The 72,089-nt window shown below is 35.9% G+C and overlaps 3 protein-coding genes across 6 annotated transcripts in view; 1 reads left to right on the plus strand and 2 right to left on the minus strand.

Moving 5' to 3' along the window:
* sbf2 (SET binding factor 2) overlaps nucleotides 1-10,471 on the plus strand; it is a 309,070-nt gene extending 298,599 nt beyond the window's left edge. For all 4 annotated transcript variants that reach the window (XM_056462363.1, XM_056462364.1, XM_056462365.1 and 1 more), the window contains 4 exons: nucleotides 3,647-3,837; nucleotides 6,611-6,698; nucleotides 6,780-6,911; nucleotides 9,287-10,471. In XM_056462363.1, the coding sequence (XP_056318338.1) occupies nucleotides 3,647-3,837; nucleotides 6,611-6,698; nucleotides 6,780-6,911; nucleotides 9,287-9,385 (510 nt within the window). In that variant the 3' untranslated portion in view covers nucleotides 9,386-10,471. The remainder of the gene's footprint in view (nucleotides 1-3,646; nucleotides 3,838-6,610; nucleotides 6,699-6,779; nucleotides 6,912-9,286) is intronic.
* An 18,670-nt stretch (nucleotides 10,472-29,141) lies between these two features.
* Nucleotides 29,142-57,423, minus strand: swap70a (switching B cell complex subunit SWAP70a). Its single transcript, XM_056462367.1, has 12 exons — nucleotides 57,246-57,423; nucleotides 55,599-55,739; nucleotides 48,944-49,117; nucleotides 48,619-48,846; nucleotides 47,957-48,103; nucleotides 45,013-45,121; nucleotides 43,014-43,195; nucleotides 36,549-36,656; nucleotides 32,484-32,650; nucleotides 32,195-32,393; nucleotides 30,337-30,433; nucleotides 29,142-30,234 (listed from the first exon to the last, which is right to left on the minus strand). The coding sequence occupies exons 1-12, from the start codon at nucleotides 57,339-57,341 to the stop codon at nucleotides 30,119-30,121; spliced, it is 1,764 nt and encodes a 587-aa protein (XP_056318342.1). The 5' UTR covers nucleotides 57,342-57,423; the 3' UTR covers nucleotides 29,142-30,118.
* Nucleotides 57,424-61,590: 4,167 nt separating this feature from the next.
* Nucleotides 61,591-72,089, minus strand: part of znf143a (zinc finger protein 143a) — a 25,722-nt gene continuing 15,223 nt past the window's right edge. The window contains exons 12-16 of the mRNA XM_056462368.1: nucleotides 69,454-69,681; nucleotides 65,635-65,768; nucleotides 65,406-65,537; nucleotides 63,201-63,308; nucleotides 61,591-61,879 (exon numbers count right to left, since the gene is read on the minus strand). Of these exons, the coding sequence (XP_056318343.1) occupies nucleotides 61,799-61,879; nucleotides 63,201-63,308; nucleotides 65,406-65,537; nucleotides 65,635-65,768; nucleotides 69,454-69,681 (683 nt within the window). The 3' untranslated portion in view covers nucleotides 61,591-61,798. The remainder of the gene's footprint in view (nucleotides 61,880-63,200; nucleotides 63,309-65,405; nucleotides 65,538-65,634; nucleotides 65,769-69,453; nucleotides 69,682-72,089) is intronic.

Raw genomic sequence — 72,089 nt, forward strand, 5'->3', positions numbered from 1 at the left:
TCAGCATACTGTCTTCTGAGGCGCAAGTCATTTATTAAATGAAGAAAAGATTCACGCAGCTTTTCCTACTGCAGCAAACTCTGTTTTTACTGTAGATTTTTGGCGCCAGTTTATCAGGAAGTGACGATTTTGTTTTCTTTGACTACTTGAGGGGGAAACAGTGCTTTATTCGCACGTCTTATATGCAATATTCCAGTATTATTGCATTGAAACATAGCTAGTGTTTTCAAACAATTATATTTGATTTACCAAAGTCGTACAAGTTTCATCCATAACAGAGAGATGTCACATCCACATTCATCCATAACCAAGCTTTTCCCTCATGGATGCAAAAATGTAAAATAAAATAAAACCAATCATCTTTGTTCTATAGTGAGGCAACTCTTATCTTATTGATTAGCATTATTTCTTGTGGGTTGTGCAGTTTAACTCACAGAATTAATACAAAGTATGTTGTAAACTGTAAACTCACATACTTTTTTGGTCACATCCATAACACGTTTATATTCCTCATTTAAAATATTTAAAATGTTTACAGATTGATATATTTCTGATGCCAGAACCCTATGGTTAGTAGTTTTGGAAAATATAAATCTGGATAATAGATCTTTTAATATATTGTTAACAAATACTTCCTCTGTGAATTCATGTTTCAAGTTTTAACAGCAAATGTCACATCCATAATGCTGGAATTGCTCAAATGTAGCCTGATCTGACTTGTTTTCTGAATTTTACATTGTAAATGTCTACAATTATGCCTGTTTCACATCACACACGAAAGCAATGTTATCATTACCATATTAACATTTCAGTATTCACAGTAAATGTGCGTTACCCAAACAATGATGTAACTCGCGGCTGAACTATAATAGTACGATGCATCGTTTGGAAAAAGAACGATGTAGTCACGAGTGTTTCCCAAAACCCCTAGTTTCTCTGTCGCAGATCCATCGCTTGAACCACGTTAGTTATAGCGTAAAACGGCCATAATGATGCTCTAAACGGGGTGGAGAAACAACTTCTTTAGAGAATAACACCATCATTTCTTTGTGCAAGTTATATTGTTTTACACAAACATGCATTTAAAATAAAATCCAATATTAATTTTGGTAAAAGCATGCACTCGCTTTCCATATTAATTAAAAAATATGTAAATGGCACATATAGGGCCAGTGTTTGCTTTACAAATATTACTGAGAACATTACATATTCTATTCTAAAACAGAAAAACACTTACAAAAGTTAACACGTATTCTAATCTCATATATAAATCATATAAATAAATAAATAAATAAATAAATAAATAAATAAATACATAAATAAATAAGGCTATTTATTTAAAAATGAAATGTAATATTTATTATTTATTAGGAAATGAAAAAAATCCTACTTTAATAATAATATTAATAATATTAAGGATGATGATGATGATGATGATGATGATGATGATGATGATGATGATGATGATGATGATGGTGATAATTTTTATTCTTATTATTAATAAGTAGGATATTGTTTATTTTATTTTTTTTTAATTTTAGTCTACTTTTACAATTTGACACATGTAAACCACAGCAGAAATGTTCTAACCAGCAGGCCCATGTCATATACAGTACAGATACTTAATAAATAGCCTACTATAAATTAAAAGCATTAACATATGCTGTGTTTTTTGTTTTCACAAGCTTTGAAGACGTAACATAAATTCCGCTTTTAAATAATAGGTCACCTATAGGTTTCGCCATGAGGCTGTGTTCAAAATGACATCAATGTTTTCAAAGTGCACTGCTAAGGGAGCTCAATTGTAAACATGAAGATCGCTAAAACTGTAAAAATAGTTTGAAAGCAAATTACACCTAAGAGAGATGACTTTAAAGCTTTTTTATTTTTAATCATTGCAACTTAGAATGTTAGAATGTTCTAAATGGATAGGGCATAGGGGGGATAAGTGAGAATAGGACACAGCCAGGAACTATGCTTCTAACTACAGCTCCAGAGGTGTAGTTGCAAGTGCACAAGTTTGCGACGCAGTTCGCGAATGTTCGTTGGAACGATGAATTTGGGAATTGGCAAATCAACAAACTATGTTTGTAACGAAAGAACTTGCGACCTTAGTTGGCTAACGATGGTTTTGGGAAACGCACCCCAGCACTCTTGAGTCTGAGTCCGTATCAATGAATCTACTGGAAAAAAAAATGATGATGACAAACAGTTCTCATCTCTCTTCACACAAAAAAGAGGAAATATTATGTCAATAGAATTGAGTCTGGCAGTATGTCATGGATATGGAAACAACACACACACACACACACACACACACACACACACACACACACACACACAGGAGTATGGGAAAGGTGACCAGTGAAAGCCAAGCATTGAAACCAGCATACAATAGGCTACATCAGAGGTTGTCCGTCATCCGCCACAATCTGTCTTCATATTCCGGTCTTTGTTTGTCACAGTGTGCTCCATATACTAATGTCATACAGCATTCTAGATTTTGTCTTTCACTTGTACACTCATAAAATCTTTTTACTGCTTGTTAAAACTACTTATTTAAAAATGAGCTGAAACAACACAATTTTTTTAGGTTTTTTTGAGGCACAACTTAATAGTTTTTTGTTCAATCAACTTAAAATTGTAAAAATAAATAAATAAAAAAATAAAAAACACATTCATTTAATTTAACCCGTCAGCCAGCACTAACTTATGGGAATTTACACCTACCTAACTCAAAAAAGTAACAGCTCTTAACCCCAGTGAGCTGCAAATAAAAATCAGGTATCATTGGAAAGAAGACACTTTAAGCTTTACTATGGTCCATCTATCCAGCTTTAATGCTAAAAAATATAAAGTTTTACATGCAAAACTAATGAGAAACAAAAAATCTTCTGTGTTCAATATTTGTTTTGTCATATACAAACACTGGAAAATATTCTTGTAATAACCTAGAAAAACATGTCTTGACAGCCAAGTGTCTTGTGAGTTTATATTTCAATTTGCGTTGAGACGAGACGATGGGATTTGTGAAACCCAGCATTTTTTTACAGCATAACGGTGACTGTGATTTGTTGAACACCTCTCAAAACGCTTGCTATAGATGCGAATAATGGAAAAAATCATTCTGTTTTGAATTTTTTTAATGATGGACAAAGGTTTTGGAGGCAGTGTGTAACTTTGATTGACGCAACGTGAGGTCGATTTTATTTGTTGACGTGTGAAAATTTCAGATTGAAAATGAACGCTGAATCTAGAGGATTTAAGTAGTTTGCAGCTAAATTGGGACTTGGGTTGCTTATAAGTAAATTAATAGTTGAATGTTTCATGTAAATTAGATGTTTTATTTCATCCAAAAATCCAACTAAGACTAAACCTGAGGGAAACGGAGGATTTCATCCAAACTAAAGAAACTAAGATTTTCTCCAGAAGAAAAAATATTCTAGCAAATGCTGTGAAAAAAATATTTGAAAAAAGGTTTATGGCTAAAAATTTGGTCTGTACAGTGTGACGACTTGTCAAGTGTATGTAAGACAAGTCTGTGTCGCCAAAAACAGCAATGTAGTGAAGAAGCAACAGTGAAGAAGCAGCAAAGCGTTTCATTTCTTATGTCCTGACCTCATCTGTTGTGCGTTTAATCTCGCAGCTGCGGAAACAGTCATTGTCCATCTCTGGATTGGTCCACACATCCAACCTGCAGGCCTATCAGAGACGCTCCATGCTACACCTACCCGACAGCGGCCTTGGAGAGGACAGTAGCCCTGCTGCAGTCAACGGTGTTCATCGACGCGCAGCCACGCTCTACAATCAGTTTACCCCGAAGAATGAAGACAATAGGTAACAATTAAGGCTGCATTATATATTAAAATACACACTAACCGGCCACTTTATTAGGTACACCTGTCCAACTGCTCATTAACGAAAATTTCTAATCAGCCAATCACATGGCAGCAACTCAATGCATTTAGGCATGTAGACACGGTCAAGAGGATCTGCTGCAGTTCAAACCGAGCATCAGAATGGGGAAGAAAGGGGATTTAAGTGTTCTTTGAACGTGGCATGGTTGTTGGTGCCAGACGGGCTGGTCTAAGTATTTCAGAAACTGCTGATCTACTGGGATTTTCTCGCACAACCATCTCTAGGGTTTACAGAGAATGGTCAGAAAAAGAGAAAATATCCAGAGAGCGGCAGTTCTGTGGGGTCAAATGCCTTGTTGATGCCAGAGGTCAGAGGAAAATGGCCAGACTGGTTCAAGCGGATAGAAAGGCAACAGTAACTCGTTACAACCGAGGTATGCAGAAGAGCATCTCTGAGCACACAACACGTCCAACCTTGAGTCAGATGGGCTACAGCAGCAGAAGACCACACCGGGTGCCACTCCTGTCAGCTAAGAACAGGAAACTGAGGCTACAACTCACACAGGCTTACCAAAACTGGACAATAGAGGATTGAAAAAACATTGCCTGGTCTGATGAGTCTCGATTTCTGCTGCAACATTCAGATCAGTCAGAATTTGGCGTTAACAACATGAAAGCATGGATCCATCCTGACTTATCAACTGTTCAGGCTGCTGGTGGTGGTGTAATAGTGTGGGGGATATTGTCTTGGCACACTTTGGGCCCATTAATACCAATTGAGCATCATGTCAACGCCACAGCCTACCTGAGTATTGTTGCTGACCATGTCCATCCCTTTATAACCACAGTGTACCCATCTTCTGATGGCTACTTCCAGCAAGATAATGCACCATGTCATAAAGTCAGTACTTACTAGTAAGGTGTACCTAATAAAGTGGCCGGTGAGTGTATATTGGTCATGCGATAATAGGGTATGCAATATCACAGAGCGATGTGATGAATTCAGTTTATTTTTTGTGCCAAGCGTGTGTGTGTTGCATGCATTTATCCTAATTTGACCATAATATCAAGTTTGATCAGATATCATCAATATCAACCTCCCTAGTATGTGCTTTTATACTATTGTCAAAAAAACATAATCGAAATCTGTGCCGAGGTTTTCAGTCATTCATAGTGTTTTTAAGTATAAATGTTTGCACCTTGACAGATTTTGGTTTTTATTATAATTAGATAATTTATCAGAAAACATCTATAACTTGTTTATTTTAGAATAATTACATGCCTTTTTAGAAATGGCTAATAAAATAGTATTTCTGGTTATGTATAACGTTCAGGGTTCCCATTCTTCTTGAAAGTACTCGAATTTCCAACATGTGGATTTAAGACCTGGAAAGTACTTAAAAGCAAACTCAGATCCATGAAAACTTGAATTAAATTTTCAATTAAATTTGTTTATGGATTTATCTCAACAATTGTACTCAATTGACAAAAACATTCATTCATTCATTTTCCTTCAACTTAATCCCTTTATTCATCATGGTTTGCCACAGCAGAATGAACCGCCAACTTATCCAGCATATGTTTTACACAGCGGATGCCCTTCCAACTGCAACCCAGTACTGGGAATCATCCATGCACACTCATTCACACACATACACAATAGTTCATTTAGTTTATTCAATTCAGCTATACCGCATTGTCTTTGGACTCTGGGAGAAACCGGAGCACTGGAGGAAACCCACGCCAACACAGAGAGAACATGCAAACTCCATACAGAAATGCCACTGATCCAGCCAGGACTCGAATCAGCAACCTTCTTGCTGTGAGGCGACAGTGCTAACCACTGAGCCACCGTGTTGCCCAGAAAGAGAAACATTTTATTAATATTTCAGAAAGCGCATTTGAATATCACAGTAGTGAATTCAACACATTTTTATTAAAGTTATTTGAACATACCTTTTTAAAATAGTCAAATGTTTGTAAATTACTCTTTTGAATGTAAATGTTAAGTGTAAGTTAAATATTAAGTACAGTAAGGAATTTCATGGACCTACATATGCTGGGGTATGAATTGCAAAGGTGTTTGATTCAAAATTTATAGTGCTTTAACAAGTTCTTGAATCTGCTATTTATGAAAGCATGAGAACCCTGAACGTTATATTACTATAAATATTGCAAAAATATTGCATATTTTATACTTAAATATTGTATAAATATGTATATAATTCTGAGTGTGCCTCACACAGGTGAGTGGACTTGACAAACCACCTGTAGAAAACACACTCTTCCATCTCTCTGACACTTTAACCAACACTTGCACCAGTTTTTGCACATTTGGACTAAATACTTTCTTACAATCACTCCATATCTCAAATAAATACACATTTTTATGCAGTGTGGTTCACGCAGGTGAGTGGGCTTGACAAAACACCTGTAGAAACACTCTTCTCTCTATAAAAACACTCCCCTTCCTTACTCTAGCACTTAATTCTCTGAGCACATACAGTAGCTGTGTATAATTAGCACTTCTTGTGTGTATTGCCTCTTGTTTTTGAATCCCTGAATGCCTCAATCTTAAGTCGCTTTTGACAAAAGTGTCTGCTAAATGTAAAATGTAATGTTAATGGATATTATAAATAAAGTATAAATATCACATATTTTACCAGTATCGTGCATGTAGCCCTAGTAGCCATGACAGAAAACAGCTTTGAACCTGACAAAGTAAACAAGCCATCAATTCATTATTTGTGTAGATCCTTTGAGGGAATCCTGTACAAGCGAGGAGCGTTACTTAAAGCTTGGAAAGCTAGATGGTTCGTTCTGGACACAACAAAGCATCAGGTCAGTGGTTTATTATGTTTTTTTACCTGAGCTTCATTCCTGCATGTTATTATTATTGATTATCAGTGACTCTGTTCATAGCTGAGGTATTATGAGACGGATGAGGACACAAGCTGCCGTGGCTTTATTGACCTTGCCGATGTGGAGTCTGTCCTGATTGCCGCACCAACCATAGGAGCCCCCAAACACATCAGCGAAAAGGCTTTCTTCGATGTAAGTATTTCACCCTCGTCACAAACCATCACAGTGATGAAGGCTATGAACTTTACCCTCAAACATGACTTTAGGTGCCGTTTACAGTAATGCGTTTTATTGAATACATACTATAAGCTTTGAAATACATACTATAAGCTTTGTTTACACTTTTTACAGTTTACACCTGATCGTATGGCTACATTTGTTTGTTTGTTATTATATTTCAGTGTCCCGTTTTTTACTGAACATATCATATACCGAACCTTATCGACCCTAAAACCATTATACGAACCGAACTGTGAGCTATTGCTGCATCCCTATTAGTCACATGGTGTATGTTATGTCTGCAGAAGCAGTGTGTTAAGTTCTCAGACGACAAGTCTGTGAATATACAGGCAGTAGCAAATCTCAGAACGTGCTCTAAACATCGGCATATATGAATATAGTACATGCTGGAGGTTGTTGTCTCAGAATAAAGCCCAGATTATTGGCAGTCTGACATGAAGCGGAGCACTGTTGTATAAGACTGAAGGGCTTTATTCTGTGAAAATAGATTTGCTCTTCAGTGTTTGGACTTTCAGTAGTGCAAAATTAAACCACACTGAACTGGACTAAACTGAACTGAAAACTGGACTGACACAGTTTCGATCTCAATTTACTAGAACTTCTATGTTAAGCTGCTTTGACACAATCTACATTGTAAAAGCACTATAGGAATAAAGATGAATTGAATTGAATTGTGAAAATAACCATCCTGGATGTACTTTATCCCACTTATTACACAGCTACTTGCCACAAAACATTAACAGTATACTAATTCTTTAATTAAACGCAAAGCTGACAGAAACTAGCTGATGGAGTATACACTAACCTGCACATTGTTCAGTCACAAGATGGCGCCAAACAGTCAAAAACAGAAAGCTGACAGAAACGGAACCAGCTGAACAAAGCATATACTAACCTACATATTATTCATTCACAAGGTGGCTCAAAACAGTCAACCACAGCATGACAGACAAGCAGATACATATGAATGTAGATGTAAGTGCATTACCTGACAAAAGTCTTGTCGTCGATCCCAGTTGTAAGAGCTACAAATAATAACTTGACTTCTTGTCGATCATTTGGAAAAGTGGCAGAAGGTCGATTTTTCCGATCAATCATCTATTGAACTGCATCCCAATCATCACAAATACTGCAGAAAACCTATTGGAACCTGCATGGACCCAAGATTCTGATAGAAATCAGTCAAGTTTGGTGAAAGAGAAATCATGGTTTGGGGTTACATTCAGTATGGGGGGCGTGCGAGAGATCTGCACAGTGCAACATCAACAGCCTGAGATATCAAGACAGGGCAAATTCTTCAGCAGGATAGCGCTCCTCATATTTCAGCCTCCATCCAAAGTTCCTAAAAGCAAAGAAGGTAAAGGTGCTCCAGGATTGGCCAGCGCAGTCACCAGACATGAACATTATTGAGCATGTCTGGGGTAAGATGGAGTCGGATGCAGTCGTCTAAGCTCATTATTAATTCTTTTCCCACTGCACCATGACTTTATATTCTGTACTGTGCATTATTTCTGTTAAGTGACAAGACTTTTGTCTAAGCAAAGTCAGACCTTACTGTCCTAATTAAATAATTAAAAATCAAGGCATGATCATATTTTATTTTGGTGATATAAGCATAATCTAGAGGCCTTTGCCTTTCATATAAGCCACTTCTGATGCCAAATGATCAACTAGAAGTCAAGGTATTATTTGTTGTTCCTAAAACCTGGATAGGCGACTAGACTTTTGTCAAGTAGTGTATATGGATTTGAAGGTATTCACTGACGATCAAGATTATTCGAAGTTCCCGGATGAGGCTGTGTTATTTAACGGTTGTTGTTTGGGAATAACATACCTTAGAATTTTGCGACTGACCAATCAGAATTGAGTATTCCAGACAGCCATGCAATAAATATTTATTACTATACTAAATCTCAAAGAAAGTTATAAATGTCCATACTGTCACTTTTGATAAATAATCTATCTATCTATCTATCTATCTATCTATCTATCTATCTATCTATCTATCTATCTATCTATCTATCTATCTATCTATCTATCTATCTATCTATCTATCTATCTATCTATCTATCTATCTATCTATCTCTCTATCTCTCTATCTATCTCTCTATCTCTCTATCTATCTATCTATCTATCTATCTATCTATCTATCTATCTATCTATCTATCTATCTCTATCTATCTATTTATCTATCTATCTATCTATCTATCTATCTATCTATCTATCTATCTATCTATCTATCTATCTATCTATCTATCTATCTATCTATCTATCTATCTATCTATCTATCTATCTATCTATCTATCTATCTATCTATCTATCCCCAGCTGAAGACCACTAAACGGGTGTACAACTTCTGTGCAGCGGATGCTCCGAGCGCTCAGCTATGGATTGATAAGATCCAGAGCTGCATCTCAGACGCCTAAAGCCCGCCTCTGGGTTTCACAGCACCACCTCTCACTGTGCAATTAGTAGGAGCGTAGTAAAGCCTTCAGTGCCTGTTGAAAAAACCCAAAAGACTGGTAAGAAACACCGCAGTGGAGAACTTAAACATGGAGCTGCGTTTACTGTGCTCAAAAACAACGAAACGAGCACTGCTTAAAACGATGCAATGCACTACACTTGCTGTACTGCAACATGCAAATGAGACAAAAAGCAATAGCACAAATCTTAAAACTCGGGGGTCTGTAGTGACAAGAAGCGTTCCTAATAAATAAATAAATACTGTTGCTGCTGATAGATTTGCGAAACACTACCAAAATCTGACAGCTATATTTCGAACGATGCACAATGTGTTAAAGGCAATTGATTTGCACTTAAAGATATGCACTCATACTGGTTTTTACTAGCTAGAACAACTAGGCATTATGTTTAACTACATATATAATAGCTTGGAGCGGACGACTCTAATGTGCAAAGTATTGTTTTTTAATATATATATTTGCAACATTCGTTCAGTGTGAATGTTCTGCTCATGCATTACAGAGTTTCCTTGTTTTGTAAGTTATTTTTTTAAAACGTTAAAAGCGTCAAGTGTGCGTTTTGTTGTGCGTTGAACGGAGAGATGGATGTACATATTTTACAGTTGCAGCTTTTTATACTCTGCTGAAATATGTCTTTCTAACCTTTTATTCTAACCTGAAGTAAACACGCATATTTATACTTAAAGATCGCAGATCATTTATGGACCAAGCGAAGCACTTCCTGCCAGAGATGGTTATTAATAAGCCGTCGTGCTTGAAATGAAGGGAAGAACACTATATTTCTCCGTTCTCGATGTGACGTTGATGGCTTTATGAGGCACTAAGGTTTTAACTGTTTTGATGGTGTGTCTGTCAGATTTTAAAAGCAAAAAACAAATAAATCAGACAAGATGTCTGTTACTGAACTATAAATGATGTTACTGTATGTACAATACGTTGTGGTGCCACTAATGTTTTTGGTTTGTTTACTGATTTTTGGTTGTTTTATTTTGACTTTTTGCTGTTATTTGAAATAAATCTTGAAATCCACTTTTTGGACTCCATGATTTTTTCAATCCAGGCTCATTCTGAAAAGGTACCCCTATATACATTTCTAGAGAGCGCCAAATACATCCCAGGAGGGTTTTTTTTTTTTTTTTGCTGTTTTGGTGAATCCACCAGAGGGTGCTGTGTACGCTTTTCGAGATCTCAAATTTTTGACTGACTCACCTTGATCCACCCTCCTCCTTCCCTAAACCCAACCAATAGTGGTTTCAAAAGCACCGATTAACCTACCCACCCACTCAGTGGCGTAACAACCGGGGGGAGCGGGGGGGATATGTCCCCCTCACTTTTACAGACAGACTATTTAGAAACAGGTAATTAAAAATGTGAACTTTTGGATTTCATACAGCTGTCCCCCACATTTTTAAAATGTCCACTACGCCCCTGAACCCACTTCCCTAAACCCAACCGGCAGTTTTAAAAAGCAATCCAGCATTCCGTCTGATTTTGACCATGGTTTCAGATTTTACCATATTCTCACCCTATTATTTACTTGTTTATTTTTTTGGCTTCTGTTTTTGTCTAACCCAATTTCTGGAACCGTTCTTCGCTGGACTCAAACCCTGTCATCGTGGTCAACTCTGCATCTCAAAACCACCGACATACATGACGAGCTAACTGGACAAACTGGTAACAGCGGGAAAGCCGTCCATAAGGCGGTAAGCGGTGAGCTAGTAAGCACGGAAAGGAACGGCATCATACCGCCCCGTAGCGTTCTTGTAAAGACAAAATGCACCCATACGAACTTCTGAATACATCATTTGCAATCTCCAGAAATGTATATAGGGGAACGGTTTCAGAATGAGCCTATGTTTGATTGTTTGTTTTTTATTTTAATGCAGTTGTAAAATGTTGACTAATCCAATAGGAACAGATTAGGGCTGCCCGATATTGGGAAAAATTGTCATTGCAATATTTTGCTTTTCAGCGATGTGCATTGCTATATGAAATATATTTCACCAGATGGTATTGATAGATTGAATAACTCTTTTTGTGAGGAATTCACCATTTTAGAATGTTTGGGGTAATTTTATAGTGGAGTGCATATGCATACATCATTACAATTCACTTTAAACTGAAGTTTTAGGGGGGGATGAGAGAATTTTTTTTTAATATATTTGTCTGGTAAGTCTTAACAGCAGTTCATTCATTCATTTTCCTTTGGCTTAGTCCCTTTATTCATCAGGGGTCACCACAGCGGACTTATCACCATCTTATCCAGCTTATTTTTACACAGCGGATGCCTTTCCAGCTGCAACCCAGTACTGGGAAACACCCATACACATTCATTCACACACATACACTACGGAAAATTTTGTTTATTCAATTCACCTATAACGCATGTCTTTAGAATGTGGGGGAAACCGGACCACCCAGAGGAACCCATGAGAACACAGGGACAACATGTAAACTCCACACAGAAATGCCAACTGGCCCAGCCGGGACTCAAACCAGCGAACTTCTTGAGGTGAGGTGACAGTGCTAACCACTGAGCTCCCCATGTCTAGCAGTTAGTGAAAGTAATTTACATTCTGTAATCATTTGCTCACGCTCAAGTGGTTGTAGACTTTTATGAATTACTTTTTTTCTGTTGAACACAAATGAGGATATTTTGAAGAATGTTGTCAGGGGAAAAAACGCCCATTGACTTCCAGTATGTGTTGTTTCTACAAGGATGTCAATGACTGTTTTTGTCTAACGTTTTTCAAAATATCTTCTTTTGTGTTCAGCAGAAGAAAGAAATTCGTAAAAGTTTACAATCACTTGAGTGTGAGTATATGATGGGGAGATGTTTATTTTTTGGTGAACTATCCCTTTAACTAATCCAATTTCTTAGCATAAGCATAAGTCTGAAGGGCAGCAGCTCTGTTTGCTCCAACCCTAATCAAACAGCTCATCCGATTAATCAAGGTGTTCAAAACTACCACAGACTTAAGCAGGTGTGAGTTGAAGATGATTGGAGCTAAACTATGCAGAGCTGCAGCCCTCCAGGAATTGAGTTTGAGACCATTGCTGCAGAGCCTGACATATTCTCAACCCTGCCATTAGAAAGAGCTGTCATTAGCAAAAGCTGTTTTCAGGTCAACAGCAGTCAGCTTGCTTTTCTCCAACTACCTTAATAATAACACCTTGAGTTAAACAGCGCTGACATGTTTAAGAAACTCAATCTGAGCACCGCACATCCTCACAGCCACAGTGATGCAGAAACACACGTTTTATAAAAGAGGACTGCAAACTGGGTTAATCTGGCTTGTCAAAATGTCTAGTTTGCTTTACTTTGTCAAGATAATTTTTGTCCAGCGCAGTACAACCTGGACTATTCATAGACTGAGGCTGTGAAAACACTGCAGATATTTCAGCACAGATGCTGACATTAGCGATTGTATCATCTTTACATGAGTTACGCATCACATTTCTGAATCCACGAGTCTAGCTTTAGCTTTCTGATGAATGATCATGCGCTCTTTAAAAGCTATTTAAACCTTCCTGGATGTAACGTTACAGTCAGCATGAAACAATAATTCACTATTTACTAAACGCAAATTTTTGTGAAGTTAATATATGGATATTTTATTTTCATATAATGGAAAAATCCACCTTTTTCTTTAACTCCCCTAAAGTTAAACAGATGAGATATACCATGTTTGAATCCATTCAGACGATCTCTGGGTCTGGCGGGAGCACTTTTAGCTTAGCTTAGCATAGATCATTGAATCAGATTAGACCATTAGCATTTTGTTAAAAAATGACCAGTGTTTAGATAATTTTCCCATTTAAAGCTTGACTTTTCAGTACTCTCTTAGAAATAAAAGATATGAGAGCTGTCACTGGGGTGGTACCTTTTCAAAAGGTGCACATTTGTACTTAAAAGTGGCCATATTGGTACCTCAAAGTTATATATTAGAACCAAAAAAATCAATAGATACACTTTTGTACTTGTTAGGTACTAGTAGGCACCCTTAAGGGATTAATAAAGACCCTTTAGTTACAAATATGTACCTTTTGAAAAGGTACCACCCCAGTGACAGCTCTCATACCTTTATTTCTGAGAGCGTAGTTACATTATCTGAATATGAAAAGTGGCTACTTTCTAGGCCGAATTGGATAGGAACTATAGACTCATTAAGGTTGTTCATAAAGGCACTTTACTGCCATACTTTATAATATTTATTTGAACTAGAATACACACAAATTTGCCGATTTTCAGGTGCTGCATAATATTATTGCACCTGGTGCAGCCATGGTACAGCAGCAAAGTTCCTTGATTGTTAAGCCAGAATGACAGTAAAATTTCTAGCCATATCGGCCTAGAAAATATCAAGTTTTCATTTTCATCTTTGGTCATTTTTGAGCAAGATGCTAATGGTCTAATCTGATTCAATGATCTATGCTAAGCTAAGCTAACAATTCTCCTGCCAGACCTGGAGATTGGCTGATTGGATTCAAAAAAGGTAAAAATCAGCACGTTATCTTTGGGGGAGCTGTAAAATTCTATTTATTTTTGTTTATATCTTTTTTTATATCTTGTTTATACGCTGTTTATTATTGTTTGCTATATCATTTTTGATTGTTTCTTTTAAAGTGAATTCTTAAGTGAAAATGACTTAAAGGGATCGTTAACATAAACATGAACATTTTCTCACACTCAAGTGGTTCTAAACCTTTATGAATTTCTCTCTTCTGTTAAACACAAAACAAGATATTGTGAAGAATGTTGGAAAAAGCAGCCATCGACATCCATATTCCAAAAATACTATAGCGTACATCTGCAGTGTTGGAGGTAAAGCATTACAAGTAACGCAAGTTACGTAATAATATAAATTTTCTAATGAGTAAAGCATTGTCTTTAGAAATATTTTTGTTGTGCTGGTTGAAAGTCTCTTTACATTCCAACACTAATGATTAAAGTAAATGATCTAAATGTATTTATATTCTGGGTGAGGCATAAAACTAAAAAAAGTTCATCCAATTAAATATTGTTGGGCCGACAATTCCCATAATTCTGATAGGTAGCACAAATCTGTTCACGCAGATCTGCCATTTGCGCATGCACGCACACCGCATGTTAATGTGCACAGGAGACAGACACAGTCGCGGTAAAATCAAATGCTGAATCAAAACTTGTTAAAATCCTGAATCAATATTGAAGTTACTTTTGCACGCTAGAGGAAGGACGACATTATGGCTAAAGAATTTCTGTTAGACAGATATGTTTTAAAAGTATTTTAGTCACGCAACACTGATCTAGGTTGTGTTGTTTTATGAATGGGTTAAATGCACGGAAGTGTTGTTCAGTTACTGAAATCTTCCAGCGAACGACCGATGTACTATTTTCAATTTCATAAGATACCTTTTACAGCATCGATAATGTAGGTTTTTATTTAATTTAACAACAAAACATAGCGCAATTCCGCCTAGCTGAAGTTGAAGTTGGTTTTATATTCACATTGGTTCATTTTTGAACAATGACAGCCTGTGACGCACTCCCTATATTGTTTACCGCTACTCTGAATATTCGCTCTGAAATAGCATGTAAGTATGGCTTAGTAATAAGTGCAATTCCTGCACCCCACCAGCCAACCAACTACATTTCTAGCTGGTGAATGAACTAGTGGGTTGTTTGCTGTCATCTTTAAGGTGCGCGTACACGTGTTTCAGGAGGCGTGGCTTTGGACAGCAGGAGAGGGACGGTGTTTTAAAGATATTATGCTAACCGGTTAGAATTTTGGCAGATCATCCGCACCTTTAAACTTTCAGTAATCTGTACATGAGGCATGTATAGCTCTGGAGTCAGGAAATTCTCAGATAACATTATCCTAAAATATATTTTTGATGTGTTTTTCAAAGGTAAATGTAGGTTACAGTTGTTAATCGCAGAGCTCTTCTCTGAAAAAGAAAAAACTTCTGAAAGAGATCAAGCCTCAACCAAGTAATCAAAAGTAACTCAAAAGTAACATATCGCATTATTTACCATAAAAAGTAACTAAGTAACGCAACTAGTTACTTTTAGGGGGAGTAACTCAATATTATAATGCATTACTTTCAAAAGTAACTTTCCCCAACACTGTACAGTACATCAGTATATCTTCCTTTGTGTTTAACAAGAACATTAATAACCAAAAACCAAATTTCTTCATGATTACGTTCTTGCATGACTGTTCCATTTAACTAAATAAGACTAATTACTTGGTAGTCCCGAGAACAATTTGCACATGAATTTTGTTCCGCTCCACAGGACATTCTATTCATAAGAGAACATCCCAAAGAGCGCTCTCCAAAAAAACATCACAATCATTAATATCCCGATGCTGCTCGGCAGACGATCTGTGCAAACAAATTGACCACATCCAGAAAGTATTCAGCCGAAATACTGCAACCTTGAAAATATCATCGACATCAGAACAGATGTGACAGGAACGCTAAAAGTCAATAATTGCTTTTCAGCAGACAAATGAGTCACAGTAGAGGCCAAGACGGGTTCGAGTTCGTCATCGGTTTGCTATGTCAGCTTGTATAATATGATACTTGAGTTCATTTTGTAATACGCGCCTTCATTGAGGAAAAACAACAGGAAAACAACAGGTCTCGCCTTTCTTCTAGGGTTCCAAACAGGATGTCTCTGTAAGCTGAAACGTCTTTAGATCCTTACCTAACGGGTCGCATCTAATGATCACACAGCCAAGGGGGTCTCACTTGCAGAAACGAGGCCACCGGCGCCATTGAGGCGAGACACTACAGCGTCTTTCCAAGAAGAAAAAAAGAAAGTCAAACCTGATGGGACTGCGGTTTGAGGATGTGCATGTGGACTAGTTGCTCCCTGCTGACTTGTATTGAGAGCAGGTGTCGCCCTGGCAAAACATCTGGACCGAGGCTCTCTCACAATTCTGTCCAAATATAGATGGCCTCCTGGACTGGAGGATTAGAAAGGGGAGCAGCGGAAGAAGGGAATCCCTCTAGAATGCTTGGAATGGGACAAATGGGATGCTGTGGAGAGAATGCGGTTAACCGGCCGTCGCAGGAGACTTGTGAATCTCCAAGATATTTCAGTCATAACGTTCGTCTTCATGAATGCTTTAAGTGTGTCCCATTTTGGTGCAGATTTACAGTAATATTAACCATTTTCTTCCACAGGATTGTGCATACCGGGAAGATTTTTTGCTTGTGATTGCTGTATAATTACCAAGACGTTTTTCTTTAGCATTCATAAGGCGATTTTGTGAGCAGAGTGATCATGCAGAATCGCTCCCTGACGTTAATATGTTATAAATTACATTATAATTTAACGTATAATGACGTTAAAATGAAAAACGTAAAAACTCCCGTACACAAGGTGGCGCTGTATAACTTTCAGCATACTTTCTCTAAACAGCACCTCCATCTTTTCAACATTCTTGTAGTTGCTGTTGCAGTCATCATACAGCGTTTTTCCAAGACGTTGTTTTCTCAAGCGATTTTTCACTCGCGATGAACAGTCAACATGCAAAATCACTCCCTGATGTTAGATTGCACTTAATATTTATCATCTATATTTTTTATCATATATATGCTTTTTTTCTTCCATTTGTATGTGATTCCATGTAATTTGTGTATCTCTTGCATAATAATAAAAAAAAAACATTGCGCTAAATAAAAAACATAAAAACTCCGGTACACAAGGTGGCGCTGTAGCTTTACGCTTCTGCAATTTCTCTTCATAACAACTCCCTTTTTGCCATTTGTTTAGTCACTGTTGCCTTTTTTCCCCAGTATTGGGTTGAGGCTGGAAGGCAATACACTGTGTACAAACACATGCCTGAGTAGGCCAGCGGAGAAAATAAAATGGTCGTTCCCAACTGAGTCTGGTTTCTCGCAAGGTTTTTTTCCTTCACTTTCGCCAATTAGTGAAGTTTTTTCCCTCTCCGCTGTCGCCACTGGGTTGCATGGTTCGGGATCTGTAAAGCTGCGCATCGATAGATTTGCTCTTCAGTGTTTGGACTTTAAGTAGTGATTTTTAAACCACACTGAACTGAGCTAAACTGAACTGAACTTAAACACTACAAACTGAACTACACTGTTCCTATTTACTTTGACCTTTTATGTGAAGCTTCTTTGACACAATCTACATTGTAAAAGCGCTATACAAATAAAGGTGAATTGAATTGAATAGTTGATGGTTTATTCCAGTTGCAACCCCTGATATAATCAGGGAATAAGCTGAAGGAAAATTAATAGTGCGTATGGCGCAAGATGTTTGGTGCGATTTGTTGCTATTTTCAGACCAGCGCATCAGTAATTTTCAAGTTTTGCGCCACGTTGTTTAAAGAGCAAATCCATTTGTGCCACTTTGACTCATTGGTGTGCTGGTTTAAAATAAATAATGAAATAGACACCGCCATTGACCAACTAAAAGCTAGTCTAGAGTCCAGCACAGAGCGCATTAGTTATGAGCCTGTGCAGGTCCAAATGCTTACAGAAAGCTTAAAACACACATGATGTACAGCAATGCGCAAATATCTTTACATATGAAAAAAAAATGTAAGGATTAAAATGTTACAAAAATTATTATTTTGGACATAATTATTAAAACCACAACCTCCATGCCTTCTTCACTTCTTCAATTATTTATTATATGCATATTTATATTTGTTTTTAATAAAAGCTAGTTTAGATTTGTCCACCTGTGGGGTTTTGGAGACGTCAGCATCACCATATGGGGCATAAGAATAGGATGTGTGAATGGATAGAACTCAGTTTTTTGAACACACTTCGTTATTATTGTTCATTTATTCGTTTGCTGGAAATTAGAACTGAATTTAGAAAGAGTTCTGAAACAAATCTTTGTTCTTAACAAGCTAAATTAAATATGTGGGCTAATGGATGTCTTCAGAGAAGTGCGTACAACACTGTTCCCTTACTCCATGAAAGAAAAAGAGAAAAAGAAAAGAGTTAAAGAAAGTAAAGAGGCTGAATGGAGGAGGTTTGTTCTTTATCCTCACGCTCAAGATGCTCTGTTTAACTGTTTTCTCTCTTGTGAAGCGTTCAGTTTTTCGATTTAATAACCATATTGGTCAACATGACTGCATGCATGTCTGCTACTTTTCGCTGTGACTTTAAATATGCACGCATTTTTTTGCCTAGCAACTTTCTGCTAACATAAACATAACTTTCTCATAGCAAAAACATAAATTTTCTTCAGATATATCTTTCAAAACAGCATATTCTGTGCAGGGTAATAGCTCCTGTTTGAAAGTGAAAATGAAAGCGAGCCCCAGACCTTTGCGTGTTCTAGTCTCTTAACTACAAATTTATATGCTGTATTACCAAAAAAAGATAATATTTTTAGGGTAATGGTGCCTTCAAATATGATGACAGACATTTAGAGCTTAATTTTAATATCTCAATATAAATTTGAATGTAAATATGACATGACAATATGACGTTTTATATGAGAACGGTCAGAATGACCAGTATGGTAATTGTAAGTTACAGAATTCTAGCACCCGCAGAATGAAGCGAGTGCATCATCGATGCCCATTCTAGCCAACCACAGACGTTTCTGTTGATCTCCTGAGCACACGGCCATTCAGCTCAAGCTGATATGCTCTCTCATTGGCTGCAGCTCGTCACTACATCTGACCGCACGTGGGGTCGGGTCGGCCGACTGCTCTGGAATATTCAGCATGCTAAATATTGGATTTCCGTCTGCGAGGTGTCGGCGACGCTTCAGCGAGCCTCTTTGACGCGTTTTTCAGTAGTTCACACATAAAGACTGGCGAGCGCCGAGCACGTGCAGATTTCTGTCCGATCACAGCCCGATCTGTCGGCGAGCTTGTTAACTTCCAAATCGGGCTCAAATCAGGCTTAAAATCCTGTAGTGTGAACTAGGCTTAAATGAAAAAAAGACACCTGCGTCACAAAATGCGAAGGATTTTTCTTTCCATTCGTGAATTGCATGGTGATGCAATGACATTAATCAATTTAATGTGCTATAACCAGCCTGATCTCACGAGAAAACGTAAGTATTTTACGTTTTGACAGTTTAGTGGCTAATTCGAGTTCAGTCGTACAAAATGGTACGATTTTAAAAAGGAGGCGTGGCACCTAACCCCGCCCCTAAACCCAACCGTCATTGGAGGATGAGCAAATCGTACTAAATTGTACAAATTAGATCGTACGAATTCCTACGAATTAGCCACTAAAAAAAAAGTTACGAATTGCGATTGTGACATGAGATTGTGTTGCTATAACATGTCACTAGGAATCATGACTGGAACATTTAAAAAGTAACTCTTAAACACCTTAATCATATTATTGTCTTCACTAATCACAAGATTCCTGATGTGACATCCGTGTAAAAGTAATCACAAGCCAAAAAAAGGTGTTCAGTGATTTGATGACAGCCTTTCCACAGGTTAGTGTTAAGCTAATGTAATGCTAATAACATAATGCAAATCTTGCGTTTATGCTAACAAACAAATAATCAAAAGAAATATATTAATGCAATTCAAATATATAAAATATGTATTGATGTATACTTTAAACTTATGATAAATATATAATTATATTGTTCAATTATTCATTCATTTTCTTTTCAGCTTAGTCCCTTTATTAATCTGGGGTCGCCACAGCAGAATGAACCGCCAATTTATCCAGCATTTGTTTTATGCAGTGGATGCCCTTCCAGCTGCAACCCATCACTGGGAAACACATAAACACTTATTCCCACACACATACACTACGGACAATTTAGCTTACCCAATTCACCTGTCCCACATGTCTTTGGACTGTGGGGGAAACCCACGCGAACGCAGAGAGAACATGCAAACTCCACACAAAAATGCCAACTGACCCAGCTGAGGCTCGAACCAGCGACGTTCTTGCTGTGAGGCGACAGCACTACCTACTGCGCCACTGCGTCGCCATTGTTCAATTAAAATTATAAAAAATTTTGTTTGTCAAATACATTTGTGGCTCAGAAGTATCGGTTCAGGCACCATTTTGGCACCGGTACCATTTTTTAAAAGTGTCAATTTAGCACTGCTATCAAAATAACCCTAAACGATATACCCAACCCTAATCATACGTGTTAATTTGTGTTTGTTGTGTTTATATTACTTCAATATGACCGTGGGCACACTGTACCTACACACATTTCGGTCCAAACATCCTCCAAAAGTTGATTTTGCATGATTAGTGCGCTTTTAAAGAAACAGTTCACCCAAAACTGAAAATTCAGCCATCATTTACTCCAATTCCACTTGTTCCGGTGTCTATCTTCTGTTGAATGCAAAGGAAGACATACTAAAGAATGTTACAAGAATGTTAAAAGCAGCCATTGACTGCAGTGCATTTGTTTCTAGATGTCATGACTGCTTCTCCCCAACATTCTTCAAAATATCTTGTTTTTTGTTCAACAGAAGAAAGGAATTCATAAAAGTTTACAAACACTTAAGTGTAAATGATGAAGAACTGTTCATTTTAGGGTGAACTGGCCCTTTAAACAGTTTACTTGCGATGAATGCTCATTGGCGCTTATGCTAACTGGCCGTCGTTACAGAGGGATTTCAGGGCTAAATCCGCCGGTCTGAGATGCTTCACATTCTTGTTGGCAGCCGGCACACAAGACAGATGTTCATGTCTAATCACTCAAGTGCAAATCAGTAATGTGAACAATGCAAGTGTGACAAAAAGCATGCGGAATGGGGATTACATATAGTCTAATTGCAGGTGGCAGAGGAGTAGAGAACACATCGGTCCCATTCACATCACTTCCTGTTACCAAAAAAGAAACACCAACCCATTAGATGCCACCATGCAAGAATGTGGTCATATGAAGTGTATCATGGCATGATATTCACCTATTGTGGTACTGCAAGGAAGGCAAAAATTGCTAAATTAATTTAAAAACAAAAATTCATACGTTTAGAAAAACTGCCATAATAATAATAATAGATATGATCGGAGGAATTTCTTTATTCTGATGAACACAAAACAGGATATGTTAGATAAAAACAGCCTCTGACATTCATAGGAACAGAAATACTATTGAAGTGTTCAACAAAAGAAAGAAATTGCAGTGTGTGTTCGATTATATGAGTGTGTGTAAACCCTGCTGAAAAATCCAGCTTAAACCAGCCTAGGCTGGTTGGCTGGTTTTAGCTGGTTGAACAGCCTGGTTTTAGAGGGGGTTTGGCCATTTCCAGCCTGGTTTTAGCTGGTCACGCTGGAAAACTACCAGCTAAATCCAGCTAAAACCAGCTTGACCAGCCTGGTTTAAGCTGGACATAGCTGGTTTTGGCTGGACTCCCAGTCTGGCTAGGCTGGTCAAGCTAATTTAAGCTGGTCATCTCCCAGCCTGACCAGCTAAAACCAGGCTGGAAATAGCTGGAAATGGTCAAAACCCCTCTAAAACCAGGCTGGTCGACCAGCTAAAACCAGCTAACCAGCCTAGGCTGGTTTAAGCTGTTTTTTCAGCAGGGAATGAGGAAAAAAATGTTCATTTTTGGGTGAACTATGCCTTTTTAACCACAACCCCAAGTAATAACAACGACACACATTCAGTATTAATTCAAAAGCTAAAGTTGAACTATTTTGAAAATTGACCATGCATGTGAGGAACAGCTGATGGCCATAGCAAAGATGGCCATCCTTATGTCAATGTAATCTAAATTACTTGTATACACAACATATATACAGTGTGTATAGGTATTACATTCCTGGATCAAAACAAATGTCAGCGCTGGTTGCCAGATTGAGGAGCGAGTCTGACTCTGTTCTAACTAAAAGTAACGGCACCCGATAGAAGGAATATATTCCATATTAAAATAAGTTTTTTTTTCTAACCAACACCAACTGATATATTAGAAACAGCTTTTATTTCTTGCAGCTGAACAACAGGATAAACTGACAACGATGACCTCAGGTACACCTCATGTGCTTTATACAGTGTTAAATGCTAACACTGCTAATGTGAGTTTAAATGCCATTTTACATGACATTTATTGCCATATATTGAAAGCACAGCAGATAGTTCATCTCAGATCTGGAAAATAAAATAACCAGTTCGAAATTGAACTTTAGAACTGTGACTCAAAACCAACACATATGAGTGATTCAGCATCTACATTTAATAATGTTTAAGAGGTTTAATATGTATTAAATAGATTATAAACCTTACCATTTCGTGAGTAAGTGCACTATTTTGTGCTTCTGAATGGCTGTGCTTAAATTTCTGTCTTCTTTCGTCTGGTGCAAACCGCCAAATTGCTCATCCCTGCAAATCTCATCACGAAGCATGTTGTTAGGACACGAGGTTACAGTATAACCTGCTCACCTAATGTTTACGCTCGCAATATTTAAATTATTTGCTAATTAACAACCTCATCTGGAACTGGATCTGCATCTCATTTTGGAGTCTGTTACTGTCCACCGGAGGTCACATTTCAGTCACGGACGCTGTCTTTGAGAGCCTTTCTGGATGATTGAATGAATGGAATATGCTGTTTTCCACCAAGGGAACCTGCGGTGCTGAAATTTAATTGGCTAAACTGGTATTGGACCGGTTAAAAGAACCAGAACAAAGACAGCCGTTCCGGCACGAAAAACACATTTTCAAAGCAGAATATCTGACTTCAGCATTGATTTTCAGATAAACAAGAATGTTCACTTAGCATGTTTCTTAAATATCTGCAAACATATTATGGTATTTTAATGCTTTAGAAGAGTCAAAAACTTATAACATACAACACCTTTAAAAATATATTCAATCAACTTAAAAATGTAAAAACTAGTTAACTAAATAAATTTGCGTTGGAACGACACGGAGTTGTGTGGAACCCAACATTTTAAGTTGTGTAGTTAATTCGATTTAAAAACTTTAGTAAGCGACTAATTTTTTTAATTTACTGTGTAAATTTTTTAATTACATTTCACCAAAACTGTAATGTATTTTTCTTCTGCAAAATAACACAGCTTTGTGTATGCACCAAGCGGCAACCTCCCGCTCTCCCTCGGGAGGCCAATACGGAAGTAACTGAAACTGCAATTCATCAAAATTCCGCTAGTCCTGGCTCCATAATAGAGCAAAGTGCAATTGAGCCCACTGTTAGAATGGCCAACTTTACAGCAGAAAAAAAGGTGTTTACAGCCTGGTACAAAGAACGATTTTGGTTCATATAGCTATTATTACCCTCCATGACAACTGTGAGGGGGGTGAATTTTTTTATAACTCATCCATTTCCTTTATAATAGGTTATTTTAAGTTTGCATAATTAAGGGTGTGGCCACTTGAGTGACAGCTAGGTCTCGCTGGTCGCCGTCACTTCACCTCAGCTGAATCCGGCAGATTAGCCACTGATCTCGGCATATTCGTCGTATTTTTGTTTTGTTTTATGTGGCTTTACACAGTCAGCTGCCTTTTGGACTTATTTCTTACAATTATCAGATGATATGGGATGCTGTGTGCATTTAATTGTGCTCACAAACCATTCACGTGGCCTCCGTTTCCCATGTGAGTAAAGTTATATACTTGTATACCATCTCTATAAATGTATTTGTTTTATTTAAGATCATTTATCATTAATATTTTTCTTTAGACCCGTAAAGCACTCCAGAATGTGACAGATTGATTAGCTGTAGGCTCAAGAACAGTCACCTGAAGCGTTGTCATACAGTGTTGTACTGGATTTTATCAATAGTCTTGCATTTACTAACACACACACACATCTGAAGTGTTTGGAAGTAATTCGCGTTTACCTCCTGTAGAAAAACGTCATAAGAGCAATGTTTAGTGGCTCAATGTATTACAACAGTGTTTTTGAAAGTCTAATCACTTTATTGATATAGTGTACAGCCAAGCACATGTGGTCAGAACACAAACGAGTCGCAGGTAATAAAGTATCAAGCGTTTCTCCCAAAGTAAAGTCTGTCTGCCAGGTCTAAGCAAAGGGCCAGCAGGTGTCTGTAGCTCCGCCCACTCTCCGCCTCTTTGCCCTTGTTTGGTATCCCGCCGTGGGAGCGATGACGCGCGAACAAAATGGCGGCGGTTGGCCGCGCCTACTTGTGGCTTCTTTTGCGCTCTTCAGAAACCTATGGGTGACGTCACGGATGCTGCGTCCATATATTTTACAGTCTATGGTATGCACATCTGTAAGTAGTAGTCTGTAATTTAGATCTGTATGAATGGTATTTGTTGTGTTACACACTCGGCCATTGCTCCAGCATCTTGCTGCACGTCTTCAGAGAGACTGTGTGTGTTTACTGACAGTGATCAAAGGCTCTGAAGTATAAAGGTTGTTTGGGAAGTTCTTATATGACGATTTCACAGGTGTGTATTTCTTTCATAATTCATTCATTAATATTCCTTCAGGTTTGTTTTATTTCAGAGGTCGCCACAGCTGAATGAACCACCATTTCAGCATATGTTTTACACAGCGGAGAGAGCATGCAAACTTCACGCAGAAATGCCAACTGGCCCAGCTCGAACAGTGAACTTGCTGTGAGGCGACAATGCTAACCACTGAGCCACCGGGCTGCCCTCCTTTCATAATCATTCATTCATTTTCTTCTGCTTTTCCGGAGGCCTGTCGCAGGGCAGTAGTCTCAGGAGAGAACCCCAAACTTCCCTCTCACTAGACACTTCCTCCAGCTCCTCCGGGGGGGATCTCGAGACGTTCCCAGGCCAGCCGAGAACAATCATGTGCTGGTCTTCCCCAAGGCTTCCTACCGGTGGGACATGTCTGGAACACCTCCCTAGGTAGGCGTCCAGGAGGCATCCAAAACAGATCCTAGCCACCTCAGCTGGCTTCTCTTGATGTGGAGGAGCAGCAGCTCTACTCCGAGCTCCTCCCGGGTGACAGAGCTACTCACCCCATCTATAGGGGTGCACCCTGCCACCCTGTGAATGAAACTCATTTTGGCTGCTTGTATCTGAGATCATGTCCTTTCGGTCATGACCCAAAGTTCATGACCATAGGTGAGAGAAGGAACAGAGATTGAGCAGTAAATCGAGAGCTTTACCTTTCGGCTCAGCTCCTTCTTTACCACAATGGATCAGTACATTGACTGCGTTACTGCTGCCGCTGCACCAATCCGCCTGTCAATCTCACGTTCCATCCTTCCCTCACTCGTGAACAAAACCCTGAGATACTTCAACTCCTCCGCCTGGGGTAAGGACGTTCCTCTAACCTGGAGATGGATTGAATAAGTAAGTTATCCCCCAAATAAACTCAAGAACTGTATTGATTCAGTTCACTTTAAATAAGTAGTTTGAACAAGCAGGCAACAAAACACTTTTGAAGAATTTATTGGTTCGAGTCCAGCTACCTTCTTGCTGTGAGGTGACAGCAGTGTTGCCAACTATTTCCAATGAAAAGTAGCTAAAGCCTGCCCGAAAAAGTAGCTAAATGTTGCCAGATGACATCACACACTAATTTGCATATCAGTGATGTCATCACATAGTATCTGGCAAGCGTAAGCCCATGATGTCTCTACACTGAGGCGCAGTGCATTAATAGTTATATTATATTATATTTAAACATTACATCCAGATGCACAATAAATAGGTTATCATTGACATATTACTTTGCGTGATGATGTCATTGCACAATTGAAAACTACAAAACATAACTCAAAACTACATCTTTCTGTATTATACAAAATAATTAATGTTTTCATAAATTGATTGGCCAACTCAGCAAAATCATTATTTGAAATATGTCCATTTAGATTTCTGTATGAAAAATAGAGTTGACTATTTGTAAAAGTAATACACTTCTTGATATTTTTAAATATAACACTGATAATGAACAGTTACTGTACATTCTTTTAAACAATCACAGCTTACTGTGTACTTACTCTTTTTCACTTGTGAAATTAACACATTTATGAAAGTGACAACAATTATAGCACTATTGGAATTTATTGCTATCTAAATTACCAACAATTATACATGTTAACAAATATCAGTAAATTAACAGTTATGAAAAACAATCTGAGCTAGCAATTTAATTTGAATGTGATAGGTGTGTGTTGAGTGAAGCCTGCAGCTGCTCTTTTAAGTAACTTTTTAAAAATTGCTAAAAGTAGCCAAATGAATGTTAAAAATTGCTAAAAGTAGCCAAATAAATGTTAAAAATTGCTAAATTTGTTGCTAGGTGCCTTTTGAAAAAAAAAAGTTGCTAGGGTAGTGTGAAAAGTTGCTAAGTCTAACAACAAAGTTGCTAAATTGGCAACACTGGGTGAGTCATCGCGCCGCATAAATGTTAAATTGTGATTACTAAATGCTGTACAAGTATTACATAATTAGACATTGTTAGAAAATACATGAACTAATCAAATCTTACTGTAAAGTCTGACCATTTTTATAAATTACTTCTATTTCAAGAGTTCCCACTTAGATATGCTTGGCGTTTAAAGCAGGTTTGGCATGCTGTCCCGGGAGAGAACCCTGAGCTCGGAGATATTTGAGCCCAGGGCTCCCGCCCAGTCAATAAGCATATCAGGAGATCCGAGATCAGGTAGGACTCGAGAGCTCCCCCTTTAAAAAAGAGAGGAAAAGGAGGAGATGGGGTGGAAGGGGGGATTCCTCTAAATGAAGATAGAGCAGTTGGAAGGAAATGATTGATTTATAGTAAACTAGGATCACTCTGATTGGATCATTACTGATTATAGATGAGCGGCCAGTCGTGCTCAATCATATCACGTGCTCCTCTCGAAATTAGTTTATGAAACTTCACTTAATTCCTGAACTTCTCTTAATTATGGGTTAGTCCATCTGTAGCTTCACCACTAATGAAAAATCTGGGCCTTAAAACAAAACCTCTGTAAAATACTGAGTGTTCGTAACCAGGTCCAAGAATTTATAATGGCAATGACCTCGGAGCGAGTAAAAACGCTCGTGTCGAGGCCTGTCATTCATACCAGCTCTGGCCTAAGAATGAACTGCGCCCTTTCATTTGCACCGCTGCAAGTTTTCTGCATGACTTTAGTTCATGACGGCTCCACTGTCTGTCATTTGTTTTGTTGAAACCCTCAGATGATGTCAGATAATGCAACAGTCTCTGCAGGTATTACATGTTAGGAACCGCACGTGGGCACAAACACAGACGCAGCGTAACGCAGCCCTGTTTGTTTTGACACGCACTTGAGAGGATTAGTGTCTTTTGTGGTGCCTTTTATTATGCTGCAAGGACATGTTTTTGGGGAATCCGGTTTCTTACTCGTCAGCGTTTATGGAGCAAGTTTCGGTTTCTTTTTATGAATAACAAAGTTCAGTGGAAGTTCAACACAGAGGTGATTTGTTAACGGAGATCTGCAAATTTGTCAGTGGCTTGAGACTAATTTCATTATACAATAACTTGCCTAATTACCCTAACCTGCCTAGTTAACCTAATTAACCTAGTTAAGCCTTTAAATGTCACTTTAAGCTGTATAGAAGTGCCTTGAAAAATATCTAGTAAAATATTATGTGCTGTCATCATGGCAAAGATAAAATAAATCAGTTATTAGAGATGAATTATTAAAACTATTATATTTAGAAATGTGTTGAAAAAAATCTGCTCTCCATTAAACAGAAACTGTTAAATAAATAAATAGGGGGGCTAATAATTCTGACTTCAACTATATATATATATATATATATATATATTCATTCATTCATTTATTAATCAGGGGTAGCCACAGCAAAATGAACTGCCAACTTATCCAGCATATGTTTTACACAGCGGATGCCCTTTCAGCTGCAACCCATCACTGGGAAACATCCATACACACTCTTTCACAAACCTACTCTACGGACAATTTAGCTTACCCAATTAACCTATACCTCATGTCTTTGAACTGTGGAGGAAACCCTCGCCAACACGGGAGAAGCCCTTCCAGTACTGGGGAAAAAAAAATAATAAAATATATATATATATATATATATATATATATATATATATATATATATATATATATATATATATATATATATATATATATATATATAAAACTGGATAAGTTGGTGGTTCATTCCACCATGGTGTGACCCCTGATTAATAAAGGGACTAAGCTGAAGGAAAAAAAAAAACACATATATATATATATATAGTTGAAGTCATTATTAGCCGCCCTTGGATTTTTTCCCTTTTTTAGTATTTCCTAAATTATGTTTAACAGAGCAAGGAAATTTTCACAGTATGTCTGATAATATTTTTTCTTCTGGAGAAAGTTTTTTTTTTTGTTTATTTCAGCTAGAATAAAAGCAGTTTTTGATTTTTTTTTATGAAGCATTTTAGGGTCAAAATTAATAACCTCTTTAAGCAAATTTTTGTATTCGACTTTAAACTGTATAGAAGTGCCTTGAAAAATATTTAGTATAATATTATTTACTGTCATCATGGCAAAGATAAAATAAATCAGGTAATGATAAAATATATACTTCAACTGTAGATAGATAGATAGATAGATAGATAGATAGATAGATAGATAGATAGATAGATAGATAGATAGATAGATAGATAGATAGATAGACAGATAGACAGATAGATAGATAGACAGATAGACAGATAGATAGATAGATAGATAGATGTAATTGTTTTCCAAACGTATGGATGTACAAAACATAAATATTATATAAATTCACAACTTTATATTTCAACATGATTAAAGACAAAACAATCATAAAATTCCACACATTAACTACATGATTTATTCTTTACATATTTTCTCCCACACAGACCTTTAAAAGAGTAAAAGAAAACTGAAGCTAAATATGTATTCTTAATGCATCTCACCTAGACGAAATGCCTTCATTTAGTACATTGAGTTTGAAAAAGGATACAATAAAATAGCAAAGTCTGTTCACTACAGTAAACATCTCTGCTTTCTGATGTGTGTATAATTGTTTTCATTTTAATCTATAGCCATCATATATGACCATGATTGCCTACAGTAATTGTGGAACTTAATAGTGGAATATAAAATGTACATTTAGTCATTTAATCATGGAAGCTGCATGCAAAATCCATTCAGCACACATATTTGATCTGCTGGTAACTCAAGATTTGTGAAGTGTGCTTATGAAGGCATTTTGCGTCTCTGTGCATCATCTAGTGATGTAACAGAGTCATCTAGTGGACACAGCACGAATATATAATCACATGCTTTGAAAAAAGTGGCATTAAATATTCCAATGACTCTTAGAAGTTCCTGTTTCTTACCAAAAAATATACTTTTCTGTATGTAAATACTGTGTAAATGTCACTTTCAACTCAAACAACAACTGTATTATCATTTAAAGGGACAGCTCATCCATAACTGAAAATCCTGTCATCATTTACTCACCTGTTTGAGTTTCTTTCTTCTGTTAAACACAAAGGAAGATATTTGAAAGAAAGCTTGAAAGTCATAACCATTGACTTCCATAGTATTTGTTTTTCCTACTATGGATGTCAATGAATTTCAGCTTTCTGCAAAAAAGCTCAGCAGAATAAAGAAACTTATAGTGGTTTGGACGCGCGTGAGTAAATAGGGAGTACGTTTCATTTTTGGGGTGAACTACCCCTTTAAGTATGCATATATGATTAATAAATGGCTGAATGAAACCATGTAAGCATGATGAGGACAGCCTTGTAAACATGAAATAAATAAACACAAATCCATTGAAAGGTGTTACTCGTCTTCTGATCTATTCTTGTTCACCTGCCACATCTTCTCCAGCTCATTCAGCTCTGATTCCGTGAACGCCGCCTGTCCCCAGTTGGTCATTTTACTGGGTGTCTTGCCGCCTGAGAAATACATTTTTAAAAAAGATTAATAACTTAAAAACTATAATAAATAATTTGGGGGGGGACAGAAACAGTCATTTGAGAAAGTTTACAGTCAGTCACCTGGTTGAACGAGTTTAAGTAGGCCTTCATGTTTGGAGACTTTGTGTTTCCAGTTCTTTGTCTTATTACTTGCTCGTTCCAGTTTCTTTGTAACAGCCTGATATAAGGGGGAAAAAAGACATTGAAATCCTGAGCATTAATCTGAAGCTTAACCCTTTATAGGGCACTCATTGCAATTGTCATTAAAAAACATGTAGTGTTACTGTGGGCAGTGTTGCCAGATATAGCTTTTTCCAGCCCAAAAGCAGTCCAAAACTGCACAAAAACACCCAAAAAAATTAGACAAATATTTTATTTAATTTTAATTTATTTAAATTGAAATTAACCTAGTTACATTAACTATCATAATTTTAACCAAACAGCAACCAACACCAGCAGTCACAGAACCACAACACAGCAAACACTGCCCCCTCTCACTCACCTACTGCATTTAATGCTAGAGTATGTTTTACTTTCGAAATGGCGTATAAATTTGTCCTATTTGGCGTTTAAACTCTTTTGAACTTAATTCGGCGCTGCTTGTCTAACAGACAAAGCTTCTATATTTGTTCTTCCTGTCAACTGTTGAAAAAAATGCCCGATAAAAGTGTTATGATAAACTGTTGTGAGTTTAACTGTTGGCTCTGCGTGCATGCGAAGGGTAGTCAAATTTGTCCGGGGAGTCAGATTTTGACACAACTTTCCATCACATGCTCTTGCGGGTGCACCCAGGTGGTTTGCGCATTGCACTGGTCACTACTAACTGAATGAGTAGGAGCACAGTTATGTTTTGTTGATTAAATTGCATATTTACGTTACGTTTCAAAACCTCCCAAATTTTGTCAACCTGCCTATGCCATCTTATACCCGCACAATCAAATTCAAAACCGCCCAATCTGGCAACACAAAAAATAATATTGTGTAATAGTATTGTCACATTTGCCTCATTTGGGACACTGTGTATATGTGTGCATGTGTGCACTAGAGCTGTCAGATGATTAATCGCATCCAAAAAAAGTTTATATTAACAAAATATATTTGTGTGTACTGTCTATAGTTTTGTGTATATAAATATATCTATAATAAATACATTACTTATTGTAAAAAAAATAATAAAATAATTCACCAAATTTGTCAAATGTCGGCTTCAACATTGCTAGCAGTGAAAATCTTGGACTGTGGACAATGTGAAACAGGTATTGTTCTCTGATGAGTCCACCTTCACTGTCTTTCCCACATCCGGGAGAGTTACGGTGTGGAGAAGCCCCAAAGAAACATACCACCCAGACTGTTGCATGTCCTGAGTGAAGCATGGGGATGGACCAGTGATGGTTTGGGCTGCAATATGGCATGGCATTCCCTAGGCCTAATACTTGTGCTGGATGAGCGCGTCACTGCCAAGGACTATTGAACCATTCTGGAGGACCATGTGCACAGAATGGCTCAACATTGTATCCTGAAGGCAGTGTTGTGTATAAGGATGATAATGCACCAATACGTACAGCAAGACTAGTGACAGAGTGAATGAACATGAACGTGAAGTTCAACATCTCCTATGGCCTGCACAGTGACCAGATCTAAATGTTATTGAGCAATTTGGGGTGTTTTGGAGAAGCGAGTCAGGAAATGTTTTCCTCCACCATGATCACGTAATGACCTGCCCACAATTCTGCAAGAAAAATGGCTCAAAATCCTTCTGGCAACTGTGCAGGACTTGAATCTGTCATTCCCAAGACAAGTTGATTCTGTATTGTACACGAAAAGAGGCCCTACACTATACTGATGAATTACTGTGGTCTAAAACCAGGTGTTTCTGTTTCATCTTCTGACCCCTGTATATGTGTGTGACCAAGTGAATCTGCAAGTGTGAATCTTCTACCATGTATTCCTCCAGCGCTCCCTCTCTCTGCCTTTTCAGGCTCTCAAGCTGCTCCTGTGCTGCTTGCAGGGCTCGCTCCTTCTCCTCCCGCTCCTTCGCCAGCTCCTCTTTCTCCTTCTGGGACTGGGATAAGACCTGTTGCTGCTGCAGGTGAATCTGCTCTAATTCAAGCCGCTTGTTTTCCTCCTCTTGTAGCAGTCTGCAAACAAAACAACATGCAGTGGTTCAGAATGTAAGCAGCTGTTGTGATTGTGTGTGTACTGTTGTGTGTGTGTTTGTGCACTATTACCTGGCCTGCAGTTTGCGCAGGATTTCTTCATCCTCTTTGGCCTGCTTCTCATCCTGTAGAGCCTGTTTGAGCTGAAGGTACATTTCTTCCAGTTCCTGCATTCGCTGCCAGTACTGCTCCACTTCATTCGACTTCTCAATCACCTGCTCTTCCATTTGCATTCGAGCCTAAGAAACAATTGATTTTATTTTTAATCATTTGTTTAAAATTATTAACTTTAATCATTAACTTTTAACAATTCTGCAACTGCAGAATTGTGTCGTTCGTAATAGCAAACTAACAGCCATTCTGTCTATAAACACAATGTATACCCTACTGAAAAAAACAGCTTAAACCAGCCTAAGCTGGTTGGCTGGTTTTAGCTGGTTGACCAGCCTGGTTTTAGAGGGGTTTTGGCCATTTCCAGGCTGGTTTCCAGCCATTTCCAGCCTGGTCTTAGCTGGTCAGGCTGGAAAATGACCAGCTAAAACCAGCTTGACCAGCCTAGCCAGGCTGGGAGCCCAGCCAAAACCAGCTATGTCCAGTTTAAACCAGGCTGGTCAAGCTGGATTTAGCTGGATTTTTCAGCATGGTAATTACAGATTATTTGGTAATACTCTGGGTAAGAGATATATAATAAGAGATACATAATAATAAAAGATAAATTTAGGTCTCATATAATGTTAGTAAATGCAGAAGCATTTGAGCAGTCTATTAAAAATTGTTAGCCAAGTGCTAAAACATGCTAACTCATGCTATTGACATACAGTAGTAAAACATCATCCATCTACCATCCATGTGCTATGGTAGAAATGTGATCACAGCCTGCATATTAATTGTAGCATAGTGTTAAAACGTGTAATTTATGCTAGCATATGTCAGAAACCTTGTTAGCAATATTAGCCATGTACTAAATCATGCTAGAAAACATGCTAGAAACATCCTAATTACTCTTGTCTAAACAATGTGCTAAATTGCAATTTGGTACACCTTTAGGTTAAACTAAGAGATATATAATAAGACATATACTATAAGAGATATATTTAGGTCTTGTATAACATTAGTAAATGCAGTAGCACTTGAGCAGTCTGTTAAAAAATGTTAGCCAAGTGCTAAAACATGCTATACACAGCTAACAACATGCTAACTTATGCTAATGACGTAGAGTAGTAAAACATTATCCATGTGCTATGGTAGCAATGGGGTTTGCAGCTTGCATATTAATTGTAGCATAGTGTTAAAACGTGTAATTTATGCTAACAAATGTCAGAGACATGGATAGCAACATGGACAAGTTCAAATATTAGTCATGTACTACAACATGCTAGAAAACGTGCTAGCAACATCCTAATACTCTTGTTTTAACAATGTCTTAAATCATGATTTGGTACACCTTTAGGTTAAACTAAGAGGTTTATAATAAGAGATATATAATAAAGAGATATTTAGGTCTTGTATAACATTAGAAAATGCAGTAGCATTCGAGCAGTGTGTTAGCCAAGTGCTAAAACATGCTATACACAGCTAAAAACATACCAACTCGTGCTTATAATGTAGTAAAACATTATCTATGTGCTATACTAGGAGTGTGATCGTATAGAAGTGTTAAAAAGTGTAAATTAGGCTAACAAATGACAGAAACATGGTCAGCAACATGGTCATATTAAAATATTAGTCATGTACTAAAACATGCTAGAAAATGTGCAAGAAACATCCTAATTTCACTTGTCTTAACAATCTGCTAAATCATGTTAGCTAACTATGCTAGCATTATGATTCATATCTTAATGCTAGCAGCATGTTGAAAGTAAATCTAGTAAGCAATGTTTTAGAAACAGAGACATGCTAATTCATGCTAACAAGACACTTTAGGCTTTTTTAAAATAACTTTACCCATGCAGTATTTTCTTTTACTGTCTTCTTTAATTGAAATTAGATGTATTAACATGCAAATGCAAAATGTAACTCACCACAATTGAGCACTTGAATCAATTTAAACTTGAATTCAATTTTTTATAGCATCAAAAAGGGTTTGTGTTTACAAAAGCAGACACAAGGATCATGCACAGCTGATTGAAAAAATGGCAGCAAGAAAATATGTCAAGATAACAAAATAGCTGGGTTTCCATCCTAATGTAAAGCAAATCTTTTCATAGTTTGCAAAAACCCCCAATGTGAGTTTCATAAATGAGTTCCCATCAAGTTGTCAGAGTGGCTGACTGTAGTATTGGTAACCTAGCAACCAGCAGTAAACAATGCAAACATAATGGAAACAGCTGATTAGTCACGTGGATGCAATGTTCAAGTTTATTCAGCAACTGTGGTGGGTAATATAACCCTAAAATTTATATCAAGAATATTTGCTATAACAATATTTTTGATGGTATAGAAAAAATATTAAACAATGATTTATTAGAGATTCCAGCTGGCAGATAGATGCATTTACATTACCTGACAAAAGTATTGACGTTGATCCCAGTTGTAAGAGCAACAAATAATAACTTGACTTCTAGTTGATCATTTGTAAAAGTGGCAGAAGGTAGATTTTTTCCTATCAATCATTTGTTGAACTGCATCCCAATCATCACAAATACTGCAGAAGACCTATTGACCTTATTCTTCGATGCGGAAGTGCGCTCGTTTTTGCGATTGTTTTAGAACTTCCGACTCAGCTGCCTATGGGAGAAATGACTTGGAATAATAAACGGCAGAAAACGGTCAAACTACTGGCTCTACACGCAAGTGTTTTCATGACTGTACAGACAAAGTAGAATAATATAATAAGAAAATGTCAGTTTGCAACATCAAGCAGCAAACCGAGCTGGTTTTAACGTCTAAAAATGAATGGACGTGAATGAGACCGGAAGTCTCGAGCCAAAAAGATTCCAATGGCTGCGCCCGCTCGTACGTGAAGAATAAGGTGAATAGGAACCCGCATGGACCCAAGATTCTCACAAAAATCTGTACATTTTTGTCAAGGAAAAATCATGGTTTGGGGTTACATTCAGTATGTGGGCGTGCAAGAGATCTGCAGAGTGGATGGCAACATCAACAGCCTGAGATATCAAAACATTTGTACTGCACATTACATTACAAACCACAGGAGAGGGCAAATTCTTCAGCAGGATAGCGCTCCTTCTCATACTTCAGCCTCCACATCAAAGTTCCTGAAAGCAAAGAAGGTCAAGGTGCTCCAGGATTGGCCAGCCAAGTCATTAGACATGAACATTATTGAGCATGTCTGGGGTAAGATGAAGGAGGAGGCATTGAAGATGAATCCAAGGAATCTTGATGAACTCTGGGAGTCCTGCAAGAGCGCTTTCTTTGCCATTCCAGATGACTTTATTAATAAGTGATTTGAGTCATTGCAGAGATGTATGGATGCAGTCCTCCAAGCTCATGGGAGTCATACACAATATTCATTCTTTTTCCACTGCACCATGACTTTATATTCTATACTGTACATTAGTTATGTTCAGTGACAAGACCTTTGTCTAAGCAAAGTCAGACCTTACTGTCCTAATTAAACAATTAAAAATCAGGGCATGATCATATTTTATTTTGGTAAAATAAGTGTAATCTAGAGGCCTTTGCCTTTCATATAAGCCACTTCTGATACCAAATGATCAACTAGAAGTTACGTTATTATTTGTTGTTCCTAAAACTTGGATGGGCAACGAGACTTTTGTCAGGTAGTGTATTAGTGCTGATATTAAGAAATAAATATGGCTGATATAACATATGTAATTACAGCCAATCAGACATAAAATTGACAAAACTATATGAACACTTATTATGCATAAATATTTATGACAATTTAGTGTAATTTAAACAGTTTAATTTAATAGTTCACTAATATCAACTAATACTCATAAATCAATGTAATTTTTTTATTTTTATTCAGAATTTGGAGTTTTCATCACTCGTTTCTCATCTGATACCTCAAAATGTGCATTAACACAGGGTGATGAAAGCACAGCTAATGACATTTTATTTATAATACGTCTATGTTAGGGTTACCTGCCATGACACTACAGAAATAAAATCATTCTCAATGTGAAGGCGGCAAAAGGAGGCTCTAATTACCATTTTCTCTTGCTCCAGGTCTCGTTTGTATTGCTCCAGCAGTTCTCTTTGGGCCTGAAGTCTTCTCTGTTCATCCAGATCACCCCTAGCTGTGGCTTTATTCAGGTCCTGCCACATCCAGACAAAATCAAAACAGTAACTAACACGGCTTCTGTGACTGTGAGCCAAAATAAATCATGTAATATAGTGTTTAAAAAGACTGTAGTGTAGTTTTTAAATGGTGTTTGAATATTTCCCAAACGATGTTTAACAGAGCAAGAAATTTTTCACAGTATTTCTTATAATGTTTTTTCTTCTGGAGAAAGTCTTGTTTTAGTTCAGCTAGTTTTCAGTGTTTTTTTAAAGCATTTTAAGGTCCAAATTAATAGCCCACTTAAGCAATACTGTTTTTCGATAGTCTACAGAACAAACCATCGTTATACAATGACTTGCCTAATTAACCTACTTAACCTAGTTAAGCGATTAAATTGCATTTTAAGTAAATAATAGTATCTTACAAAATATCTAGTCAAATATTATGTACTGTCATCATGGCAAAGGCAAAATAAATCAGTTATTTGAGATGAGTTATTAAAACTATTATGTGTAGAAATGTGTTGAAAAAATCTTGTTTCTGTTAAACAGAAATTGGGGATAGAAATAAACAGGGGGTCTAATAATTCAGACTTCAACTGTAGATGACTTTTCCAGACTCAGAAAGTCAATGACAGATGTGCCATGCTGTTAATTTCAGCAAAGTCCTTTCTATTCATCCCACAATAGAACAAATATTTACAATAATTCACTTGTAGTTACGTCTATGAGGTATTCTGTGGATTTAAAAGCAAAAATATAAAGCTTGTTAAAGTACTTAAAATGTATGCGACTGAAAAGCTTTAACGACTTAATGCATTATAGAACAATCAATAAACAATCTGTGAAAAGGCGTCCAAGTTTACTGGCTTTGAAATGTTGATGGGAGATAAAGAAAACTAGACTCATATTTATTTCCTGCTTTACAGGCAATAACGTTGAAAGAATAATCCCTTGAGAATGGACATGTCAAACAGAAACTAGTAACTGCTAAAACTGCCTGTACAGGAAGTGCTGCTTCATTGCATTGGAGTTCTCTTGTGCAGGTGAATTAAAATATCTTCATAACTATTACTTTTGTAAATGCTTTATTATTATTATTATTATTTATTTTGCGTTGTGGTGAGAAGAAAAAGGGGATCAGAACTTCGTTTAAAGGGATAGTTCACACAAAAATAAAAGCTCTGTCATCATTTAATCTTGTTCATCATCTTCACTTGTTCAAAACCTATTTTAGTAAAGTATCCAGGTGATGTCCAAAAATCCTGCCCACCAACTTATACACTATAAACTGATCCACAAGACTTACAGTGCTCAGCATAATTGAGTTAAACCCCATTTTGAAAATGAATATTTGTACCCATTTCTCAGTGAATATATGCAATGTATTTTGATGCATTTAAACAAAACAGATTAAACATATTTATTAAAATTATATTTTAGTCACCAAACATATTTAGAAATAATACTATTAAATTCAAGCAAAATATTGCAAAAAAAATGACAACCTACAAAATTTCAACTAAATTTTTACATTTTTTTTGCTAAACTTGTACTTAATATTTTTCTATAACATATAAATTTGGCTGTACTAGTTTTTAGAAACGTTATCGTAAGTTATTTTGTTAGATAAGCTCCAGTTTTGGCTTCAGTACTGACTGATCTAATGTATATACACAAATATCATATTGTATAGCTTCCTATTAAAAATATGAATTTAAAAGACAGATTTGTGAGGGGTGTACTTATATATGCTGAGCATTGTATACAACTCCGTATGTGCTACACAGAATGAAGCGGTTACCTACCCCCTTTTGTACATTGTGTAATTCAAATTCTGTGGACACATATGAGCATGTTTTTTAATGTCTACTTATCAGTACATTTTGGGATAAGGTCTTTCAAACTATCTTAGAATTTCATGCTACGTTTATTCCTAAATATCCCAATGTTTGTTTACTGAATGATGATTACGATCTTAATTTAAACATTTACCAACGTAGGATATTTCATACTGCACTTTCAAGTGCAACCAAGAAGGTTACATTTAAAATTTAGCATGAACCCACATTCCCAGCAGACAAAATGTGGCTTATAGAACTAAATACAACTAAGATACAACAACCTGGAGCTGAACACGCTCAAAACAGTGGAGATGATAGTGGACTTCAGGAGAAACCCCCCTGCACTCCCCCCACTCACCATCATGAACAGCACTGTGGCTGCAGTAGAGTCATTCAGGTTCCTGGGCACCACCATCTCTCAGGATCTGAAGTGGGACACTCATATAGACTCTATTGTGAAGAAAGCCCAGCAGAGACTGTACTTCCTTCGTCAGCTGAGGAAGTTCAACCTGCCACAGGAGCTGCTCGTACAGTTCTACTCAGCTGTCATCCAATCCATCCTCTGCACTTCAATCACCGTCTGGTTCGGCTCAGCTGCCAAAACTGACCTCCGTAGACTACAGCGAATAGTCCGGACTGCTGAACGAATCACTGGCACTACCCTTCCTACACTTCAAGAACTGTACTCTTCCAGAGTGAGTAAAAGGGCTCGCAAAATCACTCTGGACGCCTCACACCCAGCACACTACCTGTTTGAACTGTTACCGTCTGGTCGGCGCTTCAGAGCACCGAGCACAAAAACAGCCAGACACAGGAAAAGTTTCTTTCCTCAGGCTGTCTACCTTATGAACAGTTAAATATTCCCCTACTGTGCAATAAATATGTGCAATACTTTCTCATACGCACTTGTACACAGCACCTTATATCAATATACAATGCAGTACTTTCTACATTCGCACTTGTACACAGCACCTTGTAACCTGTATATTTATAACAATCTGTACATACAACTCAACATCCAGGTTTCTTCACTAACCGCATCTGTTTAATGTTCATCATTTTTTTATTATTATTATTTTATTTTTTCAGATTATTTTGTGTTGTCACATGTCACTTTATGTACACTGGAAGCTTCTGTAGCCAAAACAAATTCCTTGTGTGTGTGAAGCACACTTGGCAATAAAACCGATTCTGATTCTGATTCTGATTCTGATTCTGATAAATAAATACCATTCAACAGCTACAATTAACAAAGCTAAACCCCAAACAATCGAAGTATTAAAATTTCTTATATAATAATTAGATAAACTAAAGTGTACTGAAAGATAAATAGTACTTTAGAGGTGTATAAAGGTCACTTCTCACCCCAGAGTTTTTTCTTTTCCTGTTTATTGTTATTTATTTATTAAATTTCTTATGTACAGTATTTTTATTTAATGCAAATGCTGGCTTGTATATAGTTGCTGCTAGCTATGTTCTGTAATAAATAAATAATCACAATAAAAAAAGTTTAAGTTCTTTCTTCGATCAAACCCAAAAGAAGATATTTTGAATAAATATCTGGCACCCATTGACTTCCATAGTATTTTTTCCCTGTTATAGAAGTTGATGAGTCCCAGCAACCAACTTTCCTCCAAATACCTTCTTTTGTGCTCAACAGATGAAAAAAAAACTTATAAAGCTTTAAAACTACACAAGAGATAATAGATGATTACAGAATTTTCATATTTTGAGGGAACTATCACTTTAAGAGCTTTAGTAGCTTTCTTTTTCTTGGTTGAAAAGGATTGCAGGAGTCAGAAATTTACCATGAAGACTGAACATAAAAAACACAGACAAGGATGTGAAACTTTCTTAAAACACTATTAATAGTGTGTTATAAACAGATATATGGCAGGAGAATGAAAATAAGCCGAAAGGAGAACTGAAAGTAAAAAGAGACGTAAAAGAAAATGTTTTAATAGAAATAAATGAATTAAAATGGCCTGTCAATACAGTAAATACAGTTTAAAGTGGGTGCAGATCACATCAATAGATGATGGTATTTTGGCTATCGGTTCTTAAAGGGATAGTTCACCCAAAAATGAACGTTTACTCACCATTTACACTCTCATGTCAACAAACTACAAAATTTCAACAAAATGGTACAATTTTATTGTTTCTTTTGCATTTTTTTTTTTATTTAACCCTTTAACTAACCCACCAAGAAAAAAATGTTTGGATTGCATTTCTTACCTCCTAATGTCGCTAGTTAACACAATGCATTTTTTTCTACCAAATGCTTGATATGTTGGTTTATGGTAAAAGTACTGGAATTAATACATATATTATGAAAAATCTGGAAATATGAAGCGTAAGACCAATTTATTTTTAAAAATAATCAAAATAAAACTTTTTTGAACATTAAATCCACCCCTTTTTGAAAATGGATATTTTTATCCATTTCACAGTGAATATGGGTAATATATTTTGGTGCATTTATTAAATGGATACATTTATTAAAATATTTTAGTTACTGAACAACTTTAAAAATAGTAAGATAATTTAAATTCATGTGAAATATTGGGAAATAAAATTACAAACTACAAAATTTCAACAAAATGTTACAATTTTATTGTTTCTCTTGCATTTTTTTTTTATTTAACCCTTTAACTAACCCACCAAGAAAAAAAGGTTTGGATTGCATTTCTTACCTCCTAATGTCGCTAGTTAACACAATGCATTTTTTTCTAAAATATCATATCTCATCATTTCTAAAATATCAACCTCTACCAAATGGTTGATATGTTGGTTTATGCCTTTATTGAATGAGCACTGTGCTACGTCCGACAGATCAAACTACTATGTTTTTCTCTTCTTTTAAATTCTTTTATAACACATTTTATCAGCTTTTATTTTATTTTTACCATTTCTATTATTTGTTTTTATTTCTCTTATACTTGTTTCTTTTATTCCTGTTTATGTAAAGCACTTTGAATTGCCACTGTGTATGAAATGTGCTATATAAATAAACTTGCCTTGCCTTGCCTATGGTAAAAGTACTGGAATTAATACATAAACTATGAAAAATCTGGAAATATGAAGCGTAAGACCAATTTATTTTTAAAAATATTCAAAATAAAACTTTTTTGAACATTAAATCATCTCTATTTTTTGAAGTATGCCATAAAAATATTTTAAATTCTCATTTTACAAGCCTTCTTGTCTTTGTTTTTTTTTACAATAAAACCTATATGGTATTTTGGCTATTGGTTCTTAAAGGGATAGTTCACCCAAAAATGAACGTTTACTCACCATTTACACTCTCATGTCAACATTATTAGCCTGCCTGTGAATTTTGTTTCTATTTCAAATATTTCCCAAATGATGTTTAGGAATTTTTTCACAATATTCCCTGTAATATTTTTTCTTCTGCGGAGTCTTATTTGTTTTATTTCGGCTAGAAATAAAATAAAAGTAGTTTTTAATTTTTTAAAAACCATGGTCACTATTATTAGCCCCCTACAGAATAAACAAATACTATGGAAGTAAATGGAGAGCAATGGTCTACGGCTTTCTTTTCTGTTCATCAGAAAAAAGAAACAATTATATTTAGAACAAAAGGGAGGGTAAGTAAATGCTGACAGATTTTCATTTTTGAGTGAACTATCCCTTTAAATCTGAACGTAAAGTATGCTGAAAGAAGAAATAGGTTAAAAAAACTACTGACAACTTTAACAGAGATACAGTGCTACTGAAATGGCTTTAAATAATTAGTTTATTCATTTACTTTGTTCATTTTGATTGCATCTATTGTCAGAGTCTCTATAGGTATTCTAAGGAAATGGCTAAATATTCATCTTTCATCAACACATGACCTTCTATTAATAACACATGCTATAACTATTTTCTTCTGCATTAAAAAAAAAGGTTCTAGCCCTCTAAGACTTTCTATTCTATATTCTAACTCAAAGTTCACTCGCTCATTCTCCTTCAGCTTAGTCCTTGCTTTAACAGGGGCTGCCAAAGCATGTTTTATATGTCTTTTTTATTGTATGGTATATTGCTTCAATGTGAATTGTTCAGCAATTTAAAAACATTCATTCATTCATTTTCCTTCGGCTTAGTCCCTTATATATCAGGAGTCGCCACAGTGGAATGAACTGCCAACTATTCTGGCATATGTTTTGCGCAGCGGATGCCCTTCCAGCCACAACCCAGCACTGGAAAACATTCATACACTCTCGCATTTACAAACGCACTCATACATTATGGGCAATTTAGTTCATCCAATTCACTTATAGCGCATGTCTTTGGACTGTGGGGGATATCGGAGCACCCGGAGGAAACCCACGGCAACACGGGGAGAACATGCAAACTCCACACAGAAATGCCGACTGGCCCAGCCGGGACTCGAACCAGCGACCATCCTGCTGTGAGGCGACAGTGCTAACCACTGAGCCACCCATAATTTAAAAACAAAAAAGATAAAGCAATCTAAATATTTTTGCAAGTGACTTGTTTTGTGCGCATCTTGTATGTTTCGGGGACTATTAGAAGGACACATCACCTTACTCAGGGCCTCCAGCTGGGCCTGCTTGCTCTCGTTGGCCAACTGCAGCTGTTTCATTCTGTTCTCCAAGATCTCCTGCTCAGCTTTAATCCTGTTTCTCAGCTCTCTGCGTTTCTGTCTGGATTCTCGGTGTGCGGAGGAAAGGCCCTGTCTTATGCGGACTATGCAGTCCTGGATGGCTGACACACACATAAACACACACACACATAAGCAAAAACACTCAGGAGGAGGAGAACGGGTGCAGAGAGTTGTGGATATACAGTGCTCAGCATAAATGAGTACAGCCCGTTTTCATTCATTCATTCATTTTCATTCGGCTTAGTCCCTGATTTGTCAGGGGTCGCCACAGTGGAATGAACCACCAACTTTTCCAGTATATGTTTTACGCAGCGGATGCTCTTCCAGCTGCAACCCAGTACTGGGAAACACCAATACACTTTCGCATTCAAACACACACTCATACACAACAGCCAATTTAGTTCATCCAATTCACCTATAGTGCATTTATTTGGACTGTGGGGGAAACCGAAGCATCTGGAGGAAACCCACGCCAACACGGGGAGAACATGCAAACTCCACACAGAAATGCCAGCTGGCCCAGCCGGGACTACAACCAGCGACCTTCTTGCTGTGAGGAGACAGTGCTAACCACTGAGCCACCGTGCCGCCTCCACCCCTTTTTGAAAATTGATATTTTTATCCATTTCTCAGTGAATATGGGTAATATATTTTGGTGCATTTAAATAAAACAGATTTATTAAATGGACAAATTTTTTTTTAAATATTTTGGTCACTGAACATCTTTAAAAATAGGAATATTATGCATTATGTATTATACATAATGTATTATGATTATGTATGTTACTATTTAAAGTCATGTGAAATATTAGGAAATAAAATTACAAACTACACAATTTCAACAAAATGTTACAATTTTATTGTTTCTCTTGCATTTTTTTATTTTTTATTTAACCCTTTAACTAACCCACCAAGAAAAAAAAGGTTTGGATTGCATTTCTTACCTCCTAATGTCGCTAGTTAACACAATGCATTTTTTTCTAAAATATCATATCTCATCATTTCTAAAATATCAACCTCTACAAAATGCTTGATATGTTGGTCTATGCCTATACTGAATGAGCACTGTGCTACGTCCGACAGATCGAACTACTATGTTTTTCTCTTCTTTTTAATTCTTTTATAACACATTTTATCAGCTTTTATTTTATTTTTACCATTTCTATTATTTGTTTTTATTTCTCTTATACTTGTTTCTTTTATTCCTGTTTATGTAAAGCACTTTGAATTGGCACTGTGTATGAAATGTGCTATATAAATAAACTTGCCTTGCCTTGCCTATGGTAAAAGTACTGGAATTAATACATAAACTATGAAAAATCTGGAAATATGAAGCGTAAGACCAATTTATTTTTTTTAATATTCTAAATAAAACTTTTTTGAACATTAAATCATCTCTATTTTTTGAAGTATGCCATAAAAATATTTTAAATTCTCATTTTACAAGCTTTCTTGTTTTTGTTTTTTTACAATAAAACCTATATCATGCGTAGTAGTCCAACAGGATTATGTTTGTTCGATTTTTATTTTATTTTATTGTAAACCAACAATGCTGTGTGTGTAAACCATTATTTAAAACAGTCATTCTTTAAATTACTTTAACAGTCATTATTTAAAACAGTAAAACATGGTCAACCTTTTGGTAGAGCGGCAGTCAAAGGGTTAATACTTTTCCCAAACATATAATTACGTGTGTACTCATTTTGGATCGTTACCATAAGTTATTTTGTTAGATTAGCTCCAGATTTGGCTTCAGTACTACCTAATCTAATGTATATGCACAAATATAATACTGTAAAACTTCCTATAGAAAATATTAATTTAAATGAGAGATTTGTGAGGGGTGTACTAATATATATGTTGAGTACTGTACATATATTTTACATTTGCAAGTGTAAAAGTAGTGTATATGTGATACCTTGAATCCACTCCTGTTTTGCCTTTTTATCCGATGCACTGATCTCAAAACTTTTTTCAACACATTTTATAATGAAGAGGTTTTTCTTTCCGTCTTTGTCTGGCATGGACTGCAAAGAGAGAGCAATTTAGATATTTATGAAGATAGTTGACATGAAAATCATAATTTGGTCTTAATCATTCACTGAAAACCCTAATAAGTTGATTGAACTAAATTAATTGAGTAAACTCGACTCAATTTAATTGAGAAATTGAGTCTCCCAAAACTTGCATATTTAGGTTTATTTAACTTGCCGGTTTTGTAGACTATACTTAAATTGCTCAGTTCACCAAACTTAGTACTAAACTTAAATAAATTTGAACTTAAAAAAATTGGAGCTACTTCAATCTGTTTGTATTGTGAAGTCCTAGTTGGGAAACCTTGCGTTTTAAGCTCAGCCTAAGGACTTCATTATTGTCCAGATAACTGAATGTTTGAAAAATGTATTGGCATGCTGTCTGAATAAGATCCGACGTTTTGGATACCATCATTATGAAATTTCATTTCTCAATTTTCTGCAAGTCATTAAATAGACGATCAAATAGTACGATCAATAGACGTTAAATTGTAGATCAACATATTTCAACGCACGCAATGTTTTTTTACTCCGCATCAGTGACCAGTTTTTTTTTCTATGCATTTATATATTATTTCTTAGATGGAAAATAAGTCGAATTAAAGAATAATGTACCCAAAATAAACTTCAACAACAAAAAAGTCTTAGCTGTTGGATGATGATCTTTTCCTTAAGTTAAGCATTAAAAAAAAACATTGAGTGCGTTGAAATATGTTGATATTTCAAGTGCCCTGTAGTCCCATTAGAACAGCATTTTTATGTCCATTATTCTATGGATAACAAAAAAAAAACAAGTGACAGACATTTCATTCTGTTACAATATATATATATATATATATATATTGTAACAGAATGAAATGTCTGTCACCTGTCGTGAAAGCACACGTCTGGTCCGAGATACGTCAGTCTTTAGTGATATATATATATATATATATATATATATATATATATATATATATATATATATATATATATATATATATATATATATATATACGTACATACATACATACACATATATATATATATATATATATATATATATATATATATATATATCACTAAAGACTGACTTATCTCTGGGGGAAAAGCTCGGTGTTATAAATTTTAGGTGTTGGTTAGAACAAAAACTACTTTTAATATGGAAAATATTCCTTCTATCACGTGCCGTTGCTTTTATTTACAGTAGAACACGATTGAAATCAGCCTTTAACAGTGGCCGGGAAGTGCAAAACAATATTACAAAGTGTGAAACTCTTTTACATAGCTCGAGACAAATTTACATTTTGAAAAACATTTTTACCTATCATAAGACACAATTACATAGGAAAAAACGATTTTACCAAGGATGAAACAAATGTACATTTCAGAACGCAAATCACTTTTACCAGTCTCGAAACATATTTACAATGACAGATTCTTTACGGAAAGGGAATGTACCACACACCAGAAGTGACCCGGAATGTACCACACACCAGGAGTGACGCGGGGAAAAGTGTTGTTGTCGTTGGTGGTGAGCGTGGTAAATTCGTGCTGTGGAGTACATGGCGTAAATAAAGTTTATGGTGGCAGAACGTGGACTGCAGTCAAGGGATGCTTTGCTAGTTTTGTGGAAAACACATGAGCAGCTTAACGTGGTTTTGCTTTACGTGTCGTCGATGTTTGGAGATTCTAAAGTATGCGGACCAGACGGAAACACCAGATATACCGTACTGCATCAATGTGTTCAATATTTTAACGAGGGCCACTCGTACGAAGTAATCGTGGACATGATGTCAAGTCTACACGGTGTAAACATCTGTTGAGGACTCTGAAACTGGATTAAGCCGGTGTAACGGTTTAACTGGTGTCCGTGTTAACTGGGGACCCCTTCCAGATGTAAGCTATTCCCGTTAGCAGATTGGCAAATTCGTCACATTTTCACATCAACAAAACATGCCCATACCAAATAAATATTCTTATTACTAGGTGTCAGTGTAAACATTATTGATTTTAATATTTGTGTGGCAGAACAGTACATAACCAAAATTAATGTAAAGAAATAATTATAACTGACATGTCATCAGCGGGATTCGAAACCAGGTCAAAAGGGCCAGCACGAGTATCAATCGACCTATCTAACTGAGCTATCGAGGACTATATGTTGAACTCGGTTTGATATCTTCATCAGGCAACATATGTCGTGCTTTGATTGTTTCCATGTACTCACGTTTATATGTTTCCACACTCTCACGCTGATATTTTCTCAGAATAGCTCTAAATGGCAAAACGATGCTTTATCGCAGTTGGTCAAACCGTGATTTTTATAGTTGTAGACTCATGTTAATCTGTGCCTTTGGACTTGTGTTAACCTGTGTCTACAAAGTCACACACGAGCTGATTTTCCGGTGTGTGGTACATTCCCTTTCCGTAAAGAATCTGTAATTGTAAATTTGTTTCGGGACTTTTAAAGTGTTTTGCGTCTTGTATTGACTTATGATAGGTAAAAATGTTTTTCAAGATGTAAATTTGTCTCGAGTTTTGTAAAAGTGTTTCATACTTTGTAATACTATTTTGCACTTCCCGGCCACTGTACTTTAGTCAGGCACACTCCTGTTGGTCCTCAATCTGGCAACCTGTGGTTGTGTGTATTTTGATCCAGGATTGCAACATCTATTTCAACCACTGGGTGACAAACTTACTTACTGCACATTTAATCCTATATAGAATGCACTTTTCTCATGGCTGTGTGCTAAAATCTAATTCAAATGTAGTACCTACTCGAGTAGTAGGCGATTTCAGACATAGGATTAAATGAATACTACAACAAATGTTCTGAGTGACTTTTACCTCAACGCAGCAGTTGCGATCAAGTGGAATACATCCCTTCTGCTCTACAAGGTCTTCGCTCACATAATACGACATGTAGTTTAGATGGAGCTCAAACCACCGCTCTGTCCAGTTCTTCCTCTTATGGCCTTTTTTCATCATATAGCCCTTTACAAATAAAAAAGCGAGTTAATTCATCAGACTTAATGTACAAATGAAATCAGAACTAACCATACTGATTTTGTTAGCTCACATTGCTATGATGCGCATGTCATTAAGAAAAAAAGAGCTTGCCCTTGTAATCTTTAATTAAAAACTGAAAATGCACTTCCTGTTTGTTTTCAGTTCAATTCTCAGATTAGGTCTATCTGTCTGAGGTATTGGGTGTGGCTAACATACTTAACCACGCCCCTCCAACTGTCAGTTTTGACAACAAACAGAATGAGGAGGAGTCTGTTAAGTTGTAACTCTCCCCAATCTTTCTGAATGAAATGTCTACTTTACTACATCCAATCAGCTCGCAGTACAAAAAAAACAAGCCACGCCCACTATTTTCTCATTCAATATTCCATTTCTCTAGAAACTGCATCACAATACAGAAGAAAAAATGGTTGCTGCTTGCTAGTCAGTGTTTTAAAAATCTGGCTATCATGCAAAGTCAACAGCAGATCTATAATGTTTACCTGCTTAATAACATCCATTACAAGTTCCTGAAAGACTTCATTGATGCCCATGGAGACAGTCTGTGGGTTGATGCCTTTGGTGAAATTGCCCATGTCAATAAGCTCGATCAGCTCCCATGCATTCAGATGGTGTTTCTTTGCATTGAGATGTGTTTTATAATCTTCAAACCGGCCTTCATTCCAACTGCAACCCATTGCTGCCAACAGCTTGCGCAGGAAATACTCAAGCTGTTACAAGAAATAAATAAGCACATGATTTTAGCGGGACATGATGAAATACTTACAAAGGTATGACAACAATTGAATTGAAAAAACTAGAAGGCACCTCTTCTGTGGCAATTGTGAGTGGATATTTATCTTCAGAAAGGAAGTTGAAGATGCACCAGACTCTGAAGGCGTCTTTTTCAGACATGAGCAGATTCATGGTGTTGATGTGCTTCGGTGCAGACAGAGTCCAGCACATCTTATTGAGCTCAACGAAGTCAAAGTTGGGCTGGATCTGCCATTAAAACAATTAAAACAATTAGTCATATATCAATATTTATATTAAAATTGTTATTATTAGATTAAGGCAAGGTCAAGACTTTTTGTTTTTGCTATTTCTGTGCAGAATTTGGTAATAAAAATAAAGAAAGAAAGAAATATATATTATAATTAACTAATATTATAAATATTTTGACAGTAAAAAACTAGTAAAAAAAAAATTTTCAACACATCTTATAATGAAGAGGTTTTTCTTTCCATCTTTGTCTGGCATGGACTGCGAAGATAGAGCAGTTTAGACATTTATAGACATGAAAATCACAGTATCATTTACACCTACAGTATAAAAATGTACAAAATCCTAACCCAAAAACCAAAAAAAAAAACTTCTTAATAACTTTCCAATTAAAATAACTTGTTGAGTAAACAAATCTATAGCTCTCTTATATAATAAATCTATCAAAAGCCATAGAAAATCTTACTTTACTTAATAATTGTGCATATTTTTGAATAACATTACTGGAATAAATATAATAACTCAATAAATATTGATTTACACACATAAGTAAATAAACAGATTGGAAGACAGGCTCAAACATCTGTGGAAATCATAATTTTTAAATGTAAATCGACTAAAAATTGTGCATTTTATTAAATAATATTACTGGAATAAATATTAAAAACTAAATAAATATTTATTTACACACATAAATAAAGGAACAGATTGAAAGACAAATTCCAAGTCTGTGGAAATATGCAATTTTCATGACAATCAATATAAAATTGTGCATATTATTAAATAATGTTTGTGGAATAAATATATAAACTCAATAAACATTTATTTACACACATAAGTAAATAAACAGATTTAAAGACAGGCTCAAAAATCTATGTCTGCCGGCATTTTTATTGTTTTAGTTATTGTCAGTGGTGTGAATGGACCTAAGTATCTCAGAAACTGCTAAGCTTGTGGTATTTTACATGACAATCTCTAAGTTTTACAGAAAATGGTGTAAACGACCAAAAACATCCTGTAAGTGACAATTCTGGAAGTAAAAAAAACGCTTTGAAAACATGTCAGAGAAGATCAGTCAAACAGGTTTGAGCTGACAGGACGGCAACAGAAAGTGTTACAGCAGTTATAACCACATGTTATGCCAGTGTTACATAGAAAAGCATTTCTGAATGCAAAACATGTCCAGCTACACAGTCAAAAACAAGCAGAAGAGCTCAACTGGTTCCTCTCTAACCAGTTCAGAAAACGATAATGGATTCAGATTATTGATTTTAAAGATGTACTGTTAACATAGGTCAGTGTGGGACGAAAAGAGATATGCTGTTGTTATTCATTCATTTTCAAAACTTCAAAGAATGGTGGTTTTTAAGTTGCATTTTTGTTTGTCGAATGAGGAAATTTGAAGGATTATAATTATAGCGAATGACTTCGTTTCAGCAACAAGATGATTATAGATATCTGTAAAATAACAAAAGTAAAGGTTATTGCACACTGAATCATTAAAAAATACATTTGACCTTATGTTGTGTCAGTCGTATTGACACACTGCCTCTGAAACTTTCATTCGTCATAAAAAAAAAAATCGAACTGGGTTTGTTTTTTTCTTTTTTTTTTTCGCTTTTCGCATCTAAAAAAGTGCATTGAGAGGTGTTTTGACAGTTTAAAGCCAACGTTTAAGTGAAAAAAGCTAAATACAGAATGCCGTCACTTGAGCTACAGATAACTTTATGACAAACACAGTGCATAAAATAAGACCTGCTGCTGTTCGGGGTGTGTGTGTGTGTGTGTCCATACATTTGACGTAGGCTACTGCCCATAGACATTATTCAAGAGTTCCCACTTAGATATGCTTGGCGTATAAAGCAGGTTTGGCATGCTGTCCTGAGAGAGAACCCTGAGCTCGGAGATATTTGAGCCCAGGGCTCCCGCCCGGCCGATAAGCATATCAGGAGATCCGAGATCAAGTAGGTCTCGAGAGCTCCCCCTTTAGAAAAGGGAGGAAAAGGAGGAGATGGGGTGGAAGGGGGGATTCTTCCAAATGAAGATAGAAACAGTAGGGAGAAAATGAGCCATTTATAGTAAACTAGGATCACTCTGATTGGATTATTACTGATTACAGATGAGTGGCCAGACGTGCTCAATCATATCACGTGCTCCTCTCGAAATTAGTTTATGAAACTTCACTAATAGAAAGCATGGCCCACTTTCTGTCCGTTTCTCCGATACGTCAACTCGGCCGCCATCTATTACAATGTCTATATGTAATGCCAGTCTCTGTTCAGGATTTGTTTACATACATGAATGTGTGAAGTATCACAAGCAATGTATCAAAATTCCACTGATTTCCTGAAATAAACTTTGCATCTGGGGATAATTGTAGCGCAGATCTTTGATAATGAGCTGAACTCTCTTTCTTTATGCAGTATTGGATGAACACAATATGCAGCCTGTTCCTCTTTCTTTTTCTCAACATTCTGAAAACGTAAAGAGATGAGAACAAAGCATTGCTGCTTAAACTGACTCCGAAATGTTGTGCGTTTCTTGGGTTAATTAATACGCATTAGATTCAGTTTGTTTACGTGATGAATTTTTCACAAACGCATACGAAAATTGGACTTCAGTGTGCAAAGACCTTAAATGTGTGACCTTAAATTCCTTCATGATGTCCCAACACAAATTGATTAAGTTAACTTGATTGTTTGTACGAATTTAAGTGGACTGAACATAAAACAATTAAGTTGTACCCACACAAAAAAACTCAAGAACTGTGTTGTTTCAGCTCATTTTAAATAAGCAGTTTGAACAAGCAGCAAAATCATTTTTCAGAGGTCACTGTAAAAAATGCTGAGTTCCACACAATTGATTTGTGTTGAGACAACATGAAGAAATGTAATTAACTTATTAGTTTTTACAAATTTAAGTGAATTGAACATAAAACAATTAAGTTGTCCCGAAAAACTCAAGAATTGTGTACTTTCAACTCATTTTAAATGTGTATATGCATACGTGTGTGTGTGTGTCCCACAGTTAAAATAATTCAGAGTCAACAGACAGTTAATTTAGTAAAAAGACAACACAATGTATTTTTAGTTTAATTAAACAAGAAGTTTCCACTGTTCTACTGTAAGCTATTTTCTAATTACACTCTGTGATATTTTAAAGTGTCACAAAGGTCTAATTAGAGGTTCCTTTTCATGAGGAGACAGAAATAAATGTCAATATGTGAGTAACAAGTCTCATGCACCAGTGAATCATACGTTACAGCACATGGACATTAACTTCCCTACAGACATTTTAGGACTTCATTGTTAAAGGTCCGTATTTTTTAATTATTAAAATCTAATATGTAAAAACGTATAATTAGCAAAATAGTTTTAGCAAGGGGTGTTTAGTCTGAATTATTTCCCCCCCACCCCCCCCCCCCCCCCCCCCCCCCCCCCCCCGTATATTTTTCCCAATTTTTTGATTAATGGAAAGAAGTTTTTTTTTTAGCACATTTCTATACATTATAGTTTTAATTACTCTTTTTTAATAATTGATTTCTCTTGTCTTTGCCATGTTGACAGTACAGAATATTTGACTGTTTTTCAAGATACTAGTATTCATCTTAAAGTGACATTTAAAGGCTTAACTAGGTTAATTAAGTCATTGTATAATGATGTTTTTTTTATAGTTAATCGAAAACAAATATTGCTTTAGGGGGCTAATAATATTGACCTTAAAATGTTTTTTTTTATTATTAAAAACTGCTTTTATTCTAGCCTAAATAAAACAAATAAGACTTTCTCCCGAAGAAAAAATAGGTAACATACTGTGAAAAATTCCTTGCTCTGTTTTACACCATTTGGGAAAAAAAGAAAGTAAAATTCACAGGAGGGATAATAATTTTGACTTCAACTGTATATATAATGCACTTACAATGCACTTTTTTTTTTCAATTACACGACAACAGCATTTTTGGGGACCCCAAAACACTTTTTGGACATGGGTTTCAAGTGCGGATTCAGAAAACAATGCCACTAATGTCTGCCAAAGCTAAGTGGCCTTCTTTGAATGTAAGAAGGTACACCCACTGGATGACTCTGGTCTACAAGTCTTCTTTGTCTTTAGCACTCAATCACTGTTTGTATAAATATATTTTAATTACAAATAAATGTCAAACCCCACCATCCCCTGGACTAACATCAGGGGTTTGTAACATGCCTTCATACCTACAGTATGTTCCCTTCATCATAGGTCAAAAAGTCCCTATGCTCTACGCTTAAGTGAAATTTATGGTTTGTCTGTTCTCCGAGTTCGAACTGAAACAGGGAAGTGAACTTTTAGTCATGCCGCCCCCTCAACCTGGAATACACTTCAGTCTGAACTGAAAATGTCCCGATTAAATCATTTCGATGATTTACAACAACAGTCCATTTCTCAATGTATGTGTTTTAACATATTGTGATGTGGTATGGCTGAATAAACTGTACTTTTACATTATTTATTATTATTATTATTTTTCATGAGTCCTGTGCTGCAGACCTCTTGGCCAGGTCACACTTGTAAATGAGATCTCGATCTCAATGGGGTTTTTACCTGGTTAAAAAAAAGAAACACACTTCCTGACAAGTCTTGTCACCTATCCAAGTTTTAGGAACAACAGATAATAACTTGACTTCTAGTTGATCATTTGGTATCAGAAGTGGCTCATATAACAGGCAAAAGCCTCTAGATTACACGTATTTTACCAAAACAAAATATGATCATGCCTTGATTTTTAATTCTTTAATTAGGACAGTAAGGTCTGACTTTGCTTAGACAAAAATTTTGTCACTTAACAGAAATAATGTCCAGTATAGAATATAAAGTCATGGTGCAGTGGATAAAGAATGAATATTGTGTATGACTCCCATGAGCTTGAAGGACTGCATCCATACATCTCTGCAATGACTCAAATAACTTATTAATAAAGTCATCTGGAATGGCAAAGAAAGCGTTCATGTAGGACTCCCAGAGTTCATCAAGATTCTTTGGATTCATCTTCAGTGTCTCTTCCTTCATCTTACACCAGACATGCTCAATAATGTTCATGTCTGGTGACTGGGCTGGCCAACCCTAGAGTAAATTGACCTTCTTTGCTTTCAGGAACATTGATGTGGAGGCTGAAGTATGAAAAGAAGCGCTATCCTGTTGAAGAATTTGCCCTCTCCTGTAGTTTGTAATGTAATGTGCAGCACAAATGTTTTGATACCTCAGGCTGTTGATGTTGCCACCCACTCTGCAAACCATGATTTTTCCTTCCCCAAACTTGACTTATTTCTGTGAGAATCTTGGGTCCATGCAGGTTCCAATAGGTCTTCTGCAATATTTGTGATGATTGGGATGCAGTTCAACAGATGATTCATCTGAGAAATCGACCTTCTGCCACTTTTCCAAATGATCAACTAGAAGTCAAGTTATTGTGTCACACGCAAATGATAAACTTTCACTCCACCATGGTTAAACAAACTGGGATCGACAACAAGACTTTTGTCAGGTAGTGTATATATCATGTCTGTGTAAAGTACAAAGATGTAACAATATCACACACATGTATTACAAGCACATAGCATCTATGCCATGTGTGAGTACTTGCCAATCAAAACAATAAAGATGCATTACAGCGTCATACATCATAGAGTGTCCTTATGAAATGACATTGCCAAATGCTGTTCCTGCATGCATAGTAACAGTGTATTATTGTCAATATTGTTTTGCCTACTTAATTAGTAGACTAGACATCCTACACATGGTACAGAAAAGCAGACAGAATTAAAAATAAAATTACCTCCCTATACGAGTCATGAGAAATACCAAGTAACCTTATTCTAGAGGAAATGAAAATTATCTACACTGTTAATGAACTTTTTGTCATTCACAAGTCCGTTTATTTATGATAGTGAATTGCATTATGGGATGTTAATTTCTGCTCTGTCGACTTTTGATATTGAAAATTCAACTCAACAGTTTAACAAAGTGCCTTTTATTGAGATTTTAGTAGTTTGAAATAATATAATACATAAGAATCTATATAAAGAGAGAAATAAGTTTGTAAAATAACAGAAAATGTACTGACAGTTTATGCAGGATAGTTTTTGCAGCATAATACACAACACCAACTCAGACAGTATAACACTTTAAACTATTAACAATGTTAATCACTTTTTTAGCTTAAAAGTTGTTGGAGGAAAGATCAAGGTCCTAAAATGCAATTCAAAAGCATAAATAAATTGGAGAAAAAAATAAATAAATAAAAAATGAATCACAAAAATAGGAAAAACTGCTAATTTACGGATATTTTTAGTTAAAAGATTGTGCTGTCTTTTGCGAGTGATTTACTGTTTAACATGTTTTAATTGTGTGAAATATCTAAAGGGGCTTTATTTTATTACAATAACATCACACCATTATCATCATCCCAATAGACACGGGTGATTTGAGAAGAAACTGCGTATTTTACCTTACTAAGTATGAAGGTGTTCAGGTAGGGCATATACCCTTGTGTTGACACCGGTCCCTCATCGTCATCTTTAAAGTGCTCCTCCAGGGCTGAAGTGTTATGAGGGATTTTCAGTATGGTGCACAGGTTATGAGACAGAACCTGCAGAGAGAGACAGATTTAGCAATTATATGACTGAAAATTAATTATGTTAATGTTTAAAGGAATAGTTCAACCCAAAAATGTAAGTTCTGTCAACATTTACTCACCCTTTACTTGTACGTTTCATATCTTTTAGAGTTTCTTTCTTCCGTTGAATACAAAAGTAGATATTCTGAAAAATGCTGAAAACCTGTAACCATTGACTTCTATAGTATTTGTGACCCAAACTATATGTGGGATGGTGATCATCCCACATATAGTTTGGGTCACAAATATGGAAGTCGGGAAGACTGTATATATTTCACTTTTATTTGACTATTTCTATATGTGTATAAGTTGTATTTAAATGACTGAAATGCTTTTATATTAAGTTTACGCTGAACAGTTCAGCTGCATTTTCACTATAAATGCATTTAAGTAATTTAAATACAACTTATTTACACATATAAATAGAAATAAACAAAAAAAAGTGAAATATATATACAAATAATTTACTTTGTGACACAAACTATATGTGGGATGGTCACATATTTGTTTTTGGAAGTCAATAATTAGGCTAAAGTTTTTTAGCTTTCTTCAAAATATCTTCTTTTAAGGTTTGGAACACTTATGGAAGGGTAAACAGTGAGTAAATTCTCATTTTTGGGTGAACTATCCCTTTAAGTGTGTCCAGCACAGTTTATAAGAGACTGAATCGGGGAAATGTGGTGAATTTGGAGAAATTACGCCATTTCTGCTTTCTATAATGATAAGATAATGTCATTGTATTGTGACTGTTTTTGTATTCTTCTCGTATTCCTATTTTTAGACCACACAATATCTATATTAAATCTATATTTGATGGTATAGCCTTGATTTTTAAAACCACAAGTGTAAGCATTTTTTTCACAATACAAGTTCTCATTTTCTAAAAAATAATAATAATAAATTAAAGCTCTAAATGACAATATCTTATTAGAAATTTGGAAGAAATGTTCAATAATTTATAGAATAAAACAAATGTTAACATTTCACTCAAACCCATATCTATAAACAGTAAATCTAGAGAAAGTGACCACTTCATTATTATCATTATAAAAAGAGGGAGGTAAAATAAACTATGAACGGGTGTGTGCCAAATTAAGACGGTTAAAGTATCTTTTAAAATAATTATTAATAGGAAACCTCCCTACTTCGGTCCACATCTATTTAAATACACTCTTCTTGCAAGGCTGATCATGCGTTAATGAAACATTTAGTACACAAATTATTTCCGTTTCCCTCTGATATCTGCTTAAAACATGATATTGAAAATACGCCTAGTTTATACAGCTGCATACATACAATACTAAGAAGAATATTTTAAGTAAAATAAATATTGTAACAAATAACACGAGTAAATACCTTTACTGACTAACTTTTGTCCCAAACGCTTGATTTGTAATACACGGAAACTAGTTAGTGCCCGCGAACAGGTGCGCGCGCTCTGATTCCTGAAGTAGCTAGATTTAATAAAGTGTTCCTTACCTTTAACTGTGATTTGGATACTTTTCCGTTTCGGTCAAGATCCAGAGCGGTAAACGCGTACCATATGGGTTTGAGTATTTCTTCCTTGGAAATCATGATAAGCTGAATGATAATGAAAGATGTCAGAGAGCTGAAAAACTGATCCTTTCAGTCTGTCAGTCAGCGGCAGCGCGACAGCAGAAACACCAGTCACGTGACCAACTGAACTGCAGCTTTACATACATACACATTTGTTTGGTATTCTGCAGGGATTTCATCCATTACTAAACAGAACTCACATAGTTCATTCACACTCCATATAAAGTATTATGTATATAGCTATATCATATTAAGTAGCCTATATACATATAAAACACACTGAGGAAGGCTTTGAGTCGAAACATCTGTGTTTCTGTCTATGTCTCCTGAATGTAAGATAAAACAACAACAACAAAACGAGTAAGCTTATGAGTGTGGATCAGTACTTTATATAATCAGTACTATTTTCTGAAATCATATGCAATACTTTTTTATATATTTTTTTTCTTATGAAGAGACTGGGAAATAATTATATTTCACATTTAAACAAATATTTAAATCATATAAAAAATAAATAAATTATAAAAAATATTTAAGTAATATGATAAACAAATAAATTAAATAATACTTTAAATGAATAAATCCCGTGGTATGCAATAGTTTTAAGAAATTATTCTTATAAACTTCCGTATAAAAAGAGAGTGGGGAATTTTACCTTTGCTAAAAAACAAACAAACAAACATAATTGTGGCCTAAGGCTTTTGTATAGGCTACTAAGGCTACTGTATATATTCTATGTTAGGGCTACTATTAATATTGTGTAGTCTATATGCAAAAAAGCTCAAGTAAATCAGTATTTTCTTATTAATAATAATAATAATAATAAACAAATAAATAAATCAAGAGTAATCTAAAAGTAATGCATAAAATGAAGGAATACCTAAAATGAATAGGCCTAATCTACAGATTACTGTACATTACTAAACACATTTTCATCACATTATTTGTAATTAACATCAGACTGTTTAATATTTTGATGTGCATTCTTGATTATTTTTGTTTGTTTTATCCCTTAAATTGCCTACTGTAAACTTCTTTTACGTACTGATTTTATTAGTGGAATGTGGGGATAGTTGCAACACTTTTTGCATTTCCTTCAGTTTCTCAGAGACAGTTTTTTGTGGAAAAAATTATAATATAAAAACCCACATCTATTTAAAACCCACTCACATTGTTATAATATGTGTACATATGATAATATACGCAGAATTTAAACTTGAACAGGCAAAGTCAAACATTGCAACTGACCCTAAGCAGTCGGACGGTTGCAACAACCCAACGGGACAGCCTCATTAAACTGAAATAAAAAAAAAATCTAAAACATCAGGTTGGATTTTATTTGTATTTTTTTTAATAAACAGGCAAAATGTAAACTGTTAAATGTGTTAGATTGGCCATATAAATACAGACTATTGAAAGAACAAGCAATTATTAGGCCTTAAAAAATGAACAAAAATATTTTTTCGCTGAAAATCTACAACGATCCTTTACAAAACTTTTTCTTTGAACTTTGAAATGAATTAATTAATCAAATAATTAATTTTTTCAAATTAAATTACATTGAAATTGTAATTAAAAAAATTTTAATTGTACATTGTTAATATGGCACGCTTTTAAATGAATATTGTAATGGGGACAGTTGCAACAGCATGTCCCAACCCTGTCAACCATAATCAAACTGTCTAGGGAGATACAATAGCTTTAACGCTTGATAGCAATACCTATTTAAAGCTAAGAAAACTTAAATTATACGAATGAATAATGTTTCACAAAAACAGATTACATAGTATGAGAACATTTTTGAACATTAAAAAAAAATCCCTTTTTACCTCAAAACGGGTTTTTTACTGACGGAACCGTCACATATGGCTGATTTCTCTCAGATTGAAGTTGGGTCTAACTGAGAATATGTAGTATCATCACTAGCTCATTCCTGAATGAAGGAATAAGTCTTGTTGCAACTGCCCCATGTTGCAACCGTCCCCACTCTCCCCTACTTCATCATTTAAGACATTTTTATATAAATAAATAAATAAATAAATAATTAAATAAATAAATAAATAAATAAATATATAAATAAATAAAGTAATTAATTAATTAATTAGGTAATAAAATAATAAGTTTCTCAAAGACTCAACAGGTGTTTAAAAACGATTTGATAACGGAAACTTACCACTAGTTGCAACACAAACTCAGCACAAGATTTAAATGGCTCAACCAAGAAACAAAAGGTTTTCAAACACATTCACTACAATACATAATGAATGTGCAAAGCCTCACTGTTAAAATAACCGCCTGTCTCAATCTATAAATAGAAACCAATGTAGATGCACTCAAATGTCATCTATTGTTACGTGTAATGGAGCAGGCATTTGAAACATTTACAAACATTCTCCTGGATTGGCTGTATTGCATTTATAAACGGCTCACTGTCGTCAGGGATACTTCTACTTTATGGTAGTTTCCCTTAGTCCTGAAAAACAGGTCGGGTGGTTGACCTACAAAAACAACGTTATGGAGTCAGAAGTGCATATACAAAGAGGAAGTTCAGTACAAAAAATGATATCTAGAACTACAGGAATTTGTTGACAGCTTTTTGCCCTCAAGTCAACTTACAAACAGGTTCTAGAGACGGCATTGCTCTTCAATGTGCTTTCATATTTATATTTTAGAGAATTAAAGTACTAGTCAATTGCTGGAATAAAAAGGCTACATCATAATAAAACAAACATTTTGCTTTGTCATTTTAAGAAATCAGTCTTACCTTTTTGTTTTGCCTTGTCAGAAATTGCTGGTCCTCATAGCCAGGGCCGGCCCTGTACATTTGGGGGCCCTAAGCAGAATAATTTTGGGGCCCTGCCCTAAATAGTGGAGTATTGCCATTGTTAGCCCACAATGATTTTTTGCTTATTAAATACAATCAATGAAACAGAAAAGTAAAGCCTGATTTCTTCTATCGTTTTAAAACAGCACTGTTTTTGTCAACTACCAGCTTAAAAAATGAAGAATTAAACAATTTTTAATACAGGGACCAGTGATTCCTATGCATCCGTCTGGAGTGTTTAAAATATATTCTAATAATTTAGTACACAGATAGAAGATTCTAAACAAATTGAAGTATTTTTTTAATTTGTAATTTGCAAATAAATAAACTCTAAATGACAATCTTTTTATTTGAAATATGGAAGAAATTATCAATAATTTCTAGAATAAAACAAATAATAACATTTCACTCAGACCCATAAGTAGGGCCAGACAGAATCTGCGGACATTTTGGCTATTTCTGCACAGAATTGTGTTAAAAATCTGCGGATTTCTGCGGAATAATTTTGGGAGTATCATAACTAAAACCTTAATATATGAAATAAAAAGTAATACCTTTTTAAATTTTATTTTATGTTTACAATGCAAATCCAGGTAGATCCACTTATTGGTTAAACAAAGCAAGTCCCTCATATAATATCTCTATTAAAAGACAGATAATAATACTTTACAAACTGTTTTGTAAATAAATCAGATGAACATTTTCATATTAGTCAATAATATTACTGAAATTAATTAAAAAACTGAATAAATATATATTTACACACATTTACACAAATAAATAAACAGAAATAATTATGGGCTAAAAATATGGTTAATTCTGTGGAAAATCTGAGCAATTCTGCGCGGGCGTGGGCCTAGTTATTAGACATCAGTGGTTTGCTCTATAGATAGCTGAAAAAATAATGTTTTTAAGGGGCTAATAATATTGACCTTAAAACAATTTAATTGTCAGCGCCAGTGGCGTACTGGTTAGTGCATCAACACATGCACTCCGGTGCTCACAGCGACCTGAGTTCAAGTCCCACCTCAGTGCCTTGGACTGACTTTTGCCATTTATTCTGATTTAATATTTTGTTTGGCTTTTTACCAGTCAAATTAAAAGAAAAACATATTACAGGAGATACTGTGAGAAATGTCCTTGCTCTGCTAAACATCACTTTTGAAAAAGAACTATAATTTCGCAAAAGGGCTGATATTTTGGCTTTAACTTCATATTCATCTTTCTGTTTTACGCTAGCTTGTATTATCAGCATAACAATTTGAATGAAATGTTATCTTGTAGCATGAAAAAATGTGTTTGTTTTTTGTATCATTTATCTTGCTTTACTGCCAGCCACTTTTAATCTGACTTGAACCTAAGCTTCTTGTGCTTAAAGCAAAGTGTAAATATCAGGAGTTAAATTTGGGAGAAAAAAATATATATACATCACAACAACCTAAATATCACCATCATCAGTTTATTTAAAAAATGCAAACAGGGTTTTGCCATTTAGAGATCTGTATCAATGTGAACAAAATCTGTTAGAAATGCTATTATAGTGCACAACTTGACCTTTGTACAATTGTGGGGAAACGGGGAATTACAAAAGCTGATCCATGAGTTGATGTGATCACTAGCCGAACTGAATCCAGTCTGGAGGTGAAGGTGGCTAATCTGCCAGCTCCGCTTCTTCAGCCTGTAATGATGATGCTATTCTCAAAGCCTCTTCCAGCGAAGTCTGTTCACTGAGCTTCAAGAGAAAACACAACACGTATGATAGATATAATATTTAAATGCTCAGATGAAAGAAGGCCAAAACTAGTCATGGAAATGTTTTTTTTTAATAAATAATAATAATAATAATAGAAGTAGTAAGGATTCAATACAGCTGTACTTTAAGTGGTTGTAAACGATATTAAACAGAGTTAAAACAAGTGCTGCTAAACAATGAATTGTGACTAATCGAATACAAAATAAAAGTTTGAATTTACATAATGTATGCATTCGTGCTGTGCATATTTATTATGTGTGTATGTATGTATGTATGTATGTATGTATGTATATATCTATATATCAATATCTATAAATCTATATATCAATATATATATATATATCAATATATATATATATATATATATATATATATATATATATATATATATATATATATATATATATATATATATATATATATATATATATAGATAGATAGATAATGTATATAATGTTGAATTTACATAATGTATGCATTAGTGCTGTGCATATTTATTATGTGTGTATGTATGTATCTATCTATCTATCTATATATATATATAGATATATATAGATATATATATATATATATATATATATATATATATATATATATATATATATATATATATATATATATATATATATATATATATATATATAGATAGATAGATAGATAGATAGATAGATAGAGATAGATATTTATATATATATATATATATATATATATATATATATATATATATATATATATATAAACACACACATAAATAAATATACTTAAAAAAATATTTATCGAGTTAAAATATGTGCCACTAAACAACTGCGACTTACTCAATACAAAACAAAAGTTAAAATATACTTAATGTATGTATGCATACATGTGCACATTTATTATGTACACAAAGACATAAATGTATTAACATGTATTAATATTAATATATCATTTGTTTTATATAATTGTAGAAATTTGTAAAAATATAATTTATATATAAATATAAATAAAAAAAATTCTACACGCGTATCTGCAGATTTACATGGAATAATAATAAGTCTACTCAGCAAACAGATAAATATTATGGAAATACAATCTTTTCTTTTGTATGTAATTACTATTATTATTTAAAACCTACTAGTTAAAATAGAAAAAATGCATTACCATAAACTGTAAAAAAATATGTTTTTTTATAAATACTAAGTAAATAATTATGTAAATAATAAGTAAAATAGTTAAAATAAATAAATGAAATACATAAGATATAAGTAATAAAAGAAACTGATAACAAAATGGTGACTTTAGATGTCGGCCCTGACTCTACCTGAACAGCAATCTGTGTGCCATTAGAAGTAGCCAGAAGTGTGATGGGATGTGCTGATAATCCATCCTGTGTGTTCCTAGATGTTAATTCAGGCATCATAATAGTCATCTAAAAACAAAACAACACAAAAATAGCACATAAGACGGGCTCATAAAAGTTCTGCAGGGGCAAAAAAATAAAATTAAATAAAATAAAGCAAAAACAAAATAAGTTAGCATTTTAGCACTTCTGGGATCACTTTCCAAAAATCTGTGGAGTTTTGAGTTTCTAATTAAACACTTGAACTGGACTAAAAAATAAATCAAAGAAAAATACCTGAAATAATCAATCAACTCAACTCAAAATTATTTCTAGAGCACTTACAACCAACCACAATGGGTACCAAAGTGCTGTACTTAAAAACACAAAATACATACAATACATAAACTCACAACACATGATTAAAAGCTAAAGAAAATAAGTGTGTTTTCAGTGACCTCTGAAATGTTCTTAAGGAGAGTGTAAGATCATCAGTCTTGGAGCTGCTACTGAAAAAGCTCTATCACCTCGACATTTCAAGCGTTATCAGGGAACTTGCAAACAGAGTAGATCCTTAGAGCGAAGAGATCTCACGGATTGATGTATAATAATTATTAGCTCAGAAATATACTCAGGGGCCAGGCCATGGAGGGATTTCAAAACAAGCAACAGTACTTTGCACTGAATTCTAAACTGGATCGGTGACCAGTGTAGGGAAACCAGTACAGGGGTGATGTGCTCTCCTTATTTGTGCCAGTTAAAAGCCTGGCAGCGGAGTTCTGGACCAGTTGCAGATACAGTTTGTGCATGTTATAATAGTACAAAGAATACCTGATTTATAGCCACAGAATGTAAATATTGCATGAATATTTTGCATATGAAATTTTAAAAAGCAGTATTGCATATAAAAATCAAGCATAGTTTCAATCTAAAAATATCAAACATTTCGCTTCCTGTGAAAGATTATGGTTTTTTTTCCTCCTACATAATAAATGTGTTGTGCCACAGATTGCACATACATGTATAATACCAAAATGATCATGTTGTCTTGCTTATAGAGCTGGATCATTTTTGGGAATACAATCATGTTCGTTGTCAGAGGTAATTTGCCAGACATGCATGCATGTTTCCATCCATTTTAATTACTTCTAGAGATAGTATTTAGGTTCGAAAATTCATTCATTCATTTATTTTCCTTCGGCTTAATCTCTGTTTCAGAGGTCGCTACAGCGGAATGAACCGCCAACTATTCCAGAATATGTTTTACATAGCGGAGAGAACATGCAAACTCCACAGAGAAATGCCATCTGGACCAGCTGGGACTCGAACCAGCGACCTTCTTACTGTGAGGTGACAGTGCTAACCACTGAGCCACCGTACGGCCATAATTTCATAATTATTCATTCATTTTCTTCCACTTTTCCGGGGTCGGGTCATGGGGGCAGTAGTCTTAGGAGAGAATCTCAGACTTCCCTCTCCCTAGACACTTCCTCCAGCTCCTCCGGGGGAATCCCGAGATGTTCCCAGGCCAGCCAAGAGACATAGTCCCTCCAACGTATGCTAGGTCTTCCCCGAGGCTTCCTCCCATTGGGACATGCCTGGAACACCTCCCTAGGTAGGCGTCCAGGAGGTATCCAAAACAGATACTCGAACCACCTTAGCTGACTTCTCTCGATATGAAGGAGCAGCGGCTCCACTCCAAGCTAATCCCAGGTGACCGACCGGGACTCGAACCAGCAACCTTCTTGCTGTAAGGCGACAGTGCTAACCACTGAGCCACCGTGCCACCTGTGACTGATCAATGGAGATAAATCATTTATGTTTCACTGATTCATTGTTTATTTGACTTGAATGAAGTATAATTTAGCCCAAAAAGGAACACTCTGTCATTTACTTTTCGCCACTTGTCCAAAACCTGTTTTTTTTTTTCTTTCTTCTCATGAACACAAAGGAAGATCCACATTTTCTGCAACAATGCAAACGTTGAAAAATGAAAAAATAGGAATAAAAACAAAATTAAATGTTTGCTGTCAGGGGAACCTCTAAATGCACACTAATAATCACTAGGTGGACTATAATATTGCATTAATTCTAAGGAGAACGCTTTATGTGTTGAAAAGAAAACCACACACATATGAATTTAACCGTGTGCTTCCCAAAATATACAGTATCTAAAAGCCTACACACCTGTCTTTCAGTCCCGTCCTCTGTAGCTACAGTCACTGAATGAGCCTCCGCTGATGCCAGCAAAGATTCAGTGGGTGGGATGGTGATCATACTGCCATCTTGTGTCACCATAGTGATTGCATTTCCAATAGCCTGTTAAAAAAAATTATCTCAGAATTTTAATTTAGCAATAAACTGTTTTTATATTACTGTATAAGTCTGGACAGTTTCTGAAAGTGTAGAAGCAAACCTGTGATCCTCCATCTTGTGTGATGAGTGTTACGTGCTGTTGTTCGCTGACATCTGAGATTTCAGAAGCCACTTCAGGACCAGAGTCTTCACACTTCACCGGGCTGACGCTGAGGGACGGGTCATCTATAGCCTCTTTTATAAAAATAAATAAATAATAATAATAAAAAAAAAGATAAAAGCGTTCGTTAAAAGCTTAGTTCACTCAAAAATGAAAATTCTATCATTTACTCATGCTCTAAATGGGTTTGAGTTTCTTTCTTCTGTTGAACACAAACAAGGATACACTAAAGAATGTTAGTGTTTTAAGTTCCTACTAGGGATGTCCAGATCTGATCACATGATCGGAAATCGGGTCCGATCACACAGAAACAGCAACGCATGCGGCATGACATCACTTTGTTGCAGAGGCGCTATTGGTTAAATGCCGCCAAAGAAGAACACAGAAGAAGCTTGAAGTGGAAAGCACGAGTATGTCTGCGGTCTGGAGGTATTATGAAGTTGATGATGACAACATTGCCATAGCAAACTGTGAGATATGGAAACTTCAGATTGCAAGAGGTGGAAAGGAAAAGACTACATTTAAAGGGCACATAGTTTACCTCTTTTTTATGATTTAATATTAATATTATGGTTCTTCTGAGTGTGCCAGTTTAGGTCCAGTTTAAAACACAATTCAGATTTTTTTATTATAATGTGTTAAAAAGTGTCATGTTGGGGGCGTGTCCACAGTTTGCTGATTTATGGGTGTGTTGCTTCACATGTAAATTAGTTTCGGCTTCCCGCCAACGTAACAAGGGGGCGGGGCCATGAGCTCACACGCTCAGCGTTTGCAACAGAGTCTGACAGGGAGACTGAGAGAAGGAGCTGGAGTGAGAGGATCACCATTCAGTCGTACATGTACGACTCGGACACAGACCAAGCAGAGAGTACAAAATCATTTGTGTCTTTGTACAGTTTTACAGCCAACTGTGTGCTAGTTTCAAGTGCCGAGCTTGTACACAGAAACTAATAACCACGCACACTGAATTAACTTTGACTGAGGCACCGGATGTGCCGCTCGAAGCCGCGACACAGCACACCAGACACTCTCTGTGGCGCGGCAGATACATGAAGTGTCCCGAATCGTCGCGCCATGCATTTTTGAATTCTAAACATAGGTTTCTGCAGCGCCCAGCCGTCAACTTGAGTGTACCCTGATAGAAACCTATGTTTAGAATTCTAAAACGCATGGCACAGCGTCAGGTGTAGCAGCACCTAGTTAAGATCACAGGGAGCTTCTGGGATCGCGAGAAATGCAAACGGCTGAAGTATAAGGTAGACTCAATGAGAAGTACACATGTTTGCAAACCTACCTAAATAGGTAGGTTAATTCCGATTAGAGCGATAATGTGGAAAATATTGCTCTTGTGTTGAGCCCAATGAGCCTTGCATCTAAAAATAGAGCAAGGGTGTTCCTTTAATGATATCGCTTCGACTCACGCTGAAAATGGCGGACGTGAATTAACAAACTGAGGATATGATGACGCGCCTGTCAATCAATATTTGTGGGCGGGGGGACCGCTCTTCTACGTCAGGTAGCGGTCGATTTGAAAACAGCTCCAATTGGTCCACCGTTTTTTATGTTGTTAAATTGAAAAAAAAAAGCACTGGGTGTGCTTATATCACCCCAATCTGACGGTCTATACACCATACATGCACATATGTCTGTCCAAACAGCTTGAAAAGTAGATTTTTTACCATAGGTGCCCTTTAACACAACAAACAAACAGAGTTGTTGAATGTTAAAATAGGGTGAATTAAATAAAAATCATTTGGATTAAATCGGTTTCTTCGCTCTTTTTTTATTCTTATGTATTACAGAAGTATCGGATCGGGTTTTGGTAAATACTCAAAATCAAATGACTCGGACTCGAGGGCAAAAACACCTGATCGGGACATCCCTAGTTGCTACTATGGATCACGAAGGCCTCTTTTTTTCCAACATTCTTCAAAGTATCTTATTTTGTGCTCACCAGACAAAAGAAACTCATAAAAAAGATTTAGAACTACTTTAGTGTGGGTAAATGATGAGGACATTTCAATTTTTGTGTGAACTGTCCCTTTAAATCAGTGATCACCAAACTTGTTCCTGGAGGGCCGGTGTCCTACAGATTTTAGCTCCAACCCTAATCAAACACACCTGAACAAGCTAATCAAGGTCTTACTGGGTATACTTGAAACACCCAGGCAGGTGTGTTGAAGCAAGTTGGAGCTAAACCCTGCAGGGACACCGGCCCTCCTGGACCGAGATTGGTGACCCCTGCTTTAAACAGTCAACATATGACAGTTCAATTCAACTCAAGTTTATTTGTATTACGCTTTTCACAATAATTACTGTTTTAAAGCATCTTTACAAAAGGTGTACATTATTGCATTACAATAAATATCTGAAAAGTTACGTTATTAGTTACCATAACTTTTAGCTGATTAATAGAAAGTATTCAGACCTGCTTAACTGATTCACTCTTTGTTATATCGCAGCCATTTGCTAGCATCGGTTTAAGTTTATTTTTTTCTCTCATTAATGTACACAAAGATCCCCATATTGACAGAAAAACACAGAATTATTAACATTTTTGCAGATTTATTAAAAAAGGACTGAAGATATCACATGGTCCTAATTATTCAGTCTCTTTGTTGTGACACTCATATATTTAACTTAGGTGCTGTTCATTACTTCTGATCATCCTTGAGATGGTTCTACACCTTCATTTGAGTCCAGCTGTGTTTGATTATACTGACTGGACTTGATTAGGAAAGCCACAGACCTGTCTATATACGAGCTTACAACTCACAATGCATGTCAGAGCAAATGAGAATCATGAAGTCAAGGGAACTGCCTGCAGATCTGAGACAGAATTGTGGCAAGGCACAGATCTGGCCAAGGTTACAAAAAACTTCTGCTGCACTTAAGGTTCCTTGGACTTAAGCACAGTGGCCTCCATAATCTTTAAATGGAAGACATTTGGGAAGACCAGAACCCTTCCTAGAGCTGAGCTATCGGGGGAAAAGAGATAAAGGAGAGATAAAGAAGAACCCAAAGATCACTATGGCTGAGCTCCAGAGATGCAGTCAGGAGGTGGGGGAAAGTTGTAAAAACCATCACTGCAGCCCTCCACCAGTCAGGGTTTTATGGCAGAGTGGCCCAATGGAAGCCTCACCTCAGAGCATGACACAATAAAAAACACCTGAAGGACTCCAAGATGGTAAGAAATAAGATTCTCTGGTCTGATGAGACCAAAATAAAACTTTTTGGCCTTAATTTAAAGTGGTATATGTGGAGAAAACGCATCACCTGTCCAATACAGTCCCAACAGTGAAGCATGGTGGTGGCAGCCACATGCTGTGGGGGTGTTTTACAGCTGCAGGGACAGGACGACTGGTTGCAATCAAGGGAAAGATGAACAGTACAGGAATATCCTAGATTAAAACCTTTTCCGAAGTGCTCAGGATCTCAGACTGGGCCGAAGGTTTACCTTCCAACAAGACAATGACTCTAAGCACAAAGCTAAAGGGGGCTTCACAACAACTCTGTGACTGTTCTTGAATGGCCCAGCCAGAGCCCTGACTTAAACCCAGTTGAGCATCTCTTGAGAGATGTAAAAATAGCTGTCCACCAAAAGTTTAAGGGGGCCTGAATACTTTCCGTACCCACTGTATAAGCATAATTAAGTTAACCTGCAGTTATACAGTATATAGGTGATTTCATTTTGTACATGTTCAATGAAGTGAATTTGTGTACTGTGTAATTATAATGTACACGTTTTTCAAAACCAACCTGAAGGGGGCTCAAAATAGCCCTCCATCTCCTCTTCTATAGGCTCTGAGTCGTTGTGTGCGGAGCGCTTGTGCATGACCAGTGTGGAAATCTGCTTGTAGGTTTTTCCACAGTGATTGCACTTGTAGGGTTTGCAGGGAGTGTGCACTACATTATGCTTGTATAGACTGGAGTACTCCGTGAAGCGCTTGTCACAACCAGGAACTGTGCAAACGTACGGCCTCTCACCTGTCATGAATAAAAACATTGTTTTAGATATTTAACAGTGGCTGTTTCTGAAATTGCTCTTTTACCATCAATCACTATACTCCTAGACTCTATATATTAATATCTCTAATAACTAATAATTAGACTCTATTTCTAATATACTCTTCACGAAAATAAGATGACTTTTGCTGCTTGTTCAAACTACTTATTTTAATTGAGTTAAAACAACTCAATTCTTAAGTTCTTTTTGAGATAATTTATAATAAATGGCTAGAGTAATAGAGTATATACAGTTGAAGTCAGAATTATTAGCCCCCCTGAATTATTAGCCCCCCTGTTTATTTTTTTCCCCAATTTCTGTTTAATGGAGAGAAGATTTTTACAACACATTTCTAATAGTTTTAATAACTCATCTCTAATAACTGATTTATTTTATCTTTGCCATGATGACAGTAAATAATATTTGACTGGATATTTTTCAAGACACTTCTATACAGCTTAAAGTGACATTTAAAGGCTTAACTAGGTTAATTAGGTTAACTAGGCAGGCTAGGGTAATTAGGCAACTTACCGTATAACGATGGTTTGTTACGTAGACAGTCGAAAAAATATATAGCTTAAAGGGACTAATAATTTTGACCTTAAAATGAATTTGAAAAAATTTAAAACTGCTTTTTTTCTAGCTGAAATAAAACAAATAAGACTTTCTCCAGAAGAAAAAATATTATCAGACATACTGTGAAAATTTTCTTGCTCTGTTAAACATAATTTGGGAAATATTTAAAAAAGAAGAAAAAAATCAAAGGGGGCTAATAATTCGGATTTCAACTGTATATACGCACAGACACACACACACACCATTATTCACCTTATTCTCTGCGTACTAGCAGGCGCAGCAATTGTAATCTTTTTGGCTGGAGACTTACGGTCATTTTTAGATGTTAAAAACAGCTATTGATGCTGTTTGATGTTGTAGACTGACATTTTCCTATTATATTATTCTCCTTTGTCTGTATAGTCTTGCAAACACTTGTTTATAAAGAAAGTAGTTTGACCGTTTTCTGTGGTTAATTATTCCTAGTCATTTCTCCCATAGGCAGCTGAATCGGAAGTTCTAAAACAAAGAGCGCACTTCCGCATTGAATAATAAGATCAATACAACAGGGCAGCTGAATGCTCGATTCTGATTGGCTGTTTAACTGTCTAAAGCAAAGGTGTCAAACTCTGTTCCTGGAGGGCTGCAGCTCTGCATAGTTTAGTTTTAACTCTAACTAAACACACCTGATGAAACTAACTGAGTTCTTCAGACTAGTTTGAAACCTACAGGTAAATGTGTTAAGCTGCAGGAGTTTGACACCCCTGGTCTAAAGGTGCGTAAAAATGTTGATATTTATGCACTGCTAAAGTAGTGCCAGGTATGTTTTGAAATACAACATGTGAACAATCTCTACAGGTTTGGTAACCATTGCATAAGAGTAACTAACTCTGATCTATTGAATTATTAGAAAATGATGCACACTGGCCAAAAAGAAGCAGGTGACCTAGTTCATGTATTATGGCAATGCCCAGAAGTCCAACATTTTTGGTGAGTGGGGCATAAATACCTTGTCAAGATATTGCAGGCAAAGTATGACTTTTGCCCAACCTTATACATACTTGGTGACCCCTGTCCCTTAAGCCACATGAATAAAGCTGAATCACAGTGAATACAGAGCTGTATCATGCTAGGCAGACGGATGATTGTTAAAAACTGGAAATCTTTCAGTAGGCCTCCGATCTTTGAGTGGATCTCAGAGTTAGGACAAGTTGCAGCTTTTGGAAAATTCTCCTACAGTATACATGGAAGGATTGAAATTTATTTTTATAAACAGGGAAAATTTCTGCGACCCACAATGTTAATAAACATGTAACAAGACAAAATATTAATTAAGGTTATGATTAGTGGTGGGCCGTAATCGGCGTTAACGTGCTGTATTAAAGCGAGACTCTTATCGCGCGATAAAAAAAAATATCGCTGGTAATCTATTCTCAAAGTTGGGTTGGGAGCTGGGTCTATTCTACGCAAGCTATGATGACTTTTCAGCGCGGATGTATACCTGACCGGTAAGCCGTCTGACAAAAAAGTGCCCTTCTGAATCAAATCAGCAAGGATGCCCTTCTGGATCTTTCACTTACTTCGAAGACACTTACTACTCTTACATGGACATCTGTCATCTAGTTATTTGCCTTAATAGACAATAATATATTTAAGGTGTTTACGTGAAGTGCTTTCATTCGAGTTTCCTGTAATTTTTTACTGTAACTGCAGTTCGGCAGTTTCACTTTAACTCATGAACATTTCATTCATGCCCCCGTGACAAACTGGGGTATTAGACGCAAATAAGGAGTAAGGACTGGTGGAAGAGTGTTATGGAATTTAATAACGCACG

Source organism: Danio aesculapii, chromosome 7 (assembly GCF_903798145.1).
Source record: "Danio aesculapii chromosome 7, fDanAes4.1, whole genome shotgun sequence".
Taxonomy (NCBI): Eukaryota; Metazoa; Chordata; class Actinopteri; order Cypriniformes; family Danionidae; genus Danio; species Danio aesculapii.

Coding starts and splice junctions, on each gene's coding strand:
- swap70a (XM_056462367.1), bottom strand. CDS start 57,341: ATGATTTCCAAGGAAGAAATACTCAAACCCATATGGTACGCGTTTACC. Junction 43,196..45,012: donor AAAACAGGAGTGGATTCAAG/GTATCACATATA, acceptor TGTGTGTGTCAG/CCATCCAGGACTGCATAGTC. Junction 36,657..43,013: donor AGCTGGAGGCCCTGAGTAAG/GTGATGTGTCCT, acceptor TGGATGTGGCAG/GACCTGAATAAAGCCACAGC.